This window comes from Haemaphysalis longicornis, unplaced genomic scaffold (assembly GCF_048455015.1).
Source record: "Haemaphysalis longicornis isolate Haplotype H1 unplaced genomic scaffold, Haemaphysalis longicornis Haplotype H1 scaffold_7, whole genome shotgun sequence".
In the NCBI taxonomy this organism is placed as follows: domain Eukaryota; kingdom Metazoa; phylum Arthropoda; class Arachnida; order Ixodida; family Ixodidae; genus Haemaphysalis; species Haemaphysalis longicornis.
This window is the reverse complement of record NW_027526422.1, coordinates 36,040,146-36,111,330: the sequence shown is the minus strand read 5'-3', so window position 1 is coordinate 36,111,330 and position 71,185 is coordinate 36,040,146. Positions and strand designations below refer to the sequence as shown.

The 71,185-nt window shown below is 50.5% G+C and overlaps 2 protein-coding genes across 2 annotated transcripts in view; one reads left to right on the top strand and one right to left on the bottom strand.

Annotated features, from left to right (window-relative positions):
- Positions 1-4,652, top strand: part of LOC144147401 (uncharacterized) — a 25,286-nt gene extending 20,634 nt beyond the window's left edge. The window contains exons 6-7 of the mRNA XM_077679526.1: positions 197-382; positions 4,550-4,652. Of these exons, the coding sequence (XP_077535652.1) occupies positions 197-382; positions 4,550-4,627 (264 nt within the window). The 3' untranslated portion in view covers positions 4,628-4,652. The remainder of the gene's footprint in view (positions 1-196; positions 383-4,549) is intronic.
- A 26,894-nt stretch (positions 4,653-31,546) lies between these two features.
- Positions 31,547-55,993, bottom strand: LOC144146257 (uncharacterized). The gene is made up of 5 exons (XM_077678220.1): positions 54,415-55,993; positions 46,876-47,013; positions 40,624-40,710; positions 34,477-35,949; positions 31,547-32,028 (listed from the first exon to the last, which is right to left on the bottom strand). Exons 1-5 carry the CDS (start codon positions 55,991-55,993, stop codon positions 31,547-31,549), a joined length of 3,759 nt encoding a protein of 1,252 aa, XP_077534346.1.
- Between the last annotated feature and the right edge of the window lie 15,192 nt (positions 55,994-71,185).

The following is a 71,185-nucleotide window of genomic DNA, read 5'->3' as shown; positions in this document are numbered from 1 at the left end:
ACGTCATAGAGACCTTGGGAAGTCGCCACTGCTTCATGTTTTCTTTAATATCTCCATCATTTGTTTGAAGTTTGCGACAACATTCGTATCCTTGTTATCGGGAAAAAGCAGTTCCTGTGTTCGCGTCCACGCGTATTTCCGTTGTACTGATCGCGACAAAGCGCTTCCCGATTCTCAGAGGCGATCTGAAACGCAGGTATGCAAGTGCACACACCTGCTCTACTTCGAGGTCGCAGACGAGACGATGAAGTCCCGGCTGATAAAGCGTGGCGAGACAAGCGGTCGCGAGGACGACAACGAGGCGACCATCATCAAGCGCCTCAAGACCTTCCACGAGGAGTCAGAGCCTGTCCTCGAGAAGTACAAGAGTATGGTGAAGAAGGTACGCGCTTGCCCCAGGCTGCACGCGGGGATGATATTCAGGGATGACCTCGCCACCCCCAACCCCTCCTTTGTCCGAAATACCTCACCTCCCTGCACTTTTTTATGGCGGAAGTGTTACTGCGGTATACCAAGAACTGCTTTCGAGGGCGTCTGCGAGATGCAGCTCTGTCCCGAAACGTGACCTTGGTCCCCGTTTCGCTCCTCTCGTTACTTGGGTGGGAATCAGAACATTTCTGAACCCTACCAAAGGAATCATCCTTTCCTCACGGACCGCCCGTGCGATGCTTCCGACAATGCGCAGCCATGGATCGAAAGGTCCGCACTTTTTGTTAGCGTCTCTCGTTATCTGCAGACAACCACTGCGTGACGGGGCCCCACTATTGCAAAGATATACGTACGCGCACCTGTGAACTGAAACAAGGAAAGGTGGCTAAGAGGCTTACGACACGTTTCTAAAGGGTGTTGGCACGCAGCCCAAGCTCAGCTGCGCTTCACGGCAGTCCTCCTCATCCGCTAGCCTGAATCCCAACCGTGACTCTCTCTCTCTCTCTCTCTCTCTCTCTCTCTCTCTCTCTCTCTCTCTCTCTCTCTCTCTCTCTCTCTCTCTCTCTCTCTCTCTCTCTCTCTCTCTCTCTCTCTCTCTCTCTCTCTCTCTCTCTCTCTCTCTCTCTCTCTCTCTCTCTCTCTCTCTCTCTCACACAAGCGAGTGAAGCGAGTGAACGAAGTTGAGAATATTCAGAGGTAAATTCGTGCAGGTGGCATTGAGGCCCTTTTTTAAGCACAGCATCACGTCACGGTTCCCTTGCTGAAGTGGCGCAAAATAGTGCTAACCATGTCGCGGCTAAATTATCGAACGGCAGCGAGATGCAATGAGGTTCGGGGAAAACTGAGAGGACAATTTTCGCCTCCTGGCCAATTATGCGCGTGCACGGCTGCTTGCGCAGTGTGGCTCTCATTCCTGCTGATTTATTGGTCGACTGAAAACGTCTAAATTGCGCATTGAGAAGAAGGAAGAGTCATCTGCACTGAACATTCAGCCTCTATGAGAGGAAGGGCCAGGGGTAGCGGCGGTGAGACTGCACCGGGGTCGTGCCACGGGGACTAGGAGTGTCCGCTGGTCAGGCTACTGGGGTTTGCGTGCGTCCTTCGTACACGGAGGGGTTTGTCCGGCGGGGATCCCGGATCCGCAATACAGTGCTAGGGGCGAGGATTCTGATGGATACCAGGGTTGGCGGGTCCATTCCAAGTTGGACCTTGGGCGGGCCTCTTCCAGAATTACTACTTCAAGCCCTCATCACGTCATTGTCGGGCTGAGAGACATACAGAAGCCAAGCCACTGAACTTGCTTTCCGCATGTCAGCGATATATCTGTGGCCCGTCCAAAGTGAGGTTCTCCAGTCTGTGTTGCTTTAGTTGAGCGGGCGGTCTGTAGCGTTCTTCAAAGATAGTGTCGGGGTCCACAGCCGCTGCTCGCGCTGGCAATGAGCCCTTCCTTCCACTCTTTACGATATTTCGGTGAACTATGCTATCTGAATTGTTTTCTTTGTTTTGTGGAAAGAGCCTTGCCATGCATGGTTGTTTTATCCTGTGTTGAAAGCGGGACGTCAGTGTGTTCCTTGAGGCGTTAGGCTGCGTCAGCCTATCCTGTTTATTGAGAGAATATTAACGCATTCGTGTCGTCCCTTTTCTAGACTGTTCCTGTTTAATCGACAATGTGCTCGGTCTGAGTGAATGTTTCTGGGTAGGACTGCACCCCAAGATAAAAGCACGCAAACTAAACGCCGCGGCATTCGATTCGCCGACGCTCGACTGTGCCTCATCTCGTTTACTTGTTTTTTTGTCGTTTTTTTTCTTGTAGTGAAACGCGGAGCATGAATTCGCTTATGGCGGACGCTGACTTGATAGCGAAATATTTTGTTCTTTCTCTTGCAAGAGTACAAAAGGTGAATTTAGTCACTTTTCAGGATCAACCTAGGGCACTGTTTTGCGGAGCCTTGCGAGTTCGTGCAAGTCTCAAGCCCTTTCTACATGGGGCGAATTTCGGCTGCGAATTCGCAGTCGCGGCGCCGCCCGTACGGCAAAACAATTTATTTTGCTATTTTCACTGCTGCGACATATTGCCAAATGCTAAGCAGCGTTCACAAGAGAAGTTCGACCCTTCCATACATTTGGAAATTCGCCACGGCAAGGAGAATAGATTGTTTTGGTGCACGAGCGGCGCCGCAGCTGCGAATTCGCAAGCAAAATTCGCCCCATGTAGAACGGGCTTCAGTGGCCGCTTTGTGTTGTTGTTCAACGTGTGGGGCACGGCTGGTGTTGTTGCCTTCAGCTCTACCTGTCGCGTCACTGTGGCTTCTTGAGGAATATTAAACCAATTGTTGGCGTTCCAATTTTCATCGATGTGTTTTTGTTTGTTTGTTTCCTCCGTGTTCTCCATGCGGTTTGGTACGTTTTGCACGAAAGTCAGCCGATTTCCGAACTGCATCTGCTTGTCTGCCTTTTCCGGACATCATCACGATCTAAAATTACCTTACTTTCTCAAACGTACCATTTCACTCTCATGTACCTGTGTAGTGTTTCTTTGTTCTCCGGATGAACCCGTACGGGCCCAAATCATGACATCACCGGTATATATATGTTAAGCTCAGTAGCCTAGCGAGTCGATATGGAACTGGCTGTTGACATGTTGAAAAGGGTTGGTGACGACGAGGCTGACCCTTGGGGTACACCCACGGTGTTTGGGGTACCAGGTCTGAACTTATTTTCCGCGCTTACCTGGCCTACTCGGTTTCGCATCAAGTCGCGATTAATGTTCATTGCTACCTCTCCTATCTGGAGTTCTACTGCTCTATGTATAATGCCATCGCGTGGCACTGTGTCGAAGAGCTTCCTTATGTATGATCCCTGCAACAAAAATGGGCTTGACTGAGCGCGGGTGGTTAACGAGTTCCTTGGTCGGCAGGTGGGGTCGTAATTTGATTTGGGAGTGTAGTGCAGGCTGTAGGAATGTTCCAAATACCACTGTAATTTAAGTTTCACCGTCCGTTTCACCAGTTGGCAGAGCAGATATCAGCAATATCGGGCGCAAGTCAATTGGTCGGGCCTGTGAAGGGTTTGGGAGCGGGAATGATCATGACCTCTGCCGTTCCTCGGGCAGGATTCACTCTCCAATATTTCGTTGATGCGTCCTCACAGGACGACTTCCGTCCCGTGTGGAAAATACATTTCAGTATTGGACAGATGGCCCGGACCGGCGTGCTTTTCCTGTAGCAAAGATCCGATTTCCGTCTAGCTCTGTGCGGGGGAATGGAACATTTATTTGTATGCGTCCAATGTCCCTCCGTGGGAGGTAAGCAGGTTGCATGGTTTTGGAATATGCGCCCGCTGCGAAGCCGAGTTAGTCCTTTCATTATGGCTACAATATTTTGAAAGCGATAACTTAAGGCAACGAAACTATATATGGCACGTAGTAACAGGTTTACCGAAATCCACAGGGCATTTGCGCTTCCCTGGCAGCACAAGTATGCTTGCTTGCTTGCTTATTTATTTATTTATTTATTTATTTATTTATTTATTTATTTATTTATTTATTTATTTATTTATTTATTTATTTATTTATTTATTTATTTATTTATTTATTTATTTATTTATTTATTTATTTATTTATTTATTTATTTATTTATTTATTTATTTATTTATTTATTTATTTATACGCCTAATGAAGGTTGAGAATTAAGGGCTTGTTAAACGAACAAGACAAACTCAACGACCAAAAACTGCAATTAAAACCAGGGGGTGGTGGTCTGTTAGTTTTGTCATTTGGTTGGAATAAATATTTAACTGCTATACAAGGCCGCATAACAAGGAAAAATGTGCTGCAAGGTATAATCCCAACCAAAAACTATCGGAGAAAGATACAGATGCCCTGTAAACGCGTAGTTTATTTGGCGAGAGGCGAATGTCACTGTTCCTTCTACGATTCTGCCTTTTTACGGCCCCACTAGAGTGCACTAAAGGATACTAGAGCCCAGAAGCGGGCGTAAGGAAGCGAGCGGGGCAACCACGAAATCCCTAAAACCTGCGTGAAACTTGGCCGCCATTGTTTGTGCCTTATTTACGCGCAGTGAAATCACCAATGTCACCGACACCGCGATTGTTTTTTCAGGTGTCGGCCGAAGACGACCCGGATAAAGTCTTCGAAGCGGTCGTTCCTGTCATGGATGAAATTATCAAGCCAAAATAGTGGCACTGATTACAGTAAAGCCCAGTCATAAATGAAGTTTACCGTCCAAAGTTATTTCTTTCTGCTAATGCTTAAAGGAGCACTGACACCTATTTTCGGCGTTAATATTATTGCACAGTTCGCTTCCTTCACTCAACAGAGTACCCTGGGTGAAATATGAGCCACCTGCGATGCGAAGAACATTGTTTAATTGGATCTCATTTATCGTGCCGACGGAGCAGCGCACGGAGCGGCACTCAGAAAATGGACATCAGCGTGACATCATCCAGGGAGAGCCAAAAGAAGTGACGCGGCAGCGCTCGTCAAAAGCTCGTGACGTCACTTCATGCGCGCGGCCCCACGAGCGGCGAGCGGGCGCAGCACCCCCTCAAGCGGGCGCCGGTGACGTCCGCACAAAGCGGTGAGGTCAGGCAGGGAGTCTGTCATATGCGCCGTTCGGGATGAAAGCGCGGGAATTTGAAACAAACGATTTTCAGGACGTTCAATGTAATTAACTATCGCGCGCTGAAGTATTTGAAGTGCTGTTTCAGGTTCGCCAGGCCATTAGGCGTCGATAAAAGCAATAAAGTGTAACATAAAATTTTCGTGTCAGTGCTCCTTTATAGCATTCCTCTCGCGCATGCATTTTTTCCAAGGTTCGAGGCTTGCCCTATTTTACCATTTATTTGAAATACTGCCAGTCTCGTTTTGAGACCAAAGGAGGTGCAGGTACAATAACAGTGAGAATAATTCGGTGGATAACATGACAGTGGTGATTAAACATTACTAAGGTGATGAAAAAGAAACATGCAGGTTTTGTTTGCACAGTGTTCAATGCCGAAAAGAAGATAAAGTGCGCCACTCGTCCTTCAACAAAATTGTGGCGCAACAGAATTGACGTTTACACTGGTGATGGCGTGCTGTTTCGCAAGAATCATACCTTTTTTATTGCACTGCTCAGAATAGCCATCTCTTGAAAACGTCTTCGGCGCTAACACTTGGAAGGCGAGAAGGCGAGTTGATATATATATTGTCAAGAAGACAGCCGAAACGCTGGTAGCCGGTTGAGGTTGTTTATTCTCAGGAGCGAAGCCGATGGGAACGCAGGTCTGAGCGTTGCAATCGCCAAGCTCGTTTCTGGAGCATGCAACTGCTGCGGTTCATCATCTTCCCTGACACCTCTTCGGCGCATATCCCCATGTGCGGATTGGAAATAATTCTTCATGGCCTATGCTGGTGAGGCGCATACCCCGATGGCTTGATGGCCTGTCGCGTCTGTTCATTACCGTCGCTACAATCGCCCCCGGTGCAAAAGGAGCCAACATGGCGACTTAGGGTAATGTCGACACCAGCGGGTCGTAGTAAGGCTTGAGCCTATCAACTTAGGCTGTTTCACGGTCACGGCGGCGAAGATCCGCGGACGGAATAACGGGTTCAACAAGGTAGTTCAGTGGCGAAGTGCGGGCGATGACCTTTTATGGACCTTGATATTTGGCCACCAATTTTTGGGAGAGACCGGGTGCTGGGCAGGGCACCCAAAGCCCATGCATGCGAATCAGGATCAAACGTCTTAGGACCTGTAGAGTCATCACGACGATGCTTCTGGCGCTGAATTGGTCAGCAGTTGTAAAAGAACGGCCGAGTTGTCGACATTCTTCGGCGTGATGGGCCATTTGTGAAACCGGTGTGTAGTCTGTGGCATCACGGTTGTAAGGGAGTATGGTATCCAGGGCGCATGTCGGCTCACGTCCGTAAAGCAAGAAAGACGGGGAAAATCCCGCTTCGCTTGCGTGGCCGTATTGTAGGCGTACGTTATAAACGGGAGCACGAGGTCCCAATTGGAGGGGTCTGATGACATATACATTCAAAGCATGTCGCCCATGGTGCGGTTGAATCGTTCCGTTAGCCCATTCATATGCGGGTGGTTTGATGAGCTTGTCCGATGTGAACCACGTGACATTCGGCGAGTAGCGCTTTCACGACTTCCGATAAGAAAACCCGTCTTCGATCACTCAGGAGCTCCCGAGGCGCCGTGTGCCGAAGTATAAAGCGACGTAGTAGAAAACTGGCGACGTCACGAGCCGTGGATGCGGGCAATGCAGCAGTTTCAGCTTACCTTGTCGGGTGGTTAACGGCAACAATTATCCATCTGTTGCCGGAAGCAGTAGAAGGAAGTGGCCCGTATAGATCGATGCCAACGCGGTCAAAGGGTTTTGCCGGGCAGGGTAGTGGCTGCAGGGGGGCGGTTGAGCGAGTAGGTGGCGATTTGCGGCGTTGACATTCCGTGAACGAGCGAACGTACTTCTGTACGAAGTTGTACATTCCACGCCAGTAATAACGGCGGCGGAGTCGCTCGTATGTCTTGATGGCGCCAGCATGGGCACAACTCGGGTCGTCATGAAATGAAGCGCATATATCTGCGCGCAAACGGCGTGGAATAACCAGAAGCTACTTGCAACCGCCCGAGAAATAATTTTGGCAGTAAAGCAGCTCGTCGCGCAGTTGAAAGTGAGAAGCCTGCCGTCGCAGGGCCCTTGATACACGGGTAGGTGACGCATCGGAGAGGAAGCTGATCATGGAAGCTATCCATGGGTCCTTTCGCTGCTCAGCGCACATGTTAGTAGCAGTTAGAGACGACATGCTGCAGTCGGTAGTGGCGAGGTGAGACACGTCAGCTGGGAGCGGAGAGCGCGAGAGGGCATCCGCGTCTGAGTGCTTCCGACCTGAACGGTAGACGACGTTGATATCGTACTCTTGGAGCCTAAGAGCCCATCGACCAAGGCGTCCACAAGGATCTCTGAGGGATGCCAGCCAACACAGTGCGTGGTGTCCAGTGACTACGTCAAATCGGCGGCCATACAAGTATGGGCGAAACTTCCCCAACGCCCATATTATGGCCAAACACTCTTTTTCAGTGACTGAGTAGTTGGACTCGGCCTTTGTCAGCGTCCGGCTGGCGTATGCAACGACGTGCTCCGCAAAACCAATTTTCGCTGCGCGAGCACGGCACCGAGGCCAATACTGCTAGCATCTGTGTGGACTTCTGTTGAAGCAGACGGGTCAAAATGTCGTAATATAGGCGGCAATGTGAGCAGACGACGGAGTGTCGCAAACGCCTCGTCACAGGACGCTGACCAAGCCGAAATGCCGTTGACGCTGCTGATAAGCTTTGTTAGTGGTGAAATGGACGCAAAGTTGCGAATAAACTGCCGAAAATACGAACACAGCCCGATAAAGCTCCTGAGTGCCTTAGGGTGGTCGGTTTCGGGAACCCCGCGACGGTACGAAGCTTGGTCTCGTCCGGACGAACGCCCCCCTTGCAAACGACATGACCAAGGATGGTCAGCTTGCGCACGGCAAAGTGACACTTCTTCAGATTGAGCTGCAGTCCAGCCGTGGCAAGGCACGTCAAAACTTGCTCTAGGCGAATCAGGTGCGTCTCAAAATCTGGAGCGAAAACGACTACATCGTCCAAGTAACAAAAGGCACATCTTCCATTTGAGGCCGCGCAAAACACTGCCCATCATTATTTTGAACGTGGCTGGGGCATTGCATAGCCCGAATGGCATGACGTTGAATTCGTAGAGGCCATAAGGGGTTACGAATGCCCTTTTTGTGCGATCAGCCTCCGCCATTGAGACCTGCCAGTATCCGGATCGTAAGTCGAGGGATGAGAAAAATTTGGCTCCCTGCAAACAGTCAAGCGCATCATCGATGCGAGGGAGCGGGTAGACGTCTTTGCGTGTAATGGTGTTCAAACGTCGGTAATCTACGCAGAACGTAATGGATCAGTCACGTTGTCTTCAATAATTTGGCACTCAGTCGGTGACACACGATATGGGCGCTACCGAAGCGGGGCATGTGGACCAGTATCGATGGAGTGGGTGACAACGGACGTGCGACCCAGCGAGCTTTGCGCGTGGTCAAACGATGAACAGAACTTCCGAAGCAATGCAGCAAGTCGCGCTCGTTGGTTTGCGTACAGGTCTTCGTCCATGCACTGGTGGAAAGTAGCAGATTGCAATTGTTCTGGTACGCCGGAACTAACGCTCAGTCCGTCAATCTGAAGAGGGCGCAAATGGTCAGGTACGTCGAAGACTAGCCGGACATCCACAATCTCTATAAAACCAAGTGTTTCTCCGCTTAAAAGGGAACACGGAGTCGCCGACGGTTCGTGACCGACATACTTGCGTGATCACGAGTAGTTAAAATGGCACAAGGCAAAGGAAGACATTTCCGACGGAGGAAAATGGCTTAGGCCGTAAAGAGAACAGTTGCGTCTGGGACAGAGGTGCAACATAATGGAACGAGGACAGAGGAGCCAGGCGGAACGTCAGTGTCTTCAGCAATTAGTGGCTTGGTAGTAGGGGCACCATCGGAATCCTCTAAGACGTCAGTGGAAAATTCAACTTCGGCACGAGCACAGTCAATAATAGCGTTGTGGCGGGAAAGAAAGTCCCAACCCAGGATGACGTCATGGGAGCAGGATGGCAGGACGATGAACTCAATGATATATGAGATGTTCTTGATAACGACCCATGCAGTGCAGGCAGTAAGCGGCTTAATGGGTTGCGAAATGGTGGCTCGTAATGAAAGTCCAGAAAGTGGCGTCATCACTTTTCGTATATAGAGAACGGCAGAGACGGGCATGGATAACAGAAACAGCGGCTCCTGTATCGATTAGAGCAACAGTAGGGGCACCTTCTACAATCACGTCAATAACATTTTTTGGCGAAAATTGAGGGCTTGTGCAGTTTGGCGGTGACGCAGCTCTTGCCTCAGGAACTGCGGCTGTTAATTTTCCTCCCAGTCACTGGTCGGGCGGCGACGTGGGAGAAACTGAGCGGCGACGTGGGGAGGAGGAACGGCGGCTGGTGAACGGCGGCTGTTCAGAAGACTCGGTGGGCAAATTCTGCGGCGGAACATACGACGGGCCGTGGGGGCTAGCGTAAAAAGGTGCTTGAAAAATGTTGGCGGGCGGCAGCATACGACGACGACAGTAGCGGACGACATGTCCGGGTGTCCGACACGCGAAACAGATGGGCCGATTGTCCGGTGTGCGCCACGCATTCGCAACGTAAGGACTGGCCATAGGGGTTGGAAGTGGTCGTGATGGTACGTGAGTCGGCGCAATGGGCACCGCAGGCTGGAACGACACGGCTGGTTGCGGCGCTGCGGACTGGAAGAATGGAGCAGGCGGTGGTGTCGGCCTGGCTGTCGCTCCAGCGTAGGTGAGAGGGGCGTAGGGGCAGCGACTGGTGCGGTGTGTTCGGCTGGTGGTAATGCGTTAGCTACCTGTTCCCGTATCATATTCCGGAGTGTAGGCGCCAGCGGAGAAGGTTGCTGTGCGGTGCAGGCGAGCAGGGACACTTGGCGGGCCACCTCTTCTGGGATAAAATCTTTGATGCGGGAAAACAGAGCGGAATCCTCGTCACACGTTGCCGCCACGCTCGCCACGGACTCCCTGCGAGCACAGGCTTGTCGAGTCAGAGCTCGCTGCTTGCGTAGGTCGTCAAAACTCTGACACAAGCTGACGACATCCGTAACAGTTTTGGGGTCTCTAGCTAAGAGCATCTGGAGCGCGTCGTCGTCAACGCCTTTTAAGATGTTCCGGACCTTGTCAGCTTCCGTCATGGAGGGGTCAACGCGTTTGCATAGGTCAATGACGTCTTCGATATAGCTGGTGAACGACTCGCCAGCCTGCTGGCCACGTGCACGTAAGCTCTGTTCGGCGCGAAGTTTTCGCACAGCAGGGCGGCCGAAAATTCTAATGAATTCAGTAAAGAAATTAGACCAAGGCGGGAGATCGGATTCATTATTGTTATACCACGTTCCTGCGACTTGGGTTTGAGAGAAAGCGACGTTGCTAAGCTTGGCATTGTCGTCCCACTTATTATACGCACTCACGCGTTCGAAGGAAGCAAGCCAGTCCTTGGCGTCGCTGTCGCCTGTACCGCTGAACTTGGCCGGGTCCCTCTCGCTCATGAAGCCCAAGGAGGTTGTAGTTTTATACAACCTCCTTGATAGAGCCCCGGCAGATCACGGGCTGACTGGTTTCTCTGGACATTGGTGGTGGTAGCGTCCGGGAACGAAGCTCCAGGGCGGTATCGAAACTCGTGACCTCCACCACTTGTCAAGAAGACAGCCGACACGCTGGTAGCCGGTTGAGGTAGTTTATTCTCCGGAGCGCAGCCGATTGGAACGCAGGTCTGAACGTTGCAATCGCCAAGCTAGTTTCTGGCGCATGCACCTCCTGCGGTTCATCGTCTTCCCTGACACCTCTTCGGCGCATATCCCCGTGTGCGGATTGGACAGAGTTCTTCATGGCCTATGCTGGTGAGGCGCATACCCCGATGGCTTGATGGCCATCAGGAAGTGCAGGAAATAAAAAAAAAAAACCTTAACATACATACCCAAGAAAGTGGTTGGGAAACAGCCCCGCCGGTAGTGTAGTGGTCATCGCACCAGACCGGTATTCTGGAGGTCGTGGGTTCGGATCTCACCCGGCGGGCATTTTTTCACCCCTTTCTTTCTGACTCAAAAAATTCATCTGTTTCTATGACCTACCGCATTCCCTCCTTTGCTTTCCGAGGTTTTCTTGACTGCCAACCTTTATTAACCGAGCCCCTCATTTCCCATTTCTGATTCGCTACATGCATAGCGGGACTGAGAGTGACAGATTGCGACTTATTCAGGCCTTCGTGATCAGCATTATAACATACTCCTTCCACTAAGTTCCTGCCAGTGCTACTGAGTTACAGAAAGTCAATTGCCCCAACAGAAAAGCCTACAAAGCGGCACTTCAGATACCCTTGCACTCTTCCACTGCCAGGTTAGATCGTCTGGGTATCCACAATAATGCCGAGGAGCTTGTGGAGACGCACCTATCAGGACAAGTGGCACGCTTATCCACTACCTCAAGACGATCGGGCCTACCAGTCATGGAGACCTTTCAGCCGCAAGTTCGGAAATCCATGTCAGGTGCAGCAGCCGGGCCTCCGATGAAGGGAGAGGGGCCGCCAGCTCAGCTCTTTCTTCGGCCTTAGTGGGAGTTGCTCCAATTGTTTCTTTTCTTTTTGCGAGCCCCTGAAGTGGCGAAAGCCCACGCGCAAGCCTGGACGACGCCGGGCGCTCCTCACGAGACGCACGCTCACGTACTCTCGGTATTTTCTTGCTATTTTTTCTGTTTATGGACGGCGCAACCAAGAGCTTAAATAGCTCTGCTGACGGCAACAGTATTGCAATGCGAACAGAAGCATTGCAAGCACGAGCTACCTTACCGGGGCACTGAGTTTTACCAGAACCTAGTGCCGCGAGATGGCTCTGCGCTGCGGTGAGTAACAAATTTGAAAATCTGCTGCCTTCATTTATTTTTAGAAATTTTGTCTCGATGTCCTCAAAACATTTCCAGTGGTGGCTCAAAGGTCGGGGTTTCAGGTGGGCTCGGCTACGTCACGTGGCTCTCAGCTCGCGCTGTCGGCGCCTCCAGCACACAGCATCCAGTTCGTACACATACCCAAGGAGAAGTTCTCATGAGAAGCTAAAATATCCAGCGCAGCACACGTACAAGCGTAGGTGAGGCAGATCAACTACGACGCGCTCTACGAGTCACGCGTTCATCACCGCAGCCGTTGTGACATGATTGCCTTTTGCCCGCACGTTTGGATCATCGACAATACTCTTGATAGAGCGCTCGATGTCTTGTCCGAAGTACACTCCTGTGATGACCAACACGACGGACACTAGCACGACCACCACGACGGTGAAAATGTTGACCACGTAGTCGGGTATGATGGGCGGGGGTCGCTGTTTCTGGAGTACGGTCACCACGTCCGGTAGGCTGCCGTCCATGGACGTCTCTTCGACGTCCAACCGGTGCATGCTGACGCAGCTCGGCAGATCGCTCCAAGAACACTTGAAGAAGGCCTCAGCAACCCGAACAGGGCTTGCATGCACAAGACGCTGCAACGAGTTGATGGCGATGGTGATGGTGAAGGCCCGCAGAAAATGACGCATACCCAATCGCGAGGATTAATCTGGCTTCATTATTCAGTGGATTGATTTTCTTAATCCAATGAGGAGGCTCGTAGCCCAAGGAGGGCCAGGGGTTATATTAGTTGGGTTGCTCGTCCTCGGGCCTTTTGTCGTGAATGATGTCATGGGGGGTTTGTCACGCTTGCTTAGGCACCACTTTTCAGCGCGCAGCGCCCAATTTTTCCGGTCAAAGCTGGCTCCCTGCAGACTAATCGGAGATGGACATTTCGGTCAGTAGAGGATGGCCATTTATTGAGTAAAGCAGCTTCACCCCCGCCGGAGCTTGTGCACTGTCATAGTAATTAGTAGAGGTCTGCCACTGTGCCCTGCCGGAAGTGCACGTGGGTGCCGATGTAGAGGACGTGGCTGCATTTGTACCGTTTGCGTATGATGCCTAGTGTGTATGCCGCGTTTGCATGTGTCATTAAGACCTGTTCTCGCCTCTTGAGGCAATCGTCATCAGGCAGGAACACCGAGGGTGTAGTTTCTTCAAGGCGTTTGCGACTTCCTCGCTGCAACTGCGATGAATTCAGTGACTTAAAAAATACAACGAGAAAGTGAATAAGCAGGAAAATATATACTAAAATGGTGAGGTTTGGCGGTGTCGGGGGTGTGAGTAAATTAAGAAATTTGTGCCGCTTGAGATGTGCTGGCGCATTGTCTTAATCAGTGAGTCGGGAGAACACGTGCGAAAAATGCTCTAAATACTGCGCTCAGAAAATTCCGTCGGAAGGTTAAAGATACAATGAAGGAATAGAAAAGGGTGTTAGACAGAGATGCAGATTATTCATTGCAGAAAGCCTCACTGTATCATGAGTAATGAAATGCTTAAAGGTGTGGATGTTGAGACAAGTTGTCTGTGCTGATTCCTACCACGAGAAAGAAAGGCGGCGCAGAATTTGAATGTGCGGTGATTCGCCAAGCATTCTCAAACAATGAATATTATGAATATGAAGTACGGGCACAAACTCGGCGCTTTACTAAGCATCTTGAGAGGAAACTTCAGGCAGATCATTCGGGTAATATGGCTACCGAGAGGAGGTGTAGCAGTAGGGGGAGAATAACTCGATGGAGTGATGAAATAAGAACATTCGGGGGCGAAAAGGCACTCGGGCATTGCTAGAGAGGAGCGGTTTAAAGGCTATTAGGCCTCGTCCTGCAGTGGGCATGTTGCTGATAATGATGATGACGTCAAAGATATGCACACAGAAAAGTCACGATAGCTCCCGTGGACTAAACCAACTGAGGCGTGGTGGTATCGCGTCTCCAGCTTATTGGCGCATTATTCCGCGCTTTCTTCTTTACCTTTCCCGCCATTTTTGTTTAAAGTGTTGTTCTTGTCTTTTCACCATGCGTGTGCGCTTCTGCCAGCAACTATGTAGGATTGTATACGGCCCGTCAAGTTGCGAAATTTCAACTTTTGTTTCCTTGCCATCCTCCATAAACTTGTATGTGGAAATGAACACTCGTTCATTTTTAGTTCTTCTCAATTGCCACTCTTCTCTCTCTCCCCCACAATACCCTCGCTCACTTTTTCTAACTTTCACTCATATCCCTCCCCAATCACTCGACCACCAATTCCCAATGGGAAAGTAATGCACTAGTGAGCAGGCTCACCAGTAGTATTTCTAGCTGATTTAACGGACAGACAGACCCAAAATTTTGGCGTTCAGTTGGCCCGAGAGACTATCGTCTTTAAAGCGGCCATGAAGACAAAATAAGAGTTTGGACCCTTAAAGAAATTATTGACTGATTGATTGTAGGGTTTAACGCACCGACGCAACGCAGGCGATGAGGCGAGCCGCAATGGAGGGCTCCGGATTAATTTTGACCCCATGAGGATCTTTAACGTGCGCCGAAATCTCGTACACGCGGGCATTTTAAGTGCAGAGCACTTTAGGCGCTCGCCTTGTCGTTCTAGCTCACTCGCTGGAACCAAGCATATCGCCACGGCGTTACGGTGTTGCCTGTCATGGTCCCTTCGCCGCGGCATAATGGCTTCGAAAGTTAAGCGGCTATGTCAGGATATATATAGTACGTAGCGCGAGCTAAGGTTCAGCTGGTTATTCTTAGCTTTCCTGGTTTTCTAGGATATTAGCTGATTATCATGCTTACTGCTGCTTATCCAATCCCAAATCCAATCCAATCCAATCCAATCCAATGCAATGCAATCCAATCCTCGCGCTTAATTGCGCAGCACGGCTCTCCAGGAGCTACGCGAAACTGGTCAACCTCGGCCAGTGTAACCAATCCAATATAATCCAATCCAAGTAACGCCATTGTTCGCGGCGTCGTACCCCAGAGGCTTCGAAAGCCAAACGGTTTATATATACTCTGTGGCAACTTAAGAACGGCACCGGAAGTTGCCGCTGTGCCTTATCACCGTAGCCGAATGTTTCTCCGCGCGGCGCAAGTAGGGCGTTACTGGGAATATTTTGAACATAGCGGGAGCCGTTCTCGTGATTTTTTGGACTTAATATGCTTATAAACGACTCCAGTGACGACAAACAAACTGCGTGAGACAAGGCAGACGATATCACTCATTCATATCAAACCCCTTTCAAAACGCGCGCGCACTGACGTCACGGGTCCGGTGATTTGGCCGACTCATACGCTACATGAGGTGGTGCCGTTCTTAAGTTGTAACTGAGTATAGTCGTAGGCGTTCGAAACTCGTGAAACGCTGGCGCTTGTCATACATCTTCCCGTTGTTTAGCGCAAAGAAAACTATAGGTACATCTGAGAAAAAATATACGTAATTATCCAGGAGCGCTGGTTTTTACGACAGCAAACGCAAAATGTGTCAGTGCAACGCCGGCACGTGCGGGGAGAAAGGCATAAAGAGAACAGAACAGTTTCAGGCAGGGGGCGCGCGAGCACTGCGAAGGCGGGAAATTTGAATTGCATGGGGCGGTAGCAGTAAGCGGATAACGGCGGTATAGCCCATTATGGCGGCGAATCACTGCTCTGCACTTCCCACAGCTTTCACATTGAGTGGAACGGCTTTAATTTTTTTTGCTTTTCGCCTCCAACAGAAAAGCGGCAGCCGCGGCCGGGAATCGAACCAGCACACCACAAAAGCAATGTGCCCGTGCATATCGTATACAGGGTTGGCAGAAAAGCTGTAACGCAAGGCCAGGGTTTAGCCGTTCACAGTTGGCACTGCTCCGCCCACACCGTGCCCCGCCCCTGACCGCCGTGGTCGCTTGAGCTGTGGTGGACGCGCAGTTGCTCGCTGTGCGCGCGCTCTGCTGTGAGATACTTTTTCGCCCCCTCCGATGCGTCGTTCCCAGTGTTACATGGGCGAAGACATCCAAGTACAGACGTCCGTCATGCCTTGGTTGCGTTGTGGGCGAGCAGCTTGCAGGGTGGTTGCCTCCGATCCGGCGATGAAGTGCCAAAGTTAAACTTAACTGGTTTAATGCATAACGAGTAGAGAACAGCGATGACACCGGAGGCAGCACACTGGTATGCTTAGAACATGACAACTCGAACGGGCAGAGAAACGTTCTTTACGGTGGCCCAGGACAGCCCAGGACGCACTCCCCTCTCGTCATAAAAGAGAAAAGAGTATATTTAAAATATACTCTTAATTGCAACGCTTGAAACAGGTGTCGACACGTTAGAGTCAAACACATACACGCAAAGCAACTCTCGCAGAGTCGGAGAGGGGATGACTCACACTCTGCTGCCGTCAACTGACGCTACGGTAAACCGCTGCATGCTCAAGAAGGTTCCTGCCACGCCGCATTCTCGCCACCCCAGGAGCGTGCACCCACTTGCATCATTCAGCGCTATGTGGATTTCACCTCCCATCTCCAATGGTATGCGCGAAAGTGGTACGGCGCGTCGTTGCATTGTGCGCTGAAGCCTGCGCGCCGCGTCAACGCACACTATCGTACGGACACGAAACTTTCATGCAAGTATTTTTTCGCTGCTATGGGTGCCTGCTAGCCCACAGTGGAGGAAAGAAAGCTTAGGAGAGGCCCCGCTAGCCACCGGCGTATTGGGAGAAGTGTGGAAGACGTGACGCAATTTTTCCGTGGCCATTATACGCCTCGAGCTTCGCGATCGCTGCGCCGCCTGCCGCCGCTTCTCCGCGGCGTTGGCGGGATTTGCGCTGCGTGGCTGATAGGGGATCGTGCAGTGTTTTGGTTCTGTTTCGCTTCTTTTCGCCTTTCCGCGCCCTAAAAAACTTGTTTAGGTCACTTAAAATGCAGCTGCATCTTCGTAGAGTACGCGATCGCCTGCAAGTGATACCCGGGGACGCGGTTCTGCGCGCTTCGTCGCTGCTCTTCCGGGCGTCGGCGACGGCCGCAACATATCACCCATGTCATCTCCAAAGCATCAGGCACAATTGAATTATACTGTCGCCTCGACCTGATACTGGCACAATGAGAGGTTGGCTTCATTTTGCAGCGTGGACAACGAATGCGGTTTCGTTTCGAATATATACGTCGCAGAAAAATATGTTTTGGGGATGTGATTACCCAATCCCACACAATAACTTATGCCTTATATAAGAATTATAAACCATGCGAAAATGTTAAGTATATTCCAAGCCTGTGCGTCGTTAAATATGTGCCCACAGACGCCATATAGCAAGGACCAAGGCAAGTTAATGAAACAGCGGAAAAATAAATGCTGTGCAAGTGCGGAATTAAGAAACATAATAGCTCTAACGGAAATGAAAAAAAAACAAAAACTGTGCAGCTTCTGACATGCTAAAGACGTTCGTCGAAACATAAGCTAGGTAGGGTTCATTAGACCAACTATACGCGAAATGCGCTGCTATTGCGCGACACATTGGTGGTGGGGGGGGGGGGGGAAGGGGAGGGGGGACGCTGTGTACAAATGCGGAGCGGAATCAAGCAATGAATGTTTTAGTAATCGTTTCACTTTCACTTTCAATTTAGTTCACTTTCCTTTTGTTTTGCTACTTCAACGAAGAGCTGATCGTACGGCGGACGCATTTTTGGAAGTATACAGGGTAGGCTGTTCAACAAACGATGAAAGGTGTCGTTGTAAGAGTGTGGTATGTGATAAGGCCCTCTGATTTCAGTTTATGGTTTATTCTGCAGGCTCCCTGTGCCATATGACGATATTTCGAAGAAGCATTTAGTCGCGGACGCGGATTATATTCTAAGCCCGTCTCCGCCCACCTCGCAGAGGATATATGTAGCAGATGAGTGCTTGCGGGCGCTCACCTCACGACAAGACGACTCTGTCGTGTGCTGATGCATTGTCCATGGTACGTTTGTTAAATATTCCCGAAATTAACACAGACTGGCTTGTAAATGGTGGTGATCAATATCTGAGGTATAATATTGGCAAACGTAACTGGCGTGCTGTCAGGTATGAGTGCTCCGCTGATTATGTAAGCGAACAAAACCGATTTAAATCGTAGTGTATAGCCGTAGCATGAACATCTGAGGAACCGGTGGTTACGGAGACACGGCTAGTAAATTCAGGTCAGTGTAACTACAATCGGCTCCATCATACGCCGGTTCCGCGACGCTGACCTGTGACACACACCTGGCGCTTATACAGACCGAATATACCACACTAAGATCGCGTCAGAAACATTTACGCTCTCCTAAACACACCCTATTTGCGGACAGAGTGACTGCTCCACATAAACATGGATTTCAAGCGCCCTCAAATGGTAAAGCTCAGTCGTGAACGTGCCGCAAAAGTAGCGGCGGCACTGGGGAGCGGGGCGCGGACTCCCGCGGCTGCTTTCGAAACGGGCCGCTAGGGGGATTTCAGTGGCGCCCCTACTAGAGTTCCTGTATATAGCTCCCGCAGGGAGCTAAGAGTTGCGCGACCCTTTTCCACGCGCCGCCGTGATTGCGACACTCCGGTTATCCATGCCGCGCAGAGAAGCCCCCACAACGGCTGCGCCGCAGCCGCCGACGCGGGCGGCACCGCAGGAATCCAGCGTAGCCGCCGTAAGGCGCCGCCGACCGAAGCGCCCCCACCGCGCGTCGGCCGACGTCGGAAGCGTGGCGGCGAAGCTCCTTCACTCGCGACGGGCGGCTTTCCCGCAGCAATCCGGATAACAAAGATGGCGGTCGGTCGCGCAACTCTTAGCTCCCTGCGGGAGCTATATACAGAAACTCTAGCCCCTACAGGCCGCGCTCGAGGCGTATAGGCCGATAGCAACCGCATCCTAGCAACGGCGCCGAAGGCCGGCCCATCGCGGCGATACGTTACTGCGTGGTCCCGCCAGTAGCCAATAGTCGCCGGGCAAAGACGAAGCAGACGACAGTGGAGTGAGCGGAGGCGGAAAAGGTGGCACTTAAACACAAAAGAACGTCCTACAGAAATGGAGTTTCCGGCTGAAGTAGAAGCGATGTCAGGGCCTCTCTTAAGCGTTCTTTCCTCCATGTAGCCCACTGGCAACTCGTTTATTAGTGTCAGTTTCGGTTTCGACTAAACGATCACCAAGGCCGCTGCCATGACAGGAGGGCGCCCGTAACGTCACCGTTCTTGTCGCACCACTGCCAGTGTGGACGCGCAACCCCAGACCGGCCGTGATCTCCATCTCCACGCGCGGGCAGCATGACGTCAGTTCCAAAACCGTGACGTTATACACACGGTGGAACCACAGCCAGCGCGTTGGCCACGTCACGGGCGCCCTCACGTCGGCAGTTTGGGGCCAGGAGGAACAGATGGCGTCATGCAGATGCCGATTGCGGAAGGGCATTCGTTCTGAGTTTTCTCGAGCGCAAAAATTTTTAAGTGCAATGCACTTCTTAAGCGACCCTGAACCTGCGTCCACCGACGATGTCCGCGCACGTGGAGATGGGCGCGCGCAGCCTGGCCGCTGACATGGCACATACCCACGTGGGGGATTGGCCAGGAATCTCCTGGTCTTCCTTGGCAACGGGGGGAGATGGGCGCGCGCTGCCTGGCCGCTGACATGGCACATACCCACGTGGGGGATTGGCCAGGAATCGGGCGTGAGAAGGGCTAATGCACCCGCTTAAAGGAGTACTGACACGAAATTTCAAAGCTGAGATCCGCTCTAGCAATCAAGTACAACGACAACACAAATAGGTGTCTGTGAATAAATGCATCTTTCTTTCTTTGTAGTTGTGTGTGTGTGTGTGTGATCTCTCTTTCGCGAACATTACCGAACCGCGCAAATTCAACTCGTGCATTCGCACTTTCACATTCTTCCCCTCGGGGAAATGCGGGGAATTTTTAAGTAAATTTACAATGCGCTATACAGAACGGTTACTGTTGAAACTTATCTTCCTATACAAAGGAAGCATTTTACGTATCCCAGTTTTGAAATTTCGTGCCCGTAGATGCGAGAGCGTAATTACGTCATCTATAAACCCAGCCAATGTCTACCCCCTTACTTCTAACTCCTCCCCAACTAGGTTTTTTTCGCGCGTGCGCACGGAGTTGGCCCGGAGGAGTTTTCCGCGTACACGGTACCGCCAGATTTTCCTTTCGCCTAGCAATATAAAGCTGAGCTTTAAAGGACTGCCTTGTCCCGATAACACTGGAACCACTTTTACCGCGAACTTCAAATTATCTGGATATTAAAGGGGCCACGCAGACAAAACACACGTTTGGTTCATTACCTCGTTAGAATCATACTGACACCACTTTTGACGCACACTTCGCTCACATAAGCTACATAATTAGGAAAAAAGGGAATGGCCAAGCGACCCACTAGCTCATTTCCCGCAACAGAACCTATATGATGCCATATGTGCCCAGCTGTGCGATTGGCTGAGGCCGGCAAAAACAAACGCAAATCTGGCAGGGCTTATAAGCTTGCCGAACGAGTATTTGCGTCTAAATGTAGTGCATATGTTTTTACATCAGTAAGAATGGTGCGTTAAACAACGAAAGTTACGAAAATACACGTAAACATATAAGTACCGATGCGCACTGCTGTTGGTACTGGGCTATGCTTGTTTTAGCTGCATAGCAGTCCACCGCTTTGGAGCGTCTTAGCCGACACGGGCCGATTGGCGTAGGCGACGTTGTCTTACGTGACCCTGTTAGTCGAGCATGCCCTATGTTTCCAGAAACGATTACTTTCTACCGTAAAAAATAAAAACAAAAACAGCCAGGTGTAAATACGGTCAAAAACAAAGCAACAATGGCCAACGGTTCGTGGCTGAGTGCCATCTGGGAGGACTGATGGCAAGCAAGACTGCAGAGACGAATGACGTAGTGCAACTTCGTTTTAATACGCGACTTCATTGCAGACGTCACGCAAATACATGATTTGGCGGGAGAATCAAAATTTTAAACTAAATCGATTAATTTTTCAGTAATTACGGCACCATTTGCTGCCGGACAAGCGCTGGGGGCTGTATAAAACACGAAACATTTCGAATAAAACAAACTTGTATTTTGTCTGCATTGCCCTCTTTAAGGAATACGGATGAAGGAGTGGCTACTCCCCAGCCATTTTCTGCCGAGGTCTCTATTACCTGACAGAGCCTTGTTTGTACGATTTTCGGCCGCCGTCTAGAGGCTTAGTAACACGGTTACCAGCGCACGCAGACGGGGACACGGAAAGAAGAAACGACAGGACACGGCGCTAAACTACAACTGATTTTTTATTCAGAAAAGAAAGACATATAAAATCCCGCACATCCAATAGCATGGCCAACATATGTCTTTCTTTTCTGAAAAAAAAAATCAGTTGTAGTTCAGCGCCTTGTCCTGCCGTCTCTTCCTTCCCTGTCCCCGTCTGCGTGCGCTGGTAACCGTGTTAATATGCATCCCCAACTAGCCCACCAAGCCATCCTCGTGAACTTCTACAGACACCGCCAAGAACTGACTGGGAGATTTTAGTTGGGACTCTGGTTCCGTTTCATCGTATCACAAATGCTAACATGCAATTATCACACTCATAACTACGTTGACATCAAAATATAACTATCATAACACACTGATAAGTGTATTTACTTTTACTGTCACTGCTGCCGCTATTGCGTTACCGCTGGTTTTTGTGGTTGGAAGAGAGCTAGCGTATACCAAATGCCAATTCTTTCAGATAAGACGAGTTTAGATTTTGTTTTCATGGCCACTTTACAACCAAGGTGTCCTTCGGGTCCCCGCGACGGCTTACCGGTACAGTGCAGGCTCCGCAATGAATTACCTGGTCAGTGGTTGTGTTTACCATTTCGTAATCGGTGGTGGCCTTTGTTTAGATACTCAGTACCGGCAGGCGCGTTTTACTTTTTAACATGGGTGAATAATGTCCACGCAAGCAGGTACGAGGTTTTGTAAATTTTGCCCATCCATTTTAGCAGCGCAGCACACCGACAACTTGAGACGCTGTCACCATTCTGGAAGCAGCAGCAGGAAGTTGAAACTTGTACAAGTCAACCCCGAGTGTGTGCCTAACTTGTAAATAAAGCGTGATTCACTGCGAGTTGCTGTTCCGCGCGATGTACTGGCCGTCTCATTACTTTTGCCGCACCTCGTAAATTATGTCCGACAACTGCAGAGCCCTCTGCTATAGACAGGGCTCGCCATGCCTATATAGACAAGCTGAGCACAGGATCGGGACAACCTTTGCTGTTCCAGCTATACTGCTCATTGCGGGCTACGCAGACGAGAAAAAAAAAAAAACAAAAACGCAAGGACAATGAAAACACAATAATTTCATGCAGGTTTTATTGCCCAATAATCAGTTAAATTTTAAAGTTTACATGCTCGCTTGTACTGATATCAATTAACATTAGCCGGACCAACACAGAGTTCAAGATGCTGTATATACACTTGACGCCAAAACGACATTTCCGGCTTTGATTACCGCCCGGCATCTGAAAAAACAAAACAAAACAATAGAATAAAGCGAGTTTGTTTGGAACGGCGAACACTGTGGTTCAGCACTCCAGTTAATTGCACTATTAATTCAAAACCATCCGAGCGGAGTTAGTTGTGTCCCTTTAGCTGATGGCGGTACGTAGATTTCTTCAGTTTTTGTGAATAGTCGCCTTTCTTCGACAGCTGCTTAAAACTAGACATGCTTGGTTTAATTTTTTTCTTAAACTGTGCAACGGATACTTTAATTGAAATAATAGTTACCGCCGGTTATCAACTTTTGTTTTGAATGAAATTGGGTCACAGGTTTTCCCCGCGCCCAGAAAATGTTGACATGCGTAAACCGTGCTTACAATGCTGCCAGCTGTTGGGAAAGATTTTTCCTCACACACATTATTATGGACGAAGTTTTTTTTTTTGCAGCGGGGTGAGGACCAACAAGGCAGTGAGCCAAGACCGACTTAAAATCCATCCATCCATCCATCCATCCATCCATCCATCCATCCATCCATCCATCCATCCATCCATCCATACATCCATACATCCTTACATCCGTCCGTCCGCCCGTCCGTCCGTCCGTCCGTCCGTCCGTCCGTCCGCCCGTCCGTCCATCCATCCATCCATCCATCCATCCATCCATCCATCCATCCATCCATCCATCCATCCCACCCACCACCACCACCACCACCACCGCCACCACCACCATAATCATCATCATCATCATCATCATAGGCCTATCTACGCCCACCGCAGGGCAAAGGCCTCTCCCAGTGATCTCCAATTATCCCGGTCCCTGTGCTAACTGCGACCAATTTATCCCCGCAAACTTCTTGATCTCATCTGCCCATCTAACTTTCTGCCGCCCCCTGCAACGCTTGCCTTCTCTAGGGATCCACTCTGTTACCCTTAATGACCAGCGGTTATCTTGCCTTCGCATTACATGACCTACCCATGTCCATTTTTTCTTTTTAATTTCTACTAATATGTCCTTAACACGCGTTTGTTCCCTGACCCACTCCGATCTCTTCTTGTCCCACCATCCCCCCCTCCAAAAGTGGATGTCCAGCGAAGCTGTTGTAAACTATTACACATGCTGAAGGGTAGGGTACGAAATGTTCCTCGTCTCGGTGGGCTTGTCGCTTGCGCTCGGCTTCTCTGGCGGAAAATGCTGGACCACGCCTAGCCCGACGCATGCGCTGGCCCTCGAAAGACGTCCCCCCTTTTCGAGAGCAGCTGAAAACCTAACCTTTACCAGAAGCACGGGGGGGGGGGGGGTCACATTGTTCACAGGCACGTTATCATTCGTCATGTAGTTTCGACGGCATGTTTTGTGGTTTTTCTTTACACGAATACTCAGCTACAGTCAAACCCGTTTATAGCGTATTGCAATATGGCAATATGTACCGGGATTGGTTCGATATATCCAATAGTTCGATATAGCCGAACCCGCCTATAACGAACTAATTGTTACAAGTTCGCAAACCCAGGGAGCCCCCACCTTTTCTCGCCTTCCGCAACTCCACCATCCCCGCATGCAGAAACAAACACATTAAAGTAGCCAGTACCATACCCAAAATAATCCATTTATTGCAAGTAATAAAGCTACTTTCCGCCTGAACTGCCTACTTTGCAAAGAAAAAAACGGTGATTTTTGCTTTCACTTTCATTTTGGCGGCTTCAAATAGCATAGCATTCTCCACACGAAACATTGTTACACCAGTTCGAGTCCGCGTCCTCCAAAATCTAAGACGCATTCGCCGAGCACATCGACTCCCAAAAGCGCTTCATTATAAGCGTCGGACGGCTTTCACTCGAGACATCATCGGGAACATGGGGGAGCTCTTCCCGCAGTTCACCGATGCTGCTGTCTTGGTCCGGACTCGCTGACTGCGCGGGTTCCGTCGTGAGTCCCGCGCGTCGGAAACAGTTACGGAAAGTGTCTGGCGTCACGTCGTCTGTGCGAGGCGCAATGTCTCAGTCGCAACCCTTGCTTTGTGGTCGCGGCCAATCCGCATCCCCATCGCCGCTCTGAGACCGTGCATTCCGGCGGCCATTTTCAGCGCGCAGAGTTCGATATATCGGATGTGAATTTCGTTATAAGGAATATGTTTCCCATGTATTTCCGTAACTGAAATATTTTTGTTCGATATATAGCATAATTCGCTCTATCCGGGTTCGTTATAGCCGGGTTTGACTGTATACGCTGTATGCCTGCTTAGCCTGACGCATGCGCTCGGCGTCGCGGTCGAGACTGATGGGTCCTGCCTTCGTTGTTCGTTTACGACGTGAGATTTTCCGACAAACCAGAGGCTGAAAGCTGCGCTGTAAAAAAACTGAGGTTAGAAAGCCTGCGGGGTTGGACAAGATATGCTTCGCACTAAAACATCGGCCTCGAATCTGCTTGCTTCGTAGCAGATGACGTCGAAAGACGCTAGTAATTCGGCTGGCGCTGCCACGTAAAGCTTTCTTCTCCTGCTCCTAGGCCTCATGCTCCCAATCTCCTTTCCTTCCGTGCCGTTTCATTTTTGCCTTTACTACCCCGGACTATAATCCTACTGTCCCCGTCCTCCTTTCTTCCCCTCCCCTCTGACCACCACAATTTCTTTCCATCCACCGCATTCCTCCGCAGTATCCCCATGCCTTGCGCTCTTCCTGCCTTCCTCCTCACATTCTCATCTCTGACCCTCCCCCTTTCCTGTCCCTCTCTGTCATACTTTCCCCTTTCTTAGTTCTCCAGTCCTGATACCCTCTTGTACATATTTTCTCATCCTATTTTATTCCGATTACTCTTTAAATTTCTTGCCTCCTCTCCGATTCTCTTCCTTTTATTCCCCCCCATGCTCTACCTTTCCCCCTCAAATTCTTTTCACCACCTCACATTCTCCTTTCCCTCCCTCCTCTATTCCCCTCTTCGCATTTTCGACTTACCCATTTCCACTCGTCTGCAACCAACTCACCATTCGCAATTCCCTCGTCTGCCCTACTCCACACCCTCGCGCTACTCATTTTCACCCTCTTCTTCCCCTATTCCCTTCTTCCTCTCTATTCCACTCTTCTTCCTTCCCTGCCGCGTCCCTCACGGAATCCCAGCGCCATCTCCGACAATCCTTTCCCACCCCCTCATCACTCGCTCCAATCACAGTTCCATGTACTTCCCCATCCCCTTCCGAGTCCTTTTCTTGGCGTCTCCTTCTGGCTACACTACTTTTGAAACCTCTCGGTCCTCTCTTTCCTTATTCTTACATTCAATTTCTCCTCCTTCCTCACTCCTCTTTTCCTCACCGCTGTTTACCCAACGATTTCCCCGTGTGTGAGCGACGCACTGGTCAGCAGCAGGCGCACTAGTCACATTTTAACACAAAAGTGTTTTATTCCCGGATACGCAAAGATTTCGCTGACGTCATATCCGTCACGGAAGTGACGCCAGTACAACAAAGCAGGCGGCCTGTAAAGGGTGCACTCCTGCACACAGAGTCATCTAGCGGGGAAGAAACCTTTAGTACTAAAGAGTACGTTATGTTAAGGGTCGTTCATTTTCAGGTTTTATATTTTAACACGAAAGTGTTTTATGCCGTGATACCCTAAGATTTCACTGACGTCATATCCGTCCCGGAAATGACGCCAGTACACCTTTGCGGAAGCGACCACCAGCCGGACAGACTTGGCAGTAATAAAATTACAGTATATAAATTACAGTAATTAAATCACTTTTTTCTGTAATGAGGAATGTAATTAATTAATTTTGAGTGTTGGTATTTTAGTAATGCAATAAATTACTTCAGGCCAGTAATTTCATGGAAATTACTCATTACTTTCCAAATTACTTTGTACTACAATATAGCCTGCCCCCTTCTCTTACGGCATAAAAAGTTGACAAAGAAAAGTTGACAAAGTAGTTGTCCAATGCCCAGAGAGTGTCTGGGTATTGGAGCTCTATGAACGCGAAGGAAACAGCGCTTCGATGAGAGCTCTGCCTGTTTTCTCGTGCCTCTTCGTTCCCTTTTCATGTGTACCGGAAATGCAGTGGCGACAGTCAATCGGGTTAAACAAAAACGTGCAGATTGTGTTCAAGGCTTCGTTACACTGGTCACTGGTGTAAGCCCACTGCCATTTATACCGCTTGTATTTATTCGGCCACTTATACACCAACTTATGTAAATAAACTGTACAGGTGCCGTCAGGAGTAATTGGAGCACGGGAGCTGTGGCCGGACCGCATAAGAGCGCCGTGTAGCTGCACCGGCGGTAAACTACAGGAGTCAAACACGCATGCGTGCCTGCCGACGCCGATAGCCCCTTTATGCTTCTCAACCCACTTCTTCGAACGCGGATTCGAGTGCTGTTCGCAGCATACTGGTCTCAGTGGTGGCGCTGATAGCAGACCCACCTAAAAATGGGCCCATCTCCCCGCGAGGGGGACTCGAGTAAATGCGTCGCATAGGGGGTGGGTGTATTGCGTTAACGTTTAGTGTTTGGGGGGGGGGGGGGTTGGTGCTATCACGTGTACACCACGCAGCTATCACGCCGCTAGCACGCCGCTGAGTTGAGTCGCCAACGCACGCCGCTGACGACGTAGTTTGAATGAGTCAAGGATATAAGGCGCGTTCGTAGCCTTTGATTCTGTCTCGGTTTTGTGGCGCAGTGGGAAGAGCACTATGTACCTCGCGTTCCGCCCGCAGGGTCGTGGGATCGAAACCAGGCGCCGGTAACTGTTATTTCTTTTTATAGTGTAGGGGGAGGCTGGCTGCTGCGGACGCCGACGCACGGGTGACATCGTGAGTTATACAAATGCTCTGCATTTAAAATATTAGAAAACAAAAATTGTCACTTTGGATCCCTGCGATTGCGCCGCTTCTAAGAAACTCTATGTCTCTAGCAGCTAGCGTGCGCTGAAATAGTATGAGCGACGCTGCCAGATACCGCCTCCGCTATCAGCGCCATCGCTGAGACCAGTATGCTGCGAATAATGCTAGAAGCCGCGTTAAAATAAGTGGGTTGAGAATTATAGATGGGCTATCACCGTCGGATGGCGCGCATGCGTGTTCTGCTCCCTTCGTTTACCGCCGGTGCAGCTAGCCGGCGCTCCTATGCGGTTTGGCCACAGCTCCCGTGCTCCAATTACTTCTGACGGCACCTGTACGTAAGTTGGTGTATAAACAAATATTTTTGAAATTGCAGTGTATACGTATATGGGTGTAAATTAAGTGTATATAAGTTGGTAAAGTATGAGTGATGAATTTTGTTCGGGTAATTTCAGAGTAATTTCCTTACTTTTGAAAAGTAACGGTAATGTAGTGTCATTACTTTACCTGTAATTTCTAATGTAATTTAATTAAATTTTTGAGAATTCTGGGAAAGCAATGAGTAATGTAATTCAATTACTCTTTAGAAGTAATTCTGCCATCTCTGCAGCAGGACGTCGCTCGCCAAGCACACCCACAAGACAGCCGCCGACCCGCAAGTCATGCTCAGCTGCACATTTCGCTGCACATTTCACTTTCGTGTTTTACCGATTCCTATGACAGAGGAATCATTTGTTTTGCTCGTTGGAGCAACAGATCAAAATTTTCGCGTTCAGGTACGCCCCCGAATAGACGAGTGCAATTGAGAGAAAGCAGTGTGCTCGGACCTAGAACGCACCGTTGGCCACGCTGGCGATGAAGAAAGCCGCCGCTGTCACGAGCGCCATTAAGGCGAAGGAGAACGCCAGGACGGGGGCAGCTGTCTCGAGGGACAACGGGGGACACTCCGGCAGGATGGAGATACTTCTGCCCCTGCGTTACAGTGCAAAGGACGACGAACGGTTGCGACTCCTGACCTTATGTCCCGCATGCGGGTGGAGCCCTTGGGCTTGCGCCATTCGAAAGTGAAGCTGTGTTTTGAGCCCGACGCCACCACGTGCACCACCTGCAGTACCGCGCTTGTCGTTCTGTCAGTTTCAAGCTTGTTTAAAGTTTAAAGCGCGATGGTTGCGCAGGATGCACCGAGGTCGACAGTGCGCAGAAGTAGTCAGCGTATATGCGCAGCTGGACTCGGCTTAAGATGGCCTCCTCGTGCTTGTGCAGTGTATCGCCTACATTGAATTTATTAGGTGCGGAGCACCTTAGGACCGCACAATCTCCGCCCGTGTCCGTGCGCATAGCATTTACAATCGAAAAAAATCACACAGGCACCGGCAGGATTCCAGCGTGTGTCTGGTAGCCCACACAGAGTTAGTGTCAGTCGTCTTAACCATTGGGCTACAACCGTGAGTTAGTACTCGCGAAAGTCAAACGGCTTACTCCCTCGCCTGTAATGGTGCGGAGTACCTTAGGACCTCCTGATATCCGTCCGTGTCCATCCATGCGCACGCCACCATCACGCGAAAAATCAAGCGAATTTCGATTTGAGCCGTGAGTTGCAGTTTCATTTAGGGAATAATCAATGTGAAACTCACGGCTCAAATCGAATGACGGTCGGGGCGCAAATCGGATGTCACTCGCGGGGCGCAACTTGGATGTCATTTCGAGTCTCCGTACTCCGCACCCTCGCCATCATCCACGGAGTGGAGATGCTGCCATTTTGTTTCGCAATAGCTTTGGAGTAGGACGGATGAAGTGCTTCGAGCGGTATTGATGCTCAACATGGCGCTGGTCGAGCAGGACAACAGCGTAAAAGACGTCAAGTTCAAAGTGCGCTTGTTGAACCCAGGCTAGCTGGTAAGACCAGTAATATAAAAGAACAGCTAACCAAGAATTACCAAACTCATTTCTAGCTCGAGCTCTACAACTCCCACTCGCCCTAGGAAAACTTCTAATTCTTTGAGAGTGTAAAGATAGTTTTTGTTTCTGAAGAGATATCGCTTTGGATACATTCCTGGTTAGGAAAGGGCGGCATTTGAGAGCTAGAACCTATGAATATGGATACCTATGAATGTCTAGTGCTACTAAGACGTGCAAACGGTGCGAAACGTGGGTTTGTCGGATATATCGAAGCAAAAAAAAAAATCAAGATAAAAAATGCACTTGTAATCGCCCAGTGAGGGGTAATTTTTTAGAATGTCTGAAGCATTACTGAACCGTAGTTATGGTTCCAGAAGAGTCACAAGGGTCCTAAAGAGTCAGAGGGGACTAATGCTTGCGGAACGTGGTTTCAGCTTCCATACGGCATTTCTGCGAAGCCCATTCGCAGAGCACCTAGTGTGGGTTCGAGCTTATAATTCGGCCCTTACGGCTGGTAATAACTCAAATGTAACGTAAGGCACATAACGTCTATGCGGCAGCTGGTTCTCGGCGGTAGTCCATGTGCATTTGTCTTACGTCTAAACAGTATGAAAGCCCTTTTTATTAGGGGCGAAGCCCCTAATAAAAACTTAGCCGAAGGCCCAGCCGAAGGGCTGGGGCTTTTGGCATCTCCTGCCGTGATAGTTGTAATCTTCGCCTCATGTAGTCACGGTACTAAAACACCGGGAAACTCGTTTACGCCTCGCGCTAGAACGTAACGCGTACAAAAAAAAAAAAAAAAAAAAACACCGGGACACTTGTTACCTCTCGCCCTGGAGCGCTTCGTAACGCGTACTAAAAAAACCCGGGACACTCGTTTACGCCTCGCGCTAAAGAGCTTCGTTCTTCAAAGACAAACTTTTACAGCAAAGCTGTACACCTCTACCCACCAACCAGTTCCTCTCCGTTGGCAAAAACGCCAAGGCGCCAAGAATACACTGATACACTGCATGCTTTGCCTCTCCCCAGGTTTCACGTTAGTGAAGATGGCCCGATGATTTTTTTTTTTTTTTTTGCTGCGGAGCACTAGTAAAATTGGCAGCTGGGCTAGTTGGTTTTGATTCATCGTAAGTAGCGCTTGAAACGGGACACAGAAGAGAAGACACACACGACACAGACACACACACATTAGCGCCGTCGTGCGTGTCTTCTCTTCTGTGTCCCGTTTCAAGCGCTACTTACGATGCGGAGTACTACTCGGCTCTATGTGCGAAAAGATCGTCGTCATGGCAAACCTGCGGCAGGCAAGCATCACGTCGATTCCCATTAGCTGCTACGCGTCACGTGGCTCCGTCGGGCGCTGTCTCGAAGGCGATTCAATAGATGGCGCAAGCTGTCCTAAGACGCGCAATTTGAACCTGAGGTATAGAAACTACGCCCTAATTGAAACACTATAGAAAGACGGCACTGAGCACGTGGGTGGGCGTCGCGTCGCGAAACATCCACTAGGAATAATAATCATGACAACTGTGTGGACTGACACGGCCGAGGAGGCAGGTGACGTGATTGTTGCATTTTTAATTAGCTTCATCGAGGAAAGACAGGCGAGAGATCACGACGTCACATTTCGTGAAGCCAGCCAGATATCGATCGCATGTGGGCGCTTATGTAACTCCAGGACCACGCCTACGAAATTCGTTATAATGGCTTCTCAGTTGCGTAAATTTCGTCTAGTGTAACGTTCGTTTTTGGGCACAACGGATGTTGTTTGACACAATGGAGGTCCAGCTAATTTAGTACCGTCATCGCGTTCGATTTATTGTTTGAAAGCGACTCCAATATTCGTGGCGCGTGCTGTTTTAGGCTTCCATTGGAAGCAGTCGCGGAGGCAGGTATGATCCTCAAAAAGTTTGGTGCTGTTTCTGTAGCTTACAGGGGGCGTTAAGACAAACTAGGAGTTTGGTTCATTCAGAAGATGCCGTTGGCCAAATAACAACGACGCCAGTGTTTACCAAGAACTTCGAAAAGCTAAGCTATATATGACGTCATAGGTATGTTTGTGTGATGGGGGCTACCGGCCACCGCCACAAACATAATAGGCAATTGTAGCGCCTCAAGTTACGTTTCACCGTGTTACAATGCTAACGCGCGGTCTTCCCTGTTGACCTCGGGTAGCCCGGAGTGTGAAAGTTTTCACTATTTCTTCTCTTTTGTCGGTTAAAAAACGTCTTTTGGTGGTTGAATTGAGTAAGTTACCTAAGGCTAGTTGGTCAAAATTAAAGTTGCATTTTGTCCGCGTGGTCCCTTTAAGCTGACAGGAAAACAACATCGGTTAAAGTTGAATGCTAGCTCGGTCACTTACTACACGGACGCTGCAGGGTCGTGTGCATAACAATGTTTCACCTGTCATGGTTTTCTTGTGTCTTCTCGGGTTCTCCAACCGAGCTCCCAGCCGCGCTCACGCTGGGCAAGGCTAGGCAGGATGCTTCTCCATGACACCCGACCGTCGGGAGTGGGGACGAGTCTGGGTGGGCTTCCTCCAGCGGATGGCCATCGCGAGCCACCGGGGTCGAGTCCTCGGGCTGCATTGGTAACTCGGCAGACGGAACGTACTGTCCTGCGGTTTCGATGTTGGGGCTGAACTCCACCGGCTGCACGGCCACGATCGTATCCTGCAGGAAGCCGCTAGTAAGGGAGCCCAGCTCCAAGTCCAACGTTGCCAGTGGCTCCAAGAAGCTGATATCGTCGTACAGGCTGAACAGGCCATCGACATCATCGCTGCAAAGTGCCGTGTGCTCGACGCCTTCCTGCATTGCCAGCACTCTGTGGTCCAATGACGACTCTGCCAGAACCAGCTCTTTTTGGCCCGCGGGTGGGGCTTCTGATGGCGCAACAGAGTGCTGGAGGGGAAGTCCAACGTGTGGCGCCACCGAGTTCTCGTGGGTAGTTTCGATGCTTGGGGCGTGTTCAAGCATGCGAAGTTCCGACGGTTCAATATTGACCGCATCTTCGTCTTGCGTTTTTGACATATTCGCCCCCATGTTCGCGAGGTAAGAGTCTGAAAAGCTCTTGTACGTCAGTGCTTCCAGATCGCTATCCTCCTTGCCGAACTCGGTGACTTCATTAAACGAAGGCCCTGCACGGTCGTTGCTGTCTAGCCGCGTTTCTTCCGATTGTAGTTCAACTGGACGCTTCTCCGGGAGCTGGCACGCTTTAGCTCCACTAGTAACGTGCTCATAAGCGTGGCTGTCTTGAGTTGCGGTGTGAAGTGTTGGCTCGTACGCAACGTCGTCGGTCTGTGCAGTTACTTGTTCAGAGAGAACACTTTCTTTTAGCCCGCTTAAACCTTCTATTGCTGGTGCTTCTTGCGTCGTGTACTCGGGTAACTGGCTGTACTCTAATTCACCGGAAGGTAAAAGCTCGCGTTCCGGTTCTGTGTGCCGCGAGGTTTCCCCAGGAGGAGCGCTTTCTTTCACTTCGCCTAAAAGCTTTGTTGCTGGTGCGGCTTTTGTCATGTCGGCGGTAACGTAGCTGTGTTCTGTTGCGCCGGCAGGGGATTTTCCATGTATCCCTTCGCTAGGGCGTGCTTGTGCAGCTTCAGCGGGGCCACTCTCCTCGACTTCGGGTGGTCGTTCTATCTCGGAGACGTTGCCGTGATCTGTTGCATTGGAAGGTGTTGGCTCCTGCGCCATTTCTGTGGGTAGTGCGGTTGCATCAGGAAAAGCGTTCTTGTTTATTTCAAGTGGGGGTTCTATTGCTGGTGCTTCGTGAGTCATGCATTCGGCAGTGTGGCTGCGTTCTTTCGCATCGGAAGGCGGTAGCTCGCGCGCCTCTTCAGTGGGGCATGCAGCTACCTCACGAACAGGGATTTCCTTCACTTCGCGTTGGAAGGGGCTGTCTGTTGCTGGTTCCGGTTCCGCCACGTAGTCTGGGACGTTGCTGTATTTTATTGCGTCCGAAGTCACCTGCGCCACGTTGGTGGACGATGCAGTCGTTTCAGGAAAAGCGTTTTCCTTCTGAGGCATTGTCGCTGGCACTTCTTGCGTCATGTGTTCGGGTGCATGCACGGGCTCACTACCGGAGGCCAATTCTTCGGCTGTGGCAATTTCGTCTTCAGAAGGTGCCATGTGTTTCTCGTCGCGAGTGTGTTCCATTTCTGTTACTTCTTGAGTTACATACTCGGGAACAGGGGGGCGCTCTTGTGAATCGGATAGGGGTGGCTCGGACGTCACTTCTGTAGATATTGCAGTTTCTCTTTCAGAAGCACTCTCCCCTGAGTCTAATGAAGGTTTGGTTGTGGGCGCTGCTTGCATCGTATTGTCGGCCGCTCTAGCTAGTCGCCTAGTTGTATCTTCTGAAGAAGCGCTGTCGTTAACATCGTGCAAAGATTTTGCTGCCGCAGATTCTTGTGTCATGTAGTCGGGAATGTAGTGGCACTCCAGGGAATCAGATGGTGAAGGATGACGCGCTATTTCAGCACATTGCGCAGATACTTCAGAAGATGCTTCCTTTTTCTCATCGTGCGAAGATTCTACAGCGGCATTTTCTTGAGCCATGTAATCGGGAACGTGGTGGTGCTCTACAGAATCAGGAGGTAGTGGTTCGTTAACCATTTCGGCACATACAGCGGGTTGTTCTTCAGAAAATGCGCTTTTCTTCTTTTCGGATGAAGATTCTTCTGCGGTAGTTTCTCGCGTCATGTACTCTGGAACATAAAGGTACTCCAATGAATCAGCAGCTGGTGGTTCACATGCATTGGCGCTACGTCGACAGGGTATTTCTTCAGAAGAAGCATTTTCCTTTCGTTCGAGTGAATATTCAGCCATTATTTCGGGTTGCGATGTAGATTCCGGAACGCCTTGATATTTTAGCGCATGCCCTGATGGCTTAGAAGCGGCTTCGGTCGGCTCGGTAGTTGCTTGCCCTGACGGGACAGCTTGCTCTCGCTCTTCAACCATTATTAGATTCTCCGGTGGGTTTTCCTCGGCGGGAAGAGGAGAGGTCTCACGCAGAGGCTTTGCTTCCATTATTTCTTGTTCGACGTTGCTTTTTGTATCCTTAACTACGTCCTGGTGTTCGTATTTACGGAATAGTTTGGTATGTACTAAGTTGATAGGCATTGTAAGGGGTGTTTCGCCTTTTAAGTTTTCTCCCCTCGATTCCGGCGGCTTGCTCTCGATGTCGTTACTGGTGAACTCATGGCTGAGATGTCGACTTTTAAAAAGCTCAGGCTGCGGTCTTTCGGTCTCCGTCTTTGTACCAGGTCTCTGATCATTCAGTGGGTACGTTAAGGGCGCCGGGTCTGCGCTTTTCTTCGGGGAATACTGACCGGCCACTGGTGATAAGGAAAAATCAGCCTCTTCGAACGACGGGCCTTCCGAAGTCGGCAATGGCAGTGTATACGGGATGCTTGTGCGATCTGTTTGACGTGGAGGCAACGTTCTGGGCTCCAACGTGTAGCACGTGGTGGACACTTCGCCTTCCTCTGCGGACGGAATATCTGCCATATCCACAGCCTGCAGAACGGTGGATGCGTCTATCTTGAACGGCGGTGTTCTCGCCCCCATGGGCGGGTGCAGGCTCAACTCGATCTCGTCGACTGATGGAAGCTCATCGTCGAAGCCTCCCGCCAGTTTCGGAGACAATTTCGGCCGCTTCTCACGTTTGGGCTCGCGTCTCGGCTCGACTGCCACAAGGACACGCCGACCCGCGTCTTCCTCTCCCTCAGTCAGCAAGGAACTGGGGCGAAACGAAGCCACCATTTCGGCTTCCACGGCCAGCTTTTGGCGGCCTTCTGCCTCTTCTAAATACTGCTTGAATGTGACCTCGTTGAGGACAGCCTTTTTGACAAGCTTGCGTGACGGCGCCTCCTGGCGGCCTCTCGTTGCGCGTCTTTTTGTTAGTCTCGTTGGCCGCACTATCTGAAAGACTTCTTTTACGTGGGTCTCCCTTCTGATGTTGGTAGTGAAAAATGTTTCCTGATGTTTCTCCGTCGTGCTTTTCTCTGCTCCTTCCTTCTGTGCGTCGTCGGTGCTTGCCTCGCTTCGTTCTTGTCTTACCGAAGCAAAGGAAGAGCGTGGCTCTGCGTACAGCAGCTCTTCGTCCTTCTCGCTCCTCAGCACTACCTTTTTGGATACAAATTCGACACGTCCACTGCACTCTTCGAGTCTTTGACTAGAGCCATCAGAAGAGGAGCTTTCGCATGCAACAGGTTCGACGTACTCCAATTTTTCTCTCACGCGTGTCACCTTTTCTGTGGTCAAAATATCCAGAGCACCTCCATCAGTGACCTGACATGGAACTGAAAGTGACTCCTGAGGAACATTTTCATCCTGCGACCTCACCTCATCTCGCGGTACCACGGGTTTCTCGAAGCGCTCGGTGGTAATGACGTCTCGGATAACTCTCCTTATGATCGCGTCCACAGGCTCAGAAAGAGAACTGAAATCGGAGGATGACATTGCACGCCCTGGCTTTCCCGCCACGTCCGACTTGTCTTCTTGGTCTGGGGGGAAAGGGAGTGAGTCGAACTCCAGCTTTATTTTCGCCAGGTCAGCATCAGCGAGCGGTTCGACGATTCCAAATTTATCAGCCCATTGTGAATAACTGATCAATCTTTTTGTGAGGTCCCTTTGAAGCGCTTTCGATCCGCCAGGAGTGCCAGAATGATCGATGTCCGCAGGAGCTATTTCCCCAGACGAGCCTCTGGGGACCTGAGAAGGAATTTCCTTATCGGCGACTGCCACCACTTCTTTCTTGTCAGGCTGGCTTGTGAGCTCACAGGACGATTTGGACGATGTCACTGAAGTGACGTGGGCATCATCACGAGTAATGGCAAGTAAAATATTTTCTTTCCCCTTTTCTTTAAGCGTGGATTCAGCGGTATCAAATACCGTGTCCCCGCTAGTCGACTTTTTCTCCAAGAATTCGTTCCCAGTGAAGCCAGATTCTCGAAAAGGTGCATCTCTAAAGCTCATACTTGAAGACTCTTCAGCGCTTGAACCTTGTGGAAGCTCCGAGAGAGCAATTAGGTCAACAGCTGGCACGACAGAAAATGTTTCGGGGCAAGTAACTTCTTGTACAGAAGATGTCACGGTACAAGGCATTGGCTCCCCCTTCCGCGGCTGCGCCTCTTCCGGAACAAATCCGTTCTTTTCTCCTTTTTCTGGTATGAATGTTACCGCGATTTGTTGTACCGGTTCCACAGCGACTTCATTAGTGGGGATTTTATTATCTATTATTCCACTTTCGTGACCACTTCCTTCCAGGGGAGATGGCACCAATGCTGTCTCTTCATGCCTGCCATCCTGTATTGTAGTGCTTATCATTTCAGGCTGTTGGCCTTGATTTTTGTCTTCCTCCGTTGCAACAGCGGGCTCTTGGCCTGCATATGCGGTCGCAGAGGTGACTACTTCTGGCACTTTAGCAAAAGCATCCGGAGCTGGTGCTTTCTTCCAGACGGCCTCCTCTTCAAATGCTTGTGCCTGCAACGGTTCTGCAAAGATTTCCATGGCGTTAACTAGGTCGTTTCTCAGCATAGGCCCTCTGAGTGATAGCCTACGGGTCGAAATTGGGGCCTCAGTTTGTGGTTCAGTTTCCGTTTCTTGTCTCTCGAGAGGCAACTTAACTGATGGCGCTTCCACGCTGCCTGAAACGCTTAGAGACGAGGCGTCTTTTGGAAGTTTGCTTTCTCGAAGCGCATCTTCCCCACTTCGATGCTCTGTGTAAGGTTCTGATTCCGTCGTTAACCCCGTTGATCTTTCTGCAGTTGAACTTTCCGTGGGGGTAGTCGATGCAGTGTTGGGGTATTCCAGCGAGGCAACAGAAAAAGACTCAGTGGGCCGCACAGTTTCTTCACAGGGACCCCTTCCTTTGCACGCGGACAACGCATCAGCAGGGGGAAGTTCGCTGCTTCGTTTAAAAGGTGGCGAAGTTTCGTTACTTTCCTCTGGAACAACTTCTGGTGGTACCTCTACAGTCATGTACTCGGACACATTTCTGTATTCCACTGCATCGGCCAGGGAAGGTTCATGGCGTTGTTCAACTGGCAAGATGGATTCCTTACTTTTCTCGGCAACTTCTGCCATGTATTCGGGAACGGGTCGGTGTTCCGGTGTATAAGCAGGGGGTCGTTCATATTCTTCTTGCACCGGCCACAAGGTTTCCTTACTTTGCTGTGCAACTACTGTTAAGGGTGAAGCTAAAGTCATATTCTCCTTTACGTTTCTATAGTCCTCGGTCATATCTTCAGTCATGCACGGCCCTTTCTTTTGTGAAGAGTCTGGAGTAAATGCCTGCCTTTCTTTGGTGTACAATGCAACATCCGGCCCCGATAGATGGGCATCCTGGTCACGTGAAAATGACATCTCATGTTTTTCGTCAGCGCTTTGAAAAGCCGCTGGTCTGGTCGTTTCTCTCTCATAGCGCACATTCAAGTCAAATTGACCAATGATGGGAAATTCACGGTTCTTGATGGTAGCAACAGTAGCTTCAGTCAGGTCTTCTTTTGATATTATAAGCACAGCTATCTGTTGCTTGCGAGAGTGGGGTAGGTATGCGTGCGGTGCTTCAACAATGCCAACCTCATGTGGTATTGCTTTTTTGTCCGCGGTCTTTTCAGTTGTTTCGTGTATAGCTTCTTGAGTTTCTTCTGGGAAAGATTTTCCTGCCTCCTCAAGGGCAGCATATGTGGTAAGCGAAGGTTCTTGAACTGTTTCAACTTCTGTCACAGGCAAAGACCCGAGTTCGCGCTGGGATGGGATGTCTTCCGCCATTTCGACGATTGCAGCTTGCAGTGTTGCAGCAGGTGCAGTGAGAGCAGGGGCTTCAGGTAGTTCTTCGCCCTTCATGAATTCTGGAACAAATATGTACTCTAGCGCATAAGGTGGGGGCTCTATGTGGGGTTCACCAGGAACTTTCGGTGCTGTTATTTCAACAGGCTCCGTCTCGATTTCCGCAAGCTCAGCGGTAGGTGGTAAATGCTCGCCCTCTCTTTCAGCATCTTCAGGTTTAGGACCCGTAGGCGTGACCAAATCAGGTGGCATGGTTGGAGCCGCGGTCTTTTCAGTTGTTTGGTGTATAGCCCTTTGAGTTTCTTCTGGGAAAGACCTTCCTGCCGCCTCAAGGGCAGCATATGTGGTAAGCGAAGGTTCTTTAGCTGTTTCAACTTCTGTCACAGGCAAAGACTCGGGTTCGCGCTGGGATGGAATGTCTTCCGCCATTTCGACGATTGCAGCTTGCAGTGTTTCAGCAGGTGCAGTGAGAGCAGGGGCTTCAGGTAGTTCTTCGCCCTTCATGAATTCTGGAACAAATATGTACTCTAGCACATAAGGTGGGGGCTCTATGCTAGGTTCATCAGGAACTTGCAGTGCTGTTATTTCAACAGGCTCCGTATCGATTTCCGCAAGCTCAGCGGTAGGTGGTAAATAATCGCCCTCTCTTTCAGCATCTTCAGGTTTAGGACCCGTAAGCGTGACCAAATCAGGTGGCATGATTGGAGCCGCGGTCTTTTCAGTTGTTTCGTGTATAGCCCATTGAGTTTCTTCTGGGAAAGACCTTCCTGCCTCCTCAAGGGCAGCATATGTTTCTTGAACTGTTTCAACTTCTGTCACAGGCAAAGACCCGGGTTCGCGCTGGGATGGGATGTCTTCCGCCATTTCGACGATTGCAGCTTGCAGTGTTTCAGCAGGTGCAGTGAGAGCAGGGGCTTCAGGTAGTTCTTCGCCCTTCATGAATTCTGGAACAAATATGTACTCTAGCGCATAAGGTGGGGGCTCTATGCTAGGTTCATCAGGAACTTGCAGTGCTGTTATTTCAACAGGCTCCGTCTCGATTTCCGCAAGCTCAGCGGTAGGTGGTAAATGCTCGCCCTCTCTTTCAGCATCTTCAGGTTTAGGACCCGTAGACGTGACCAAAGCAGGTGGCATGATTGGAGCCGCGGTCTTTTCAGTTGTTTCGTGTATAGCCCATTGAGTTTCTTCTGGGAAAGACCTTCCTGCCTCCTCAAGGGCAGCATATGTTTCTTGAACTGTTTCAACTTCTGTCACAGGCAAAGACCCGGGTTCGCGCTGGGATGGGATGTCTTCCGCCATTTCGACGATTGCAGCTTGCAGTGTTTCAGCAGGTGCAGTGAGAGCAGGGGCTTCAGGTAGTTCTTCGCCCTTCATGAATTCTGGAACAAATATGTACTCTAGCGCATAAGGTGGGGGCTCTATGCTAGGTTCATCAGGAACTTGCAGTGCTGTTATTTCAACAGGCTCCGTATCGATTTCCGCAAGCTCAGCGGTAGGTGGTAAATAATCGCCCTCTCTTTCAGCATCTTCAGGTTTAGGACCCGTAGGCGTGACCAAATCAGGTGGCATGATTGGAGCCGCGGTCTTTTCAGTTGTTTCGTGTATAGCCCATTGAGTTTCTTCTGGGAAAGACCTTCCTGCCTCCTCAAGGGCAGCATATGTTTCTTGAACTGTTTCAACTTCTGTCACAGGCAAAGACCCGGGTTCGCGCTGGGATGGGATGTCTTCCGCCATTTCGACGATTGCAGCTTGCAGTGTTTCAGCAGGTGCAGTGAGAGCAGGGGCTTCAGGTAGTTCTTCGCCCTTCATGAATTCTGGAACAAATATGTACTCTAGCGCATAAGGTGGGGGCTCTATGCTAGGTTCATCAGGAACTTGCAGTGCTGTTATTTCAACAGGCTCCGTATCGATTTCCGCAAGCTCAGCGGTAGGTGGTAAATAATCGCCCTCTCTTTCAGCATCTTCAGGTTTAGGACCCGTAGGCGTGACCAAATCAGGTGGCATGATTGGAGCCGCGGTCTTTTCAGTTGTTTCGTGTATAGCCCATTGAGTTTCTTCTGGGAAAGACCTTCCTGCCTCCTCAAAGGCAGCATATGTTTCTTGAACTGTTTCAACTTCTGTCGCAGGCAAAGACGCGGGTTCGCGCTGGGATGGGATGTCTTCCGCCATTTCGACGATTGCAGCTTGCAGTACTTCAGCAGGTGCAGTGAGAGCAGGGGCTTCAGGTAGTTCTTCGCCCTTCATGAATTCTGGAACAAATATGTATTCTAGCGCATAAGGTAGGGGCTCTATGTGGGGTTCATCAGGAACTTTCGGTGCTGTTATTTCAACAGGCTCCGTCTCGATTTCCGCAAGCTCAGCGGTAGGTGGTAAATGCTCGCCCTCTCTTTCAGCATCTTCAGGTTTAGGACCCGTAGGCGTGACCAAATCAGGTGGCATGATTGGAGCCGCGGTCTTTTCAGTTGTTTCGTGTATAGCCCCTTGAGTTTCTTCTGGGAAAGACCTTCCTGCCTCCTCAAGGGCAGCATATGTGGTAAGCGAAGGTTCTTTAGCTGTTTCAACTTCTGTCTCAGGCAAAGACTCGGGTTCGCGCTGGGATGGAATGTCTTCCGCCATTTCGACGATTGCAGCTTGCAGGTTTTCAGCAGGAGCAGTGAGAGCAGGGAGATCAGGTAGTTCTTCGCCCTTCATGAATTCAGGAACAAATATGTACTCTAGCGCATAAGGCGGGGGCTCTATGCGGGGCTCATCAGGAACTTGCGGTGCTGTTGCTGGTTGTGTAAGTGATAGTTGTAAGTTTTCAACTTCTCTATTGTATTTTATATCTAGATCATACTCGAGTAAAACAGGGCGCTCATGCTTTGTTACAAAGGCTGATGCGGCTTCGCTGAAAATTTCCTTCTCTATGGCTAATTGTGGAGTGTAGGATTTAATAGTCTCTTTGGGAGTGATATCAAGTTGTGAATGTGGAAGTGGTATGTTTTCAACTTCTCTATCGTATTTTATATTTAAATCATAATCGAGTAAAACAGGGCGCTCATGCTTTGTTAAAAAGGCTGATGCGGCTTCGCTGAAAGTTTCCTTCTCTATGGCTAATTGTGGAGTGCATGACTTAATAGTCTTTTTGGGAGTGATATCAAGTTGTGAATGTGGAAGTGGTTCTGTCTTGCAAGTTTCCTTGGAATCATCAATGGGAGCTACCTGTGATGGTGTTTCTGCAGTAGTTCCTAATTCCATCAGTTTTGTTTCTGTGATGGGTGTAAACTGAGTATTCGCTTCTTCGGACACAGGGACCACTCCTACTTTTTCATCAATTGTAAGTGTTTCTTCCTGAATCGGGTAATCTATAGCTACAATAGCTCGATGTTCTGTCTGCTCTTCAGAGCCAGCGACCGCTCCGGCGAGCACTTCTGTCTTTTTATCTGTGTCTTCAGGAGCGTAAAAAACAGTTTTGTCGCATATCAAAGACAAAAATATGGTTTCCTTTGGAATGGGTGCTTCAGTCGCTGGTATCTGCATTACCGAAGCAGTGGGAAACGTTGCGGAAAGCTCGACCTCCTTAATTTCGAGTTGCAGTACATTTTCTTGTGTAGTCTCGCCCTGTACTTTTATTTGTGAAGTAATCCCCTCCTTCTCATCGTGTGCCGCAGTGGAGGAAATAGCCTCATACTCAAGTTGAATGGATTCCACGGAAGGCATTTCTTGCTCAACAGCTACGAGCTCTGTTTCCGGCCGTTCCAATTCGAGCGCAATTGCGGTGCTAGGCTCCACTGCTTCTTTGACCGGTTCAGGAACCGCTGCCTCCTGACGAACATCTGGCAGAGTAACCGGTTCGCTTTCTTCCGCTTCTGGTGGTACAGCCGAAGGTGGAAGTTCATATTCCCGTTTGGGTACCTCTGCAGGCATTTTTTGCTCTACTGCTGCGAATTCGATTGCCGGCTGTTCCGTTTCGAGCTCAGTTATGGTGGTAGGCTCCACGGCTTGTTTGAACGGCTCAGAAACTGCTGTCTCCTCACGAACACCTGGCAGAGTAAGCCGCTCAGCTTCTTCGAATGTCGGTGCCACAGCCGAAGATGGAAGTTCATATTCCTGTTTAGGCACCTTTTCTGCAAGCATTTCTTGCTCAACAGCTGCGACCTCTGTTTCCGGCCGTTCCGTTTCGAGCGCAATTGCAGTGGTAGGCTCCACTGCTCCTTTGACCGGTTCAGGAGCCGCTGCGTCCTCACGGACATCTTGCAGAGTAACCGGTTCAGTATCTTCCACTTCTTGGTGCACAGCGGAAGGTGGAAGTTCGTGTTGCGGTTTTGGCGCCTCCTCTGCAGGCGTTTCTTGCTCACCAGCTGCTAGTTCGATTGCCGGTCGTTCCTTTTCGAGCACAATTGCGGTGGTAGGCTCCGCTGCTTCTTTGATCGGTTCAGGAACCGCTGCGTCCTGACGAACATCTGCCAGAGTAACCGGTTCGCTTTCTTCCACTTCTGGTGGTACAACCGAAGGTGGAAGTTTATATTCCCATTTGGGTACCTCTGCAGGCATTGTTTGCTCTACAGCCGCGAATTCGTTTGCAGGCTGTTCCGTTTCGAGATCAGTCACGGTGGTAGGCTCCACTGCTTGTTTGGATGGCTCAGAAACTGCTGTCTCATCACGAACACCTGGCAGAGTAATCCGCTCAGCTTCTTCGAATTCTGGTGCTACAGCCGAAGGTGGAAGTTCATATTCTTGTTTGGGCACCTTCTCTGCAGGCATTTCTTTCTCAAGAGCTGCGAAGTCTGTTTCCGGCCGTTCCGTTTCGAGCGCAATTGCAGTTGTAGGCTCCACTGCTCCATTGACCGGTTCAGGAACCGCTGCGTCCTCACGGACATCTTGCAGAGTAACCGGTTCGGTTTCTTCCACTTCTGGGTGTGCAGCGGAAGCTGGAACTTCGTGTTGCGTTTTTGGCGCCTCCTCTGCAGGCGTTTCTTGCTCACCAGCTGCTAGTTCGATTGCCGGTCGTTCCTTTTCGAGCGCAATTGCGGTGATAGGCTCCACTGCTTCTTTGACCGGTTCAGGAACCGCTGATTCCTGACGAACATCTGCCAGAGTAACCGGTTCACTTTCTTCCGCTTCTGTTGGTACAGCCGAAGGTGGAAGTTCATATTCCCATTTGGGTACCTCTGCAGGCATTGTTTGCTCTACAGCCGCGAGTTCGATTGCAGGCTGTACCGTTTCGAGCTCAGTCACCGTGGTAGGCGCCACTGCTTGTTTGAATGGCTCAGAAACTGCTGTCTCATCACGAACACCTGGCAGAGTAATCCGCTCAGCTTCTTCGAATTCAGGTGCTACAACAGCAGGTGGAAGTTCATATTCCTGTTTGGGCACCTTCTCTGCAGGCATTTCTTTCTCAAGAGCTGCGAGGTCTGTTTCCGGCCGTTCCGTTTCGAGCGAAATTGCGGAGGTAGGCTCCACAGCGCCTTCGACCGGTTCAGGAACCACTGCCACATCACGAACATCTTGCAGAGTAACCGGTTCGGTATCTTCCACTTCTGGGTGTACAGCGGAAGGTGGAAGTTCGTGTTGCGGTTTTGGCGCGTCCTCTGCAGGCGTTTCCTGCTCACCAGCTGCTAGTTCGATTGCCGGTCGTTCCTTTTCGAGCGCCATTGCGGTGGTAGGCTCCACTGCTTCTTTGACCGGTTCAGGAACCGCTGACTCCTGACGAACATCTGCCAGAGTAACCGGTTCACTTTCTTCCGCTTCTGGTGGTACAGCCGAAGGTGGAAGTTCATATTCCCATTTGGGTACCTCTGCAGGCATTGTTTGCTCTACAGCCGCGAGTTCGATTGCAGGCTGTTCCGTTTCGAGCTCAGTCACCGTGGTAGGCTCCACTGCTTGTTTGAATGGCTCAGAAACTGCTGTCTCATCACGAACACCTGGCAGAGTAATCCGCTCAGCTTCTTCGAATTCAGGTGCTACAGCAGCAGGTGGAAGTTCATATTCCAGTTTGGGCACCTTCTCTGCAGGCATTTCTTTCTCAAGAGCTGCGAGGTCTGTTTCCGGCCGTTCCGTTTCGAGCGAAATTGCGGAGGTAGGCTCCACAGCGCCTTCGACCGGTTCAGGAACCACTGCCACATCACGAACATCTTGCAGAGTAACCAGTTCGGTATCTTCCACTTCTGGGTGTACAGCGGAAGGTGGAAGTTCGTGTTGCGGTTTTGGCGCCTCCTCTGCAGGCGTTTCCTGCTCACCAGCTGCTAGTTCGATTGCCGGTCGTTCCTTTTCGAGCGCCATTGCGGTGGTAGGCTCCACTGCTTCTTTTACCGGTTCAGGAACCGCTGATTCCTGACGAACATCTGCCAGAGTAACCGGTTCACTTTCTTCCGCTTCTGGTGGTACAGCCGAAGGTGGAAGTTCATATTCCCATTTGGGTACCTCTGCAGGCATTGTTTGCTCTACAGCCGCGAGTTCGATTGCAGGCTGTTCCGTTTCGAGCTCAGTCACCGTGGTAGGCTCCACTGCTTGTTTGAATGGCTCAGAAACTGCTGTCTCATCACGAACACCTGGCAGAGTAATCCGCTCAGCTTCTTCGAATTCAGGTGCTACAGCAGCAGGTGGAAGTTCATATTCCTGTTTGGGCACCTTCTCTGCAGGCATTTCTTTCTCAAGAGCTGCGAGGTCTGTTTCCGGCCGTTCCGTTTCGAGCGAAATTGCGGAGGTAGGCTCCACAGCGCCTTCGACCGGTTCAGGAACCACTGCCACATCACGAACATCTTGCAGAGTAACCGGTTCGGTATCTTCCACTTCTGCGTGTACAGCGGAAGGTGGAAGTTCGTGTTGCGGTTTTGGCGCCTCCTCTGCAGGCGTTTCTTGCTCACCAGCTGCTAGTTCGATTGCCGGTCGTTCCTTTTCGAGCGCAATTGCGGTGGTAGGCTCCACTGCTTCTTTGACCGGTTCAGGAACCGCTGATTCCTGACGAACATCTGCCACAGTAACCGGTTCACTTTCTTCCGCTTCTGGTGGTACAGCCGAAGGTGGAAGTTCATATTCCCATTTGGGTACCTCTGCAGGCATTGTTTGCTCTACAGCCGCGAGTTCGATTGCAGGCTGTTCCGTTTCGAGCTCAGTCACCGTGGTAGGCTCCACTGCTTGTTTGAATGGCTCAGAAACTGCTGTCTCATCACGAACACCTGGCAGAGTAATTCGCTCAGCTTCTTCGAATTGTGGTGCTACAGCAGAAGGCGGAAGCTCATATTCCTGTTTGGGCACCTTCTCTGCAGGCATTTCTTTCTCAAGAGCTGCGAGGTCTGTTTCCGGCCGTTCCGTTTCGAGCGAAATTGCGGAGGTAGGCTCCACAGCGGCTTCGACCGGTTCAGGAACCACTGCCACATCACGAACATCTTGCAGAGTAACCGGTTCGGTATCTTCCACTTCTGGGTGTACATCGGAAGGTGGAAGTTCGTGTTGCGGTTTTGGCGCCTCCTCTGCAGGCGTTTCTTGCTCACCAGCTGCTAGTTCGATTGCCGGTCGTTCCGTTACAAGCGCGATTGCGGAGGTAGGCTCCACAGCGCCTTCGACCGGTTCAGGAACCACTGCCACATCACGAACATCTTGCAGAGTAACCGGTTCGGTATCTTCCACTTCTGGGCGTACAGCGGAAGGTGGAAGTTCGTGTTGCGGTTTTGGCGCCTCCTCTGCAGGCGTTTCCTGCTCACCAGCTGCTAGTTCGATTGCCGGTCGTTCCTTTTCGAGCGCCATTGCGGTGGTAGGCTCCACTGCTTCTTTTACCGGTTCAGGAACCGCTGATTCCTGACGAACATCTGCCAGAGTAACCGGTTCACTTTCTTCCGCTTCTGGTGGTACAGCCGAAGGTGGAAGTTCATATTCCCATTTGGGTACCTCTGCAGGCATTGTTTGCTCTACAGCCGCGAGTTCGATTGCAGGCTGTTCCGTTTCGAGCTCAGTCACCGTGGTAGGCTCCACTGCTTGTTTGAATGGCTCAGAAACTGCTGTCTCATCACGAACACCTGGCAGAGTAATCCGCTCAGCTTCTTCGAATTCAGGTGCTACAGCAGCAGGTGGAAGTTCATATTCCGGTTTGGGCACCTTCTCTGCAGGCATTTCTTTCTCAAGAGCTGCGAGGTCTGTTTCCGGCCGTTCCGTTTCGAGCGAAATTGCGGAGGTAGGCTCCACAGCGCCTTCGACCGGTTCAGGAACCACTGCCACATCACGAACATCTTGCAGAGTAACCGGTTCGGTATCTTCCACTTCTGGGTGTACATCGGAAGGTGGAAGTTCGTGTTGCGGTTTTGGCGCCTCCTCTGCAGGCGTTTCTTGCTCACTAGCTGCTAGTTCGATTGCCGGTCGTTCCTTTTCGAGCGCAATTGCCGTGGTAGGCTCCACTGCTTCTTTGACCGGTTCAGGAACCGCTGATTCCTGACGAACATCTGCCAGAGTAACCGGTTCACTTTCTTCCGCTTCTGGTGGTACAGCAGAAGGTGGAAGTTCATATTCCCATTTGGGTACCTCTGCAGGCATTGTTTGCTCTACAGCCGCGAGTTCGATTGCAGGCTGTTCCGTTTCGAGCTCAGTCACCGTGGTAGGCTCCACTGCTTGTTTGAATGGCTCAGAAACTGCTGTCTCATCACGAACACCTGGCAGAGTAATCCGCTCAGCTTCTTCGAATTCAGGTGCTACAGCAGCAGGTGGAAGTTCATATTCCTGTTTGGGCACCTTCTCTGCAGGCATTTCTTTCTCAAGAGCTGCGAGGTCTGTTTCGGGCCGTTCCGTTTCGAGCGAAATTGCGGAGGTAGGCTCCACAGCGCCTTCGACCGGTTCAGGAACCACTGCCACATCACGAACATCTTGCAGAGTAACCGGTTCGGTATCTTCCACTTCTGGGTGTACAGCGGAAGGTGGAAGTTCGTGTTGCGGTTTTGGCGCCTCCTCTGCAGGCGTTTCTTGCTCACCAGCTGCTAGTTCGATTGCCGGTCGTTCCTTTTCGAGCGCACTTGCGGTGGTAGGCTCCACTTCTTCTTTGACCGGTTCAGGAACCGCTGATTCCTGACGAACATCTGCCACAGTAACCGGTTCACTTTCTTCCGCTTCTGGTGGTACAGCCAAAGGTGGAAGTTCATATTCCCATTTGGGTACCTCTGCAGGCATTGTTTGCTCTACAGCCGCGAGTTCGATTGCAGGCTGTTCCGTTTCGAGCTCAGTCACCGTGGTAGGCTCCACTGCTTGTTTGAATGGCTCAGAAACTGCTGTCTCATCACGAACACCTGGCAGAGTAATTCGCTCAGCTTCTTCGAATTGTGGTGCTACAGCAGAAGGTGGAAGTTCATATTCCTGTTTGGGCACCTTCTCTGCAGGCATTTCTTTCTCAAGAGCTGCGAGGTCTGTTTCCGGCCGTTCCGTTTCGAGCGAAATTGCGGAGGTAGGCTCCACAGCGCCTTCGACCGGTTCAGGAACCACTGCCACATCACGAACATCTTGCAGAGTAACCGGTTCGGTATCTTCCACTTCTGGGGGTACAGCGGAAGGTGGAAGTTCGTGTTGCGGTTTTGGCGCCTCCTCTGCAGGCGTTTCTTGCTCACCAGCTGCTAGTTCGATTGCCGGTCGTTCCTTTTCGAGCGCAATTGCGGTGGTAGGCTCCACTGCTTCTTTGACCGGTTCAGGAACCGCTGATTCCTGACGAACATCTGCCAGAGTAACCGGTTCACTTTCTTCCGCTTCTGGTGGTACAGCCGAAGGTGGAAGCCCATATTCCCATTTGGGTACCTCTGCAGGCATTGTTTGCTCTACAGCCGCGAGTTCGATTGCAGGCTGTTCCGTTTCGAGCTCAGTCACCGTGGTAGGCTCCACTGCTTGTTTGAATGGCTCAGAAACTGCTGTCTCATCACGAACACCTGGCAGAGTAATTCGCTCAGCTTTTTCGAATTGTGGCGCTAAAGCAGAAGGTGGAAGTTCATATTCCTGTTTGGGCACCTTCTCTGCAGGCATTTCTTTCTCAAGAGCTGCGAGGTCTGTTTCCGGCCGTTCCGTTCCGAGCGAAATTGCGGAGGTAGGCTCCACAGCGCCTTCGACCGGTTCAGGAAACACTGCCACATCACGAACATCTTGCAGAGTAACCGGTTCGGTATGTTCCACTCCTGGGTGTACAGCGGAAGGTGGAAGTTCGTGTTGTGGTTTTGGCGCCTCCTCTGCAGGCGTTTCTTGCTCACCAGATGCTAGTTCGATTGCCGGTCGTTCCGTTACAAGCGCGATTGCGGTGGTAGGCTCCACTGCTCCTTTGACTGGTTCAGGAACCGCTGCGTCCTCAAGGACATCTTGCAGAGTAACCGGTTCGGTTTCTTCCACTTCTGGGTGTACAGCGGAAGCTGGAACTTCGTGTTGCGTTTTTGGCGCCTCCTCTGCAGGCGTTTCTTGCTCACCAGCTGCTAGTTCGATTGCCGGTCGTTCCTTTTCGAGCGCAATTGCGGTGGTAGGCTCCACTGCTTCTTTGGCTGGTTCAGGAACCGCTGATTCCTGACGAACATCTGCCAGAGTAACCGGTTCAGTTTCTTCCACTTCTGGTGGTACAGCCGAAGGTGGAAGTTCATATTCCCATTTGGGTACCTCTGCAGGCATTGTTTGCTCTACAGCCGTGAGTTCGATTGCAGGCTGTTCCGTTTCGAGCTCAGTCACCGTGGTAGGCTCCACTGCTTGTTTGAATGGCTCAGAAACTGCTGTCTCATCACGAACACCTGGCAGAGTAATTCGCTCAGCTTCTTCGAATTGTGGTGCTACAGCAGAAGGTGGAAGTTCATATTCCTGTTTGGGCACCTTCTCTGCAGGCATTTCTTTCTCAAGAGCTGCGAGGTCTGTTTCCGGCCGTTCCGTTTCGAGCGAAATTGCGGAGGTAGGCTCCACAGCGCCTTCGACCAGTTCAGGAACCACTGCCACATCACGAACATCTTGCAGAGTAACCGGTTCGGTATCTTCCACTTCTGGGGGTACAGCGGAAGGTGGAAGTTCGTGTTGCGGTTTTGGCGCCTCCTCTGCAGGCGTTTCTTGCTCACCAGCTGCTAGTTCGATTGCCGGTCGTTCCTTTTCGAGCGCAATTGCGGTGGTAGGCTCCACTGCTTCTTTGACCGGTTCAGGAACCGCTGATTCCTGACGAACATCTGCCAGAGTAACCGGTTCACTTTCTTCCGCTTCTGGTGGTACAGCCGAAGGTGGAAGCCCATATTCCCATTTGGGTACCTCTGCAGGCATTGTTTGCTCTACAGCCGCGAGTTCGATTGCAGGCTGTTCCGTTTCGAGCTCAGTCACCGTGGTAGGCTCCACTGCTTGTTTGAATGGCTCAGAAACTGCTGTCTCATCACGAACACCTGGCAGAGTAATTCGCTCAGCTTTTTCGAATTGTGGCGCTAAAGCAGAAGGTGGAAGTTCATATTCCTGTTTGGGCACCTTCTCTGCAGGCATTTCTTTCTCAAGAGCTGCGAGGTCTGTTTCCGGCCGTTCCGTTCCGAGCGAAATTGCGGAGGTAGGCTCCACAGCGCCTTCGACCGGTTCAGGAAACACTGCCACATCACGAACATCTTGCAGAGTAACCGGTTCGGTATGTTCCACTCCTGGGTGTACAGCGGAAGGTGGAAGTTCGTGTTGTGGTTTTGGCGCCTCCTCTGCAGGCGTTTCTTGCTCACCAGATGCTAGTTCGATTGCCGGTCGTTCCGTTACAAGCGCGATTGCGGTGGTAGGCTCCACTGCTCCTTTGACTGGTTCAGGAACCGCTGCGTCCTCAAGGACATCTTGCAGAGTAACCGGTTCGGTTTCTTCCACTTCTGGGTGTACAGCGGAAGCTGGAACTTCGTGTTGCGTTTTTGGCGCCTCCTCTGCAGGCGTTTCTTGCTCACCAGCTGCTAGTTCGATTGCCGGTCGTTCCTTTTCGAGCGCAATTGCGGTGGTAGGCTCCACTGCTTCTTTGGCTGGTTCAGGAACCGCTGATTCCTGACGAACATCTGCCAGAGTAACCGGTTCAGTTTCTTCCACTTCTGGTGGTACAGCCGAAGGTGGAAGTTCATATTCCCATTTGGGTACCTCTGCAGGCATTGTTTGCTCTACAGCCGTGAGTTCGATTGCAGGCTGTTCCGTTTCGAGCTCAGTCACCGTGGTAGGCTCCACTGCTTGTTTGAATGGCTCAGAAACTGCTGTCTCATCACGAACACCTGGCAGAGTAATCCGCTCAGCTTCTTCGAATTCTGGTGCTACAGCATAAGGTGGAAGTTCATATTCCTGTTTGGGCACCTTCTCTGCAGGCATTTCTTTCTCAAGAGCTGCGAGGTCTGTTTCCGGCCGTTCCGTTTCGAGCGAAATTGCGGAGGTAGGCTCCACAGCTCCTTCGACCGGTTCAGGAACCACTGCCACATCACGAACATCTTGCAGAGTAACCGGTTCGGTATCTTCCACTTCTGGGTGTACATCGGAAGGTGGAAGTTCGTGTTGCGTTTTTGGCGCCTCCTCTGCAGGCGTTTCTTGCTCACCAGCTGCTAGTTCGATTGCCGGTCGTTCCTTTTCGAGCGCAATTGCGGTGGTAGGCTCCACTGCTCCTTTGACCGGTTCAGAAACCGCTGCGTCCTCACGGACATCTTGCAGAGTAACCGGTTCGGCATCTTCCAATGCTTGGTGTACAGCGGAAGGTGGAAATTCATGTTCCGGTTTTGCCGCCTCTACAGGCGTTTCTTGCTCACCAGCTGCTGGTTCGATTGCCGGATGTTCCTTTTCGAGCGCAATTGCGGTGGTAGGCTCCACTGCTTCTTTGGCCGGTTCAGGAACCGCTGATTCCTGACGAACATCTGCCAGAGTAACCGGTTCACTTTCTTCCACTTCTGGTGGTACAGCCGAAGGTGGAAGTTCATATTCCCATTTGGGTACCTCTGCAGGCATTGTTTGCTCTACAGCCGCGAGTTCGATTGCAGGCTGTTCCGTTTCGAGCTCAGTCACCGTGGTAGGCTCCACTGCTTGTTTGAATGGCTCAGAAACTGCTGTCTCATCACGAACACCTGGCAGAGTAATCCTCTCAGCTTCTTCGAATTCTGGTGCTACAGCAGAAGGTGGAAGTTCATATTCCTGTTTGGGCACCTTCTCTGCAGGCATTTCTTTCTCAAGAGCTGCGAGGTCTGTTTCCGGCCGTTCCGTTCCGAGCGAAATTGCGGAGGTAGGCTCCACAGCTCCTTCGACCGGTTCAGGAACCACTGCCACATCACGAACATCTTGCAGAGTAACCGGTTCGGTATCTTCCACTTCTGGGTGTACAGCGGAAGGTGGAAGTTCGTGTTGCGGTTTTGGCGCCTCCTCTGCAGGCGTTTCTTGCTCACCAGCTGCTAGTTCGATTGCCGGTCGTTCCGTTACAAGCGCGATTGTGGTGGTAGGCTCCACGGCTTCTTTGACCGGTTCAGGAACCACTGCCACCTCACGAACATCTTGCAGAGTAACCGGTTCGGTGTCTTCCACTTCTGGGTGTACAGCGGAAGCTGGAAGTTCGTGTTGCGGTTTTTGCGCCTCCTCTGCACGCGTTTCTTGTTCACCAGCTGCTAGTTCGATTACCGGTCGTTCCTTTTCGAGCGCAAATGCGGTGGTAGGCTCCACTGCTTCTTTGACCGGTTCAGGAATCACTGCGTCCTCACGAACATCTTGCAGAGTAACCGGTTCTGTATCTTCCACTTGTGGGTGTACAGCGGAAGGTGGAAGTTCGTGTTGCGGTTTTCGCGCCTCCTCTGCAGGCGTTTCTTGCTCAACAGCTGTTAGTTCGATTGCCGGCGGTCCTGTTTTGAGCGCAATTGCACTGGTAGGCTCCACTGCTACTTTGACCGGTTCAGGAACCACTACGTCGTCATGAACGTCTTGCAGAGTAACAGGTTCGGTATCTTCCACTTCTGGGTGTACCGCGGAAGGTGGAAGTTCGTGTTGTGGTTTTGGCTCCTCCTCTGCAGGCGTTTCTTGCTCCCCACCAGCTGCTAGTTCGATTGCCGGTAGTTCCTTTTCGAACGCGATTGCGGTGGTAGGCTCAACTGCTCCTTTGACCGGTTCAGGAAACGCTGCGTCTTCACTGACATTTTGGAGATTAACCGGTTCGGTGTCTTCCACTTCTGGCTGTACAGCGGAAGCTGCAAGTTCGTGTTGCGGTTTTGGCGCCTCCTCTGCAGGCGTTTCTTGCTCAACAGCTGTTAGTTCGATTGCCGGCGGTTCTGTTTTGAGCGCAATTGCCGTGGTAGGCTCCACTGGTTCTTTTACCGGTTCAGGAACCGCTGCGTCTTCACGGACATCTTGCAGAGTAACCGGTTCGGTATCTTCTACTTCTGGGTGTACAGAGGAAGGCGGAAGTTCGTGTTGCGGTGTTGGCGCCTCCTCTGCAGGCGTTTCTTGCTCACCAGCTGCTAGTTCGATCGCCGCTCGTTCCGTTTCGAGCGCAATTGCGGTGGTAGGCTCAACTGCTGCTCTGACCGGCTCAGAAATTGCTGCTTCCTCCCGAACGTCTTGCAGAGTAACTGGTTTGGTTTCTTCCCCTTCTGTTGGTGCAGCTGAAGGTGAAGGTTCGTATTCTAGTTTGGGAACCCCATATGAAGGCAACTCTTGCTCTACAGCTGCGAGTTCAGTTTCCGGTCGTTTTGTTGCGGAGCAAGGCAGGAATTCCGAAGGCTCCTGCGAGCCATTTTTCCGTTCCATTGAAGCTCTTTCTTCCGTAGGAATAACTTCATCTATTTGTGTTATCGATACAATTGGAACGATTGATAGGTTTTCAAATGATGATTCCAATGGCTTTACAGCGTCGACTTTCCATTCTTCCAGCTGTGTTTGTTCAGACGCTGTGAGGCCGGCTGTTGATGCCTGAGGAGTCGTGTCAACGCCTGGAAGTAAGGCTGGTGGCCAATCTTGTACTTCCCGTTTGGGACTGGCAATGGTTGATAGGTCTTTCTCACTGCTCATCCATTCTATTGATGGCGGTTCTTCGGATGTTGTTAGTGCACCATGTTTCAGTGATATTGGCTTAGCGTTTTTGGCAGTTGAATCAGGCTCGGGTCGTGTTTCGGACAGCGGCCATGACAGGCCCATGAGCTGAGGTGGGCCTTCGAGGCTTGGCTTCCATTCAATAGATGGTGCTTCTTCAGAACTGGCAAACGTCCCCGACTTTGGGACCGTTGGTGGAAACTTTCGTTCCTCTGCTGTGTCTATGAGCTGTGGAGGGGCTTTAGGAATTGAAGGCGTCTCCTCAAAAAGTATCAAGTTAGCCGATTCGTTTCTCATACAGAGAATATCTGGCTGTATAAATAGCTCTTTCTGAAGTTCGGGTCCAGGAGGGGCCGGCTTCGAGACTTTCCCAGTACTTGACGTGACCTCAACTGTCCGCATTTCCTTTGTTATGCATTGAAATGGTGCTATTTCACCGAATGCATTTTCTGAAGCTGGCTTCTCTGCAGTTTTCTGAAGTTCCTTTACCAGCAAATCAGAGGCGTCAGGTAAACCAGATGTTTCTGTGCTAGGCTGCCACTCAATCTCTGTTTTCACCTCTGAAGGGATGTACTCAATTGGTGGTGGCTGCTCTATTCCTAACTGTTGAATGGTGGGTATTTTCGGGAATTGCTCTTGACAGGTAGTGCGATCTAGAGGAGCTGCTTCTCCCGCGGCTTCTACAGTGGCCGATTTCTCTTCTAATGGAAGCGCTTGAGACGAAAAAAGTTCAATTGCCGGGCGGTACTCTACTGGTATTTCTGCTACAACTGGTTCTTCCCCCTTGGGAGCCTGAATCGCCTCAACTCGCTTTGTGGTATAAGTTTCTCGATCACCCGTTCTCTCAGGTTCTGCATCGGGTCTCACAAGTTGATGTGACGCAGTTGTCGTGACTTCAGGAACGTCCTTTGCCGCTAGCTCTTGTTCTTCTACAGGTACTATTTTCTGGGGTGACTCTTCTACTGGAGCTGTTTCACGGTGATCGCCGCCATAAAAGCCTTCCTCAGACGTTTTCTGAGGTTGGGCGTGTTCTCGAATTTGTGACGAAGGCAATTCTGCCATGTCCTCTTTAATCGCTGTATCGCACTCCCGCTCGGAAATTTCCGTTTTTTGTTCAGGCTTCGTAACTTCACCGAGCGAGAATCCCGGCTGTGAGACTTCCACTGCGGCCGTGATAGGCAGTTCACGAGTAGGAAATTCTTGTCGCGTGCTTAGCAACAGCTTGGTTCTATTCTCCAGCATTTCCTGGGTGAGCTCATCCCGCTCTTGGGTTCCGAGTGAATCAGCGAGAACGTCGTCTTCTGGGTGTTCTTCGCCGTGATAAGGTATTACAGCATGAGCATCCTCGCCTCCAGCCGGCAGGTCTGCTAAATTGGCGTTCATCTGTTCAGCCGAGGGGCCGGGTCGTGTCTTTGAATAGGCGTTTTTTTCGGGCACCAAAATCAAAGCCATGGATTTACGGGACGTTCTGTTTCGCTTTATATTCCCGATCTTTTCCTCCTCAGCTCTGCTAGGAGTACCATCAGCTTCTTCAGAAAGGTCCTCGATGTATAATCCCGACTGTTCCGTCCAAACCCTCGCTTCAACCGCGGATTCCTTGACTCTTTTAAGAGGTTCTGATGCACTGCTGCCTACTGCTTCCTCTTCATTTTCGGCAGCGGTAGTGGCCTGTGTTCGCAATATCACTTCTGTGGGATCCTTGCTCTGCACACCCGTCATGGCGTCGGCTTGGAATAATCCACCCTCCTCCTCCTCTTCGCCATCGGCCATTTCTGCTGGCAACAGTTGCTTTTCACTCGGTGACACCACTTCTTGCCGCTCATCCTTCTTCGCTCCCTCTTCCATTAACGGAACGAGTGCTCTGACTTCCGGCTGTGTTTGCCTAGCCTGTGTTGGAATTGCGTGAGTTACTTGCTCCGTGACCGCAGGGACCTCCGGTATACGACTCACTCTGGTGGCCCCTGAGCTCTCTCGCTTTGCGAAAAACTCTTGCAGCCAGCTGGGTAACTCAGATCGAGTCCTACTTTCCTCCGCGATTATTGTGCTGCCGCGTCCACGATCGGAGCAAACTCTTCGCAAAGAAACGTCCATATGAGGGAACCGTATTATCTTGTCGTCGCTCCCAATGGCTTGCCTCATTTGCTGCTCGTTCAGCAGATACACTCTCTCTGTGGTGGACCCTGTTTTGTCATCACCAAGTTCCTCCATTTCTGCCTGGGGTAGGCTTGGTGGTCGCTCATGCGGTGAATCCCCGCTAGGAAGAAGTTCGTCCGTTTGAGATGTGGTGCTGCTTACAGGCCTCGGTGGCTCTCCCGCTTGGACACTTTCTTCTTTAGTGGCTGGCTTAAGAGAGCTTTGCTGCACGGTACCAAAGCGAATGGCATCCTTGGAACCGGGAAGCGTCTGTATGAGGGCATCAGGTGACAATGTGTTCGTTGAGTCAGTCCGCTGGTTCGCGAATGCTGCGTTTAAAACGCGCACGATTTCAACCACGTCCACCTCTTTGAGGTGTTCCAGGTTAACAGAGCGCGTCTTCTTGGCGCTACTGCTCTTTTTCTGTCTGTGAGACAATATAACGTCCGACGAGGATTTTGCTCGCTGCATAGGAATTTCTAAGTTTCTGGATGGCAATTTCGTCGATGAAGAGGTCGTAGTTTCTTCAGATTCGGTTGGGCTGACCATGACGACGATGTTGACATGCTGCCGTGGCGGGCCCTGGGGCTCCGCCTTTCCGACAGGCCCGGATCCCGGCTTTTCATCCTGGCTCGTGGTAGGAAGGTCGTCGGGTTCGATCTGGGAGGACACTGACCTGCACATGGAGTAATGTATGCCGGACACGGTTCCCACGCCGCTGATGCTTGGCCCGGGCCCCAGGACGACCGAGTCCGCATGGTGCAGGTGCTGCTCCATCCGATAGTCACTGAAGCGCGCAGAGAACTCTCTTTGCTCGCCGTTATCCGTTCTCCCATCGGCATCGCCCTCCTGGTCCCCTTGTTGGACGTCCGACTGTGGCGCGACGGGAAGCTCCTCTGCAGTGCCCCCACCACCACCCGGAGGCGGGTCGGCGGCGGACTCGTCCTTGGTCGGCGGTTCGCTCATTGTTTTTTCCTCCGCATTTCTCGCCGGCTACGCTCCTGCCAGCATCGAAGCGGAGCTCTTGATCGACGAGGCAGCAGTGAAGATGCAAGTCGTTCCGCCTCTTAACCGTGCATTCGGTCGACGCGGACCGTTGGCCTCCAGTCGACGACGTCCAACCCGGGCACCGCAGCATCACCGCAAGCCTTGGGCTGACGTGGCTGCGTTCGCAGCATCGCCAAGCTGCGTACGGGAACTTCACGTGGCACGGCTACGCGGGATCCGAAATGGCATGCTGAGGCTCGGCGCGCTGGTGGCCTGCATAAGATTCGTCACATGAAGCAACCGATTATGCACTTTCCTTCACTCTCGAGGCTCGATTTGTTTATATAAACCTCAAATATTATAACGATTCATTATTACATAAGGTCGACTAACATAAGGTGTCGATTTATTATAACATAAGAAAGCGATGATTGTCACGTTAGAAGACAGCAACCGTATCATGGGCTTTGCACGTAATGAGCGTGGGTAATATTTGGAAAGGTCGGCGTCAAAACAGCACGCGAGAAAAGAGCACTTGCGTACGAGCACGGCATCAAAAGAGCACGTGACAAAAGCGCATGGCGACAAGAGAACAGCGACAGAAGAGCACGCAACTAAAGAGCAAAACGTCAACACAGCACAACGATAAAACAGCGCGCTTTTATGGAACGCCTAAACAGGTTCTAGTTTTTCTCGGGGAAAAAAATTCCGGCTTCGTAACCATAGGACAACGCAGCTTATGTCTGTTAAAACTGAGGCGCATATGTTTCAAGCTATGACGTACCCATGAGATACTTCGTTGTTATATCTTTATAGTATATTAAGTGCGAATGCACTTTATAAGCGACCCTGAATCACTCGTCCGCCGTCCGCGCTCCCCCTCTCCCCTAGCAACGGCGCGGAGGAGGAGAGAGAGCGTGCGTAGCAACGGTCTCGGCGTAGCAACGGTCTCCTGCTCGGCGTAGCTGCGGGCGGCGCGTCGCTGCGCCGGTTCGCTTCGCGTTCCGTCCGCGTGAGGGCGCTCGCTCGTCGGCTCCGCATTCCGACGCTCGAGGGAGCTCGCGCGACGGCGCGCCCCTCCGGATCAAATCGGGTAACTTCGGGTAACTTCGGGCAAACTCGGGCATTCGCACTTTGCCATCTTCCCTCTCACTTGGGAAATGCTTGTCTTTTTGTGCTAGTTCTCACCATACAGAGTTTGCCATACTTTTCCTCAGAATGCAAAACATGGCCCAGTGTGCTCTTTGAGCTACTTCTCGTAAGCTGGCATTGATTTTAGCTTTTAAGGTTTCTTTCCTAACGCGATACATACAGTTGTATCGATTATTTTGATTTTATTTTTAACGTGCGCCGTTAAGACGTTAACGTGCGCCTTTAACGTACGCCGTCACATAAGGTGCTTCGTTATGACAGCCGAAGAACTGGAAAGTTGGGTTTAGTTTTTATGACGTTTGCATAACCACGCAATAGCTCCTTGCCTGCTTATCGGTTGCTAGTGCGAGTGTGCATTACGAATTTTACAAAAAAAAAACGCTCTAAAGGCTGAAATGCGCCGTAATTGCCCTTGAGGTCGAATCTTTCTACAAATAAGGGTCCTCGAAAATTTGAACCCCAGGCACCCCTTCTTTTGCGGGCGACAAGTTTTCCTGAATTGTGAGAGGCCTCGGCCATTGTGACGTCATTCATTTGAGGACACACGTACATGCACACGCGCACACACGAACACGCACTCGTGCCAGTGCAGGAAAGGAAGCTTTGGGGCCCGGAGCTACTGGGTCCTTGGGGCCCTAATGATGATTTTTATTATTATGATGACGATGCTGATGATAATGATTGTGCTTTATTATGAGAAAATTTTCGAAACCCATGTTATGCTCCCTGATCAGTGATAAATTATACATAATTTCACGTAACCGGAAACTAATTTCTTGGCTTGATGTAAGTATTATATAACGAATTTTATCAGCGTAAAAGTTAGTATGGTTTGATTGGTGGTTTATCACCAATTCACAATTAATCGAAGCGCCGTGTCGGCCTGCAGAAGCCATGGTACAGAAGAGTATTTTCTTACAAGAATATTTTTTAGCCTGTAAGGTTTCAGTTTTATTGTAAAGTTCTCCACCTGCGTATATGGGAGGGCTTAAAGACCACGCAGGCAGCTGCCACTCACAGACATCTGCCAAACAGCCGCCACGGCTTACGGGCAAAAATCCTGTAGGTTACCGGCGTAGACGAGAAAGCACGCGGCGGTTAGAACACGCGCCGCCTTTGAAGGAAGTTGGGAAGGAGAAGGGGGGGGGGGGGGGGGGGGAGGCTCAGACGTGTCGCGCAAAGCAACCTTCATATCGTAGCACGATTAGCACAAAGACGATAAGCAGAAAAAAATCCCGCCATCTCCACTAAGTTAATGATGATGAGAGGGGCGAAGCTCAAATGCTTATTGGTAGAACCGTGAAACATTCGCCCACACATCATATAAAGACTCGACACGTCAAGCTTTCCACCGCTCCGTTAACAAGCCCGTCGACGACGTCGGTGTTTGTGATTATGTAGGGCTTGTTTGGGACGATGAGAATCTCCATGAGCAAGTTGGCGAATTCGGTGTGTGGCATTTTAGCCGCCTTGGCCGTCGCCTTCTGCAGAGCGTCTTGTGTTGCGTACCCCCGGTACGTGTCTTCAGCTCGCAGGCGACGAACGACAACCTCTTCTTCTTCCTCTCCTGCTTGTTGGGTAGCAACGAACGCGTTGAACATTTTGACCACTTCGGCCAATCTTTGGTTGGCCAATCCCTAGGGGGATCCTGCCACAACCTTCATCATTCCGCCATGCTTGACAGCAACGAGGGAGGGACAGGGCCCGAGCAAGAGGAGCTTCGCCCCTAAAATGTCGCTTTTTGGGCTGGGGAGCGGTCCGCTTCGTGCGTGGGTTTGCGCCACGTTTGCGCACGGCCGTCGAACTTTCAGCGGCGAACTCCTGTTGCGCAGCTGCGATGGTATTGCTAGTCGGCAAGCCGTTACACATTAACGAATCCCCTTTGGGTTAGAGAGTGACAGGTGAGCACGAGAGATGGCATCAGACAACAGTTTAATAAGGATAGAATGTCGCTGCTCACCCTCGCGCTGCTGCTCCCGTCGGTGCCGCGCAGCAGTTCCCGCAGTCAGTAGTGCGTTGTCGATCGGTCGGGTCGTTGTTCGGTCGCAACTGGCAGTGGAAACACGCTGAAGCTTCTCGGCTAGATTCGGGGTCTACAACGGAGGCGAGAATGGATTGGGTGGACCTCTCGTTTTCGAGTCTCAACACGTCTGCCGCGTCCACTGCTTTCCCGCGCTCCTTCGGGGGTTCCTCTCCTCCGCCGCGCCCAAGCGGGACCAGATCTTCGGGCCGCCCTTTGGTCCGCGCCGTCCGCCGGCTCATCCCAAAGCGAAAAGCGCCCGCGGGGATAAACAGCTTACCGTCCCCGAGTCGCGGCGGAGGTCCGTTTCAAGACGGCATCGAAGGGACCGCACGCAGGATGCGTTTTTAAGTGGACACAGCTTTCGTCATGCCTAAAGGAAACAGATGTCATTGTTGCTTTGTTTGGCGTCCACGTCTAAGCCCTTCACACCGCCTAGGCCTGCTGATTCCCCAGCTCGAAGGGAGCCGCTAGGGTCGGGCTGGCCCCGTGGCCTCTGCGTCCACACGGAGTGGCGCCTAGAGAATTACGCTACGAATGGAGTCGCGCGGACATGCAGCTTCTGCAACGCTTGTTGCTCAGACATGCAGAGGCTACTACAGCACAGAGGCGCGGGCTGAAGCCGAAAGACCCCGCGAGTGACATACACAACCTTTGAACATTTAAATAACCATATATACGATGACCATTCATCAAGAAATGTCGAGTCGATATCAATCACGCTTATGCGATTCAACTAATCCAGTAGCTTTATTGAACGAGACGTCATCACAATGAACTTCCTTGTCAAACGCTATACATTGAAATTTCTGGCAGAAACTGGGTATGAGCCCGTAGGGCGGTGCTTAAGTTGTCAATAATCACATATAACGTCCTTCAGGCTTAAACAATTTACAATGTTCTTCAGACATTATTTCATTATTATCCGCCTCCGTGGCTCAGTGGATAAGGCGTTGCGCTGCTGAGCATGAGATCACGGGTTCGATTCCCGGCCGCGACGGCCGCTTTTCTGATGGAGGCGAAAGGCAAAAACGCCCGTGTGTTCGAGATTTCGGCGCACGTTAAAGATCCCCAGGTGGTCAAAATTAATCCGGAGCCCTCCACTACGGCGCGCCTCATCGCCTGCGTTGCGTCGGCGTGTTAAAGTGTTGGTTAAACCCTGCTGTCAATCAATTATTTCATTATTCACATGCCTGACCCTTTCTTACACCGAAACGTGCGCGCGCCGAAATGTCCGCATACTTAGATGTCCGTGTACCGAAAAGACTACCGAAACGACCTGCGCCGAAAAGGACCGGAGCCGAGCTCGGGACCTTTCTAATGTGGCTTGTTAGGCCCCGTCAATGTGGGTACCCACGACTTTTGGTCCAAGACGTCTTCTCATAAACCTCGGGAAAACAAGGAAGAGGAGTAGGATTAACTGAATTAAATTGAAATGGACTCGAAGGTTGTCAACCATAGCGTGACACACACACACACACACACACACACACACACACACACACACACACACACACACACACACACACACACACACACACACACACACACACACACACACACACACGACGCATGCACGCAAACGCACAAACGCACGCACACGCACACATGCACATACACGCACACACACGCACGTACACACTCAAACGCGAATACAGGCGAATACACACGCTCAAACGCACAAACACGCACACACACTCACACAAACACACGCACGAGCACGCACACACACAGACGCATGTACGGGAACACAGGCACATACACGCACGCACACGCAAGCACACACACACACGTGAAGGGACACGCATACGCACACATGCATTCAGGCAAATACGCACGCACGCACGCACACACACACGAACACGCACACGCGCGCGCGCGAACACACACACACACACACACACACACACACACACACACACACACACACACACACACACACGCACACACGCACGCATGCACGCACGCACACACTAACACGCGCGGAGTGCGGTAGGCTTAGTTACGGTTCGGATTCGAGCGACTTTATAACGTTCCGGTTCGACTAAATCATGAACCCAACCTGTGAACTGCTTCAAATTGCTATAACAAAACGTGTTGTTGAGTTAGTTGGTTCACACTGAGCTGCAGGCTTAGCGCAACGAGCGCAACCAAGACGAGGACGGTGACGAGGCGAGACAGGCGCTACTGTCAACTACCAGCAGATGATAGTAGCGCCAGTCTCGTCTTGTCACTGTCTCGTCTTCGTTGCGCTAAGCTGCTTATTCAGTTCGAATTACTATATTACCAGTTGTGACAAACAATCAAGTTTTCAGTCAAAGCGACCATGAAAAAATACATCTTAAGTTTAATCAAACACTTCTGATTGAATTTTTGATTGATTTGATAGAAATTGATCTTTTGCCAATATAAAAGTCTCATTCAAGAATATTTATAACTTTTCGCTGCGTCACTGAATCGAGGGACATACATACGTACTGTAGGCCACAAAATAAATCGAACCAAGAGAGAGAGAGAGAAATGACCTTTATTAATTCGTCCTGCGAGAAAGGTGCGGGTCAGGCCACGCAGTGCTTCGCCGCACCTCGTCAACCAAGGGAGCGGCGCGCGATAACTATCGGCGCGACACCTTCCGGCCGAGCACTTGCTGTCGAGATTGCTAAGGGCGCATGCGTGTTCCGGTCCAGTCAATGCATGTCAGTTTTCTCAATCTCGGCTGCAGCACTTCGTTTCTCTTGAATGTGGCACCCGGCGGCGATATCCTCGCTGTTCTGTGGAGGCGCCGTGCGCCGAGCGAGCGGCACGATTTTTAGCGGCGGCTGATAGCGTGGCATGCGCTTACGTGCGCAACAGTGCCGCTCATCTTCGCGATATGTTGTCGGGCGCTCCTTTTATTGCCATCCTATTGGCTGCACAGAAAACTGGCGTTCAAGCAAGTCCGCGATAAAGATTTAACGATCCCAAGTACTGCGACGTCATAACTACGACTCTTCTGCCCTAAGTCCTGGGTGGTACATTTAGGCAATAAAAATTAAAATAACTGTACTCTTTATTCTTGTCTAGATTGTGTGTACTAATAAACCAAAACAACGTCGTACTTATAATAAGTGGTGCAAAAAGAAGTGCACGCGCAAAACTTCATCAATCAGGACAAAACAATTGCTCTCTTGATAATGTGGCGGGCTGCGCAACAGGAACAAGGTCGTGCGCAGGCCATCTGAATATATTCCACTCGCTCAATTTACCTTGCATGTGCGTCCCGAATGAATTTGGCGCTAAATTGTGCCCCCCCTCCCCCCTTCCCGCTCGGCTTTTCAGTCCTAATTAAGATGGCGTCTCCCAGTGCATGGCTGCAACGCGCCGCCATCTCTTTAGTAACACCCCCAAACACCAGGGGTTTGTCCGGCGATTTGAGCGAATATCGCGTACCATGCAAGGTATAGGAAGTTTCACTCCCCTGACGGCATGTTCATCGCATAACAACCAGCACCGGTTCTTTGCTCGAACGCCAGTTTTGTGTAGTCGCGATATGACAATAGAAGGAGCGGCGGACAGCATATATCGCAAAAATGAACGGCGCCGTTGCCCACGTAAGCACATGCCACACGATATCGGCCGCCGCCAAAAATCATGCCGCTCGCTCGGAGTACCGCGCACGGCGCCGCCGGGTGACACATTCAAGAGAAACGAAGCGCTGCGGCCGAGATCGAGAAAACTTACATGCATTGACTGGACTGGAGCGTCCTCCGCTATCTCGACAGCAGGCGTTCGGCCGGAAGGCGTCGCGCCGATAGTTATCGCGCGCACGCACACGCGCACACACACGCGCACGCACGCACACACGCTCGCACATGCGCACGCGCACGCGCACGCGCACGCACACACACACACACACACACACACGCGCACACGCACACGCGCACACGCACGCCCACACGCGCACACGCACGCACGCACGCACGCACGCACGCACATGAACACGTACACGCACACGCGCACACGCCCGCACGCGCGCACACACACAAACACACACACACGCACACACACACACGCGCACACGCGCACGCACGCGCGCACACACGTACGTACGCACACGCACACACACACACGCGCACGCACACACACACACATGCGCACTGCACACACGCACACGCACGCACGCGCACACGCACACGCGCACACGCACACGCACACACGCGCGCACACACACACGCACGCACACACGCGCACACTCGCACACGGCGGCGGTTCTACCCGCGTTGGTTTACATCGTCGTCGTTACCATGGACTTAAGCGAGTGGGTCGAACATGGGACGACGACGCCCTTTTTTATTCTTTCTTTGAGCTAGCTTTCCAGTCCTTGGACTTTGAGCAGGAGGATCTCCAGCGTATACGCCTCGAGCTTCGCGATCGCTGCGCCGCCTGCCGCCGCTCCTCCGCGGCGTTGACGGGATTTGCGCTGCGTGGCTGATAGGGCCGTGTGCAGCGTTTAGGTTCTGTTTCGCTTCTTTTCGCCTTTCCGCGCCCTGAAAAAAACTTGTTATGGTGACATCTATAGTCAAAGAGTACGTTTAGGTCACTTAAAAAGCAGCGGTGTCTTCGTAGAGTACGCGATCGCTTGCAAGAGCTACCCGGAGAGGCGGTGCTGCGCGCTTCGTTCCCGCTCTTCCGGGCGTCGGCGACGGTAGCAACATATCACCCCTGTCACCTCCAAAACATCAGGCACAAATGAATTCTACTGTCGCCTCGTTTACACCTGATACTGGCACAATGAGAGGGTGGCTTCATTTTGCAGCGTGGACAACGAATGCGGCTTCGTTTCGAATCTGTACGTCGCAGAAAAATATGTTTCGGGGATGTGATTACCCAATCCCGGACTATAACTTATGCATTTTATAAGCATATAAACTATGCGAAAATGTTAAGTATATTCCAAGCCTAGCTGTGCGTCGTTAAATATGTGCCCACACACCAAGGCAAGTTAATGAAACCACGGAAAAATAAATGCTGTGCAAGTGCGGAATTAAGAAACATAATTCTCTAACGGAAATAAAAAAAAACAGTGCAGCTTCTGACATGCTTAACATCGGTAGGAAAGGGGGGGGGGGGGAGGGGGACGCTGTGTACAAATGCGGAGCGGAATCAAGCAATGAACGTTTTAGTAATTACACACACAAATCTTGCGTTCACTTTCCTTTTGTTTTTCTACTTCAACGAACAGCGGATCATACGGCGGCCGCATTTTTGGAAGTATACAGGGTAGGCTGTTCAACAAGCGATGAAAGGTGTCGTAGGAAGAGAGTGGTATGTGATAAGGCCCTCTGATTTCAGTTTATGCTTTATTCTGCTGGCTCCCTGTGCCATATGGCGATATTTCGAAGAATCATTAGTCGCGGACGCGGATTATATTCTAAGCCCGTCTCCGCGCTGCTCGCAGAGGATTGATTGATTTCATTGTAGGGTTTAACGCGCCGACGCAACGCAGGCGATGAGGCGCGCCGTAGTGGAGGGCTCCGGATTAATTTTGACCACCTGGGGATCTTTAACGTGCGCCGAAATCTCGTACACACGGGCGTTTTTGCTTTTCGCCTCCATCAGAAAAGCGGCCGCCGCGGCCGGGAATCGAACCCGCGACCTTGTGCTCAGCAGCGCAACGCCTTAGCCACTGAGCCACCGCGGCGGGTTGCTCGCAGAGGAGCAGATGGATGTTTGCGGGCGCTCACCTCACGACAAGACGACTTTGTCGTGAGCTGATCCCCGAGTATAATTATGCATTGTCCATTGTACTTTTGTTGAATATTCCCGAAATTAACACAGACTGGCTTGTAAATGGTGGTGATCAATATCTGAGGTATAATATATTAGCAAACGTAACTGGCGTGCTGTCAGTTATGAGTGCCCCGCTGATTCTGTAAGCGCACAAAATCAGTTTAAATCGTTGTGTATAGCCGCAGCATGAACATATGAGGAACCAGTGGTTACGAAGACACTGCTAGTAAATTCAGGTCAGAGTAACTACAATCGGCTCCATCACACGCCGGTTCCGCGCCGCTGGCCTGTGACACATACCTGGCGCTTATACAGACCGAATATACCACACTAAGATCGCGTCAGAAACATTTACACTCTCGTAAACACGCCTCATTTGCGAACAGAGTGACTGCTTCACATAAACATGGATTTCAAACACTCGCACACGGTAAATCTCAGTCGTGGACGTGCCGCAAAAGCAGCGGCGGCCCTTCGGAGCCGGACGCCGACTCCCGCGCCTGCTTTCGAAACGGGCCGCTAGGGGGATTTCAGTGGCGCCCCTACAGGCCGCGCACGAGGCGTATACTGTGATTGCGGGAGTCGACTTTGCATGCGCGAGAGTTACCGTGAATGGTAACTTACTTTTACCGTCGCTACATAGAGATGCAGTGGGTAGCTCCCTGCGCCGGCGAAACGTACGCTCGCGTCTTGATTGGATTACCGTAAAGTTTGCAAAAAACGCCCTCCCCCGAAACATCGCCCCCCCCCCCTTCCCCTTTACGGGTGAAATATTCAATTTACTAAAATACCCCAAAGATGGCCCACCCCGTAAAATCGCTTAGCGACGAGCAGTGAACAAAAAATAAACGCGAATCATCTATTCATGTGTTGATGCGGTCACTTAATTCGTCCTTTCCGTGCTTGACCCGAAAGTTCGTCTGTATCAAATTTTTTCTCGGTATTTCCGCAGTTTTGGTTGGCGGTGCGGCTACCTTTTCGTAGTATTTCGCACCTGACCCGAAAGTTCGCCCATCTCGTATTTTTCACTTGATATCACTGTACTTTGGGTGGGCGTTCTTTCCGAACTTTACGGTACAGCAAATGCACTGCGCTCGGTGCTTCATACAAGTAATCTTAGTTGATGTTTATTACGTTCTTGCGAAATGATGATCACGAGTACGACAAATGACTTTTTTTTTTCAAAAGAGCGAGCAAAATCTCCGCCCCTACTCCAGCCTCGAGCTCCCACGCTTCCAATGGTTCATATGCGTTTATGAATAAGCAAAGTTCTTTCGCGCTTTTAAAATCGTGTTGGGCAAGGTAATATAGGTAACTGCGGAATTATTGCAGTGTATCTTACTCATTTCATGTCAAATATTTAGCGGAGGCGTGAATTACTTGGTGATAATTGTTCCCACTAGATGGCGGCGTCGACGTCATGTCCGTGGAGTAAGGTCCTGACTAATTTTTTTTTAAGCTTTATAGCAGAAGTATACGATTCTTTTAAAAAAATTATCGCATTGTGAGAGTTTAATCTAAAACGTCCAAGATTCAAGCTATTTCAAGCGTAAGCGAACAGTTCTGGGCATAGAGTCAATACTAGTAGAGTTAATACTACTGACTCTATAAAGCTGCCCGGCCAGCCCGTGCATTGAAACCGTGCTACACCCGGGCGCTGACATGATGCCACCCTCACAGCGTTGCCCGCTGCCTTTTCGCCTACTAGAGTTGGCGCGGCAGTAGTCGGTATTCACCTAGTAACCAACGCATTCCATCATGGCAGCCACCGTTGCTGTGAGTGCGCCGTGAAAACTTTGCTGTGCAGAAACGTTGTGTGAAGTTTTTCCTGTGGTAGGTAGCGAACTTTTGTGCCATGCTGCCGCGTTAGATGCAATTCTCCGCAACTGAGAAGGCTAGCGCGTAGAATAGCGGGTACTTCGTACGCTCGGAGAGGTAGCTTTTGCGGGTGCGTCAGGGGAGTTCGGTCGTCGCTCCGGAGTTGAGCGGACGTGTTTTTTCGTGCTCTTGTGCTTCGGGGGGGGGGGGCTTCATTTCGGCGGCCCGTTGCAAGGGCGGGCCGTTGGACGTCGCCCGGCTTTCGCTTTGCTGGTGTGGGCGGTCGAGTGCCAGATCCCCCCCCCCCCCCCCCCAATACTCGTCTCCAAAGCGGTCGGGACTGCCGCAGACTTAGCTCTTCGTCGCACCATGCTCGCCTCCGCGCTTCACTGTTCCCTTCGAGGTTTCTCGTCTCCCGGACGCAGCATTATGCCAGCCAACAGTGTTCGTGGTGTGTTGTGTGCGACGGAATCGACCACAGTGGAACTACTCTTCTCTACTCTTTCCTCACCTTTTCAATCTTTACTTTTCTTTCTCCTATCCTATTTCCCCAACTATTCCCGCTTTCGGACTGTGTTAAATGCAGGTGAGCTCCCATGAGAGCTTAATAATATCCCCAGTCCATTTATTTTCCTGCTTCCTTTAAAAAGAAATCACTTCCCCCTGATTGCTTTTTCCCCCTGATTTTTTTCCCTGGTGGCTTCCCCTGTATTCGCGCATGCGATGTTTATGTGTGCTAAATGAGTTCAGTTGATATGCAGCGCTAGTCCTGTGTAGTCTTTTCTTTGTTGTCCCGTCTGTACAGCGCTATTTTAACATGTTTCACACACCTCCCCCCCCCCCCCCATGTATGCGTCAGCTGATTGTTTTCGCAATCTATTGAGGTGCTCCTTACAACTACTTGCTTTTCTAGCGAATGGAAGTTCAAACTTGACAACGCTTCCAAGAAATGCATGTAAATGGAAATCGTATTTGTGACTGCACTTTATGCTAAACAAACATGCTTTCTGTGCCTGTTCCTGTGCCTGTCTACGAGGCCCCTGCAGCACATGTGTCAACGTTTTTCTCCAGTTAAAATGCTTTTAGGTAGTGACCCTTGCATTAGCTTAGATTCAATAACCGTGAAATACCCAAGCCTAATATTACTAAGTTATGTGCATCAAGAAACTCTCTCGAGATTTTCCGTTTTTCTAGGTATGCTTAGAAGATTTGTCATTGATTGTATGCTTGGGGACGTCACACAAGGTACATGATTAATGTTGTCAGGTTACATTAGGTCGCAATAAATCTATTTAATAGCAGCTTAAACAAAATCTCGACAAAAGCAAACCAGAGATTAGAAGATATCATGTAGAATGCGTATTTCCATTCTGGGTTTGTGGAACTATAGCTTTCAGTACTTCCAACTACAAAGAAAGTAGTGCAAGTGTTCATTAGTCGCTGCAGGGCTCTTTACCTTTTAAAATTTCATGCCCCCTCTCCCAGAATAAAGAAAGAGGAAAATTGTGTGAGGAACTAACTATTTCCAGCAAAGCTATGGCAGGTTTAAAGCCAATAAACAGACAGGGTTAAAAGCCAAAAAACCTTTTTGAAGAAAAAACAATTTCATGATAAAAACCTAAGCACTGGAGAAGAACGAAATAAACAAATACAAGCAGAGGCAGCATAAAAGAGCAAAAAATGAACACAGCAAATGCAATTCTACGAGGCACATAGTCACGAAAGCTTCCACAAAGGAGCAGACACTTCAGGAGAAATTTAAAAAAATTAGAAATTATGTACCCTATTTACATTATGTACACAGAAAATCAGACATATTTCAGTGGTTTTAGACAAGATGGAGCTGAAGTAGCCAAATCAGTTCTTGCCTTGAAGAAGCAGATTGCAGTGATTAAGAGAGAAAAATAGTCACAGGTGCTGTAGGGGTGTTACCAGCATGCAGTATCCTTCGTTTGCCCATTTTGTCATTTTGCCTGCTTCTTTTATGCCTATCTTTTTTTCGCCCATGGTGCTGTCTTTGTACTGGCCATTTCCACGCCATGTTTTTTTTCTCCCGAATTTTTTATCCTTTCTTTTATGCCAGTCCTTTCCTTTCTTTTCAAGTTTCCTGTTCCCATTTCCACATGTAGCACAGCCAGCTGGACAGTTCTTCTCATTTCCTTGGTTAACCTCCCTTGCTTTCTCCTACAGTTTCTTCCTTTCTTTGAAGTCGCACATTAGGTCATCTTAGCCTTGCTCTTACCATCACAAACTTCCCTAGAGGTCTGGTGGTATTACTGGTGGTGAAATAAAATTTGTTGGATAAGAATTGCTTGTACATATGACCCTCTTGCTTTTTCTGTGTTTATTTTTGCTTCTGATTCACGGACTGATGGCATTGCGATGGCCCATTATTTTTGATGAAAATAAGAATGCTGATGACCACAATCTGAATGAGCATTAGCCAGAACTTTCATAATCAGCTACAGCATTACTGGAACTCAGCTTCGGTAATGCAACTTCGTCATCATCCTTGTTGCTGTGAGCACGCTGGAATGGAAGCGTGGAAATTCTACAAGGTCTGGTGTGGCACCTTTGTGGCCACCGATTTGATGTTGGCATAAATGAGAAGGCTGTGCTACACATATCGAATTCCTTCGTTCTATCGCGTATCGCATTCGCATATTGCATTCGCATATCGCATTCCTTCCTTTTATCTAGTGTATACAGCTGAAGAACGTCTCCAGATGGCCCTGGCTGAACCGATACGTGCAGATGTAACTGTCGCAAATAATAAAATTTAGAGTTCAATTTATTGTCGGCTTTCTTAATGACTGCCATATGCAATGCACATTAAGTGTCTGAATACTCTATATTAGCGATTGATAGTCTCATGCTAGGCAGTCTGATTCACCTGCTATAGTTGTCTGGCAGCTGTTTCAAAATTAACCACTATGATTGAACTAATGAGCGGCAATAACAATTTATAGGTGAACTCAAATTAATTTACTTTTCAAGGGAGACGTATATCCTTCGTCGACTTCGCCTTGCACAAAATGCATGACGGTCCCATCGCGACCCAAGAAAGCGCATGTGTGTGTTACCTCAACATGCTTCCTAGGTGGTTTCTGTTGACAGACAGATTTCCGGCCGAACACGCAGGCATTTCAGGCAAAACCGCCTGCAGGCGGGGTGGTCCTGATAATTGGGCGTGAACAGAAGTGGCCGTTTCCATTCATTGGCGAAGGCACCCAGGGAAGGACAGAATAATTTTTCTTAACGCCCCACCACACGGGTGCCCATCTCACATGAACGAAGTTTACTCCTCCCCCACCTCCTCTGTGCAGGTATATACATGGGCCATATGAGAGCAGAGGTGCAAGTATACGTAATTAAACAACGTCGCTGATTCGCTGAATTTAAGAAATGTGTCATGCAAAGCATCAAATATATTCTCGAAAATTTCAGATTGCGTGTTTCAGCGATCGAAGGAGCATGCACCAATCGCACACACCCATACTGGAGATTTCTGCACCTACATTCGGGATTACCTTTCGGCTTCGCCTTGTCCTCCTCTAGAAAACCACCTTATCATGCAAATAAAGTTACCATTATTATTATTAGTTAGCGGTTGTTTTATCTCTGACTCAAGTAAAACACCGTTCAGTGAAAATATAACAGCACCCGTAAACAAGAGCCTAGTTATACGCTAGGCATGGTAAAATGGTTCGTACATTTGTTTGTTTTTAATTTACGAATCATATACGATTAAAAGGAGCCGATCTGCCCAGACATGTTTCGCGTAACATGATATGACCGGCTGACGGCGAGTTCAAATCGGAAGCAGCCACTACGGACATGTAGAGAAAGTGTCCTTGAAGATAGGCGGCGGCGGCTTTATTCCGTATCGTCGGCAGTCTTCGCAAGCTTGTCTTCGCAAGCAACGAAGTGACACAGCAGACACTAACTTTGTAAATTAGGCCCACACGATTGACGCTCCTCACAATATACCGAAACTGAATTTGGCGCCTCAGCCCGACGTCTTCTTTTTGCTTATACTTTCATTTATTTTTGTTCGTAAAGCATGAATACTTCAAGAAAACTAATAAAAAGCATACAAACTCGTAAAAAAACTCAGTTATTGCCATAAATGACTGTTCTGGGCAACTAACTTTTTGTGTCATTTTCTTTGAGGCGAATTCGCCAGATGTCGCTACTTGGCAGCCGGTAAGCCGGAACGCAGGAACCGCAGAGCGCAGTCCTTTTGTTTTCAGCGGCAAACGTCTACTCTGGTTTCCGTTAACACGGTAAACGTTAAAGCGCACTACGGGCACTAGGCAACACGGTTCATTCAGAAGGCCGGGCGCACCGAACCACACTTTTCTGCGATCATGACTTTATGAGAAGAAATGAAATGAAACGAAACGCTTTGG

Coding starts and splice junctions, on each gene's coding strand:
- LOC144146257 (XM_077678220.1), bottom strand. CDS start 55,993: ATGAGCGAACCGCCGACCAAGGACGAGTCCGCCGCCGACCCGCCTCCG. Junction 40,711..46,875: donor GGCAATCGAACTAGCAGCTG/GTGAGCAAGAAA, acceptor TTACACAACCAG/CAACAGCACCGCAAGTTCCT. Junction 35,950..40,623: donor TGTTCCTGAATTCATGAAGG/GCGAAGAACTAC, acceptor ACGTCACTTCAG/TGACATCGTCCAAATCGTCC.